The sequence below is a fragment of the Macaca thibetana genome, chromosome 13, assembly GCF_024542745.1.
Source record: "Macaca thibetana thibetana isolate TM-01 chromosome 13, ASM2454274v1, whole genome shotgun sequence".
Taxonomy (NCBI): Eukaryota; Metazoa; Chordata; class Mammalia; order Primates; family Cercopithecidae; genus Macaca; species Macaca thibetana.
In genome coordinates this window covers 44,387,678-44,459,766 of record NC_065590.1, presented here as the reverse complement: position 1 = coordinate 44,459,766, position 72,089 = coordinate 44,387,678, and the positions used below count along the sequence as shown (strand labels likewise).

The 72,089-nt window shown below is 39.2% G+C and overlaps 1 pseudogene; it reads right to left on the bottom strand.

The window, feature by feature from the left end:
• Positions 1-382: 382 nt before the first annotated feature.
• LOC126933614 (probable ribosome biogenesis protein RLP24) lies at positions 383-965 on the bottom strand (annotated as a pseudogene).
• Positions 966-72,089: the final 71,124 nt, after the last annotated feature.

Genomic DNA, 72,089 nt, shown 5'->3' with positions numbered 1-72,089 from the left:
TAATAAAGGGAATATTTTACTGCAAAGAATATTTTATTTTATACATCACTAGCCATGAATTTTTGCCATTAGTTATTATACAAATGCTGCCTAGTGCCATTATCCAAATGGCATAACCATTTTATATCCACAATTCACTTCTATAGTTATAAGTAAAATTTTTATGATTTACATAAGTACATCTATCAGTGAAGATTTAACACTGAGATGCAATTAAACGTCCGTAATATGTTATGTTTTGTAGATGGCAATGTAGGAAAGATATATTTTAATCACTTTTCATTTAAGTGAACTTATGTAAAAAATAAACTAATAATTTAGCAGTTCCAAGTCTGCAGAGGGCATTTTCAAATGTACATAAAAGAAATGGTTACAGAGATTTTTAAGAAGCATCTTCCCTGCCCACATCCTCTTGTAACTGCCGTGCCATTTTCTCTTCCAACTGCTTCCCTTTGCCTGCAAGAGGGGCTCGGATAAGATGGATGTTTTGCTTGACTTCTTTAAACTTTCTGTAGTGCTTTATTTTTCTTTAATCTGTTCACTATAAATGTAGCTTGGCGTTTCTGTTTGGTGTCTTTCAACTCTCTTAATTGCAGCAATAGTTTTATTCCATAGCTCTCACTGGTATTTGACAGGTTCATTTCTATATTTTTCAAACTCAAATGAATTATCCACTGTAAGCTGTTTTCCAGCTGCTTTCCAGAATGTTTTGGTCCACCTAACTTTGTGAGGATTGCGCTTCTTTTTAAAGTTTTTATGACATTTAGAGTTACAAAATCTGAACACCTTGCAATCGTTCTGGATGAACAACATGCTGTGGGCAGGGTAGATGGACCCCGAACAGAAATAACACTTCTCGATATGCATGTTGAACCCACGTGAGTCCCCACCAAACAAACGCCAAGCTTGAGAGCCCTATGCCGCTTATTAAATGTACTCCCACTGGAGCTTCCCAAGTGCTCTCACTCCCTAATCCCTCCCCCTTCAACTTCCCTGGCTTTCCCTCTGTATCCCCCATTCCTCTAAACTCCAGCAACTAAGGGGTTTCCAGCTGTCATCATACTGGTTGGTCAGTGTCCAACTGTTTAACAGTTTTAAAATATTTTGAATATCACCCCGGATATAAGAAACTCCTTTGCATCTCCACTGCACAATACATAGAAGCTAAATCCTTGTGACTAAACCCTCTGGGGCTCATAAAGTTGGAGACTGTTTGAAATTGGCCATTTTTATGGAGGTTGCAGTGAACCGAGATTATGCAACTGCACTCCAGCCTGGATGACAAAAGCGAAACTCCATCTCCAAAAAAAAAAAAAAAAAAAAAAGAAATTGGCCATTTTTACATGTAATAGGTGAAAGTAAAATGAAAAGCTTAACTGAACTTTATGAGTTTTATCGACAAGTATAAATCAGATATATTTATTTTTCTATGTGTACAGGTGTTTTATTGTTTAAAAAATAAAGGGAATTTTTGAAAAAACTTTAGTTCTAGACTTTAAAATAACAGAACACATGAATGTATTCTCTTTTTAAAGCATTTTTATGGAGATATAAGTCACATACCATAAAATTTATCCATTTAAAATATGCAATTCAATGATATGCAAAGAATTTTACAACTATCATTGCAATCTAATTTTAGAATATTTTTATCCACCCCAAAAAGCATATATTCCTTAGCAGCCACTCCCTATTCCCTTCTGCCCTCAGCCTCTGGAAACCTCTAATCTACTTTCTGTCTCTGTGGATTTGCCTACTCTGTGTATTTCATATAAATGGAGTCATACAATATGTCAATTTTGTGATTGGTTTCTTTCAGTTACCATATTGTATCAAGGTTATGAGTGCATTTTTGATATCTGATTCAAGTTGAAACCAGAAGCAATCCTGGGCAAAATTTGAAGGACACAGTGGTAACATTTGGTTTTGGTATCCTCTGACCTCTTCTTCTAGATCCAGCTCTACTCTACCCCCCAGGCCTTTCCTCCCCACATAGTTTCCCAATTTTGGTATTATCTCCTTCCCTACAAACAAATCTCTTGTGAAATACCTGGACCTATGGAGATCTGTTTTATTTTAAATCTCCCTGAAAGTAAGGAAACATGAGCAGTAAGGACTCAATGTACTACTCTGCCCAATGGTAATTGCTTTAGAGGATAATTCCTTAATAGCAATAATAGTTTTCATTTTGGAACCCTAACTAATGGCTGGGTTCTGCACTAAACACTTTGTAATACCTCATTCTTGGTAACTAGGAATTAGGTAATAGGTCACTCTTGCTAACCAGGCAGGTGTGTACTCGTATTTTCATTTCACAAGGAAGATGGTATGGATTCAGAGAAGTAACCCACCCAAGGCAACCCATTTATTAAATGGCAGAAGCAGGATGTCCATCAGGTGTATTTGATTTCATGGTCCATGCTCTTCATTGCTTCATTCACACAGCCCAAGACACAGGTTTTTCACATTTTAGTATCTCTGAAATTGGGATGTTTCTTATAATTGATGATGTCTTATTATACTAGGCCTTGGTTTTTCTTTCTTAGCGGCATATAAAATAGTGGTGCGTCTTACAGTGGTTTATATCTTTGATTTTGATAAAGGCTGGTACCAAACAATATTGACTTTCTAGAGGAATTAGCCTTTAGTAATGGAGTTTTAGGCATTAGAGACAGAGGTAAAAAGAGAGAAGGAGACAGGTTTTGAGGGGAAGCTCCTTCCTCAATGTAGCAATGTCTCACACATACAGATGCCTATCTACTTCTTCTGTGGATAAAAGTGACCTGGTAAGTGCTAACCTCATGATGCCTTAATCACAAACACTGCTCCTTTGAAATATCTAAGGTTTTACATTTCGGTATAGAGAGGTGATGGTCTTGCAACATCAGTTTACCATTGGAGTTATTCAAACAAATTGATTTTAATTGAATTTAATTTTGAAAGCATCATGACATTCTTAAATGAGAGGGAGAGAAAAGGACTATCATTCACTTGCAATTATTTTTCTCATCCTTATTTTCTCTGTTTCTAATAGCACATATAGATGATAATGTTCCAACCCTAAAAAAGTTGAGGAATCATTGACCTACAGCAAAGTGACATTAGAATAGATTCATATTTTCAATGCCTCATATATTTCTCCTCATGTATTTTCTTCTCACACTTTCTGCCCACATTTTTGAGAAAATGATTATAAATAAATACAAATTTTTGTGCCCAAATAGTTCCCCTCGCCACATTTTGCTTTCTGCTTTCTAGCTGGGCATTTGAAGTGTCCTTGTAAGAGCAGAAAGTGAAGCAGAAGAAAAGAAGGAGGCAGGAGGGACAGTGTACGTAAGTATTCACTGTAGTTTGGTCAGGTTGCACTCACTTGTGAAGGAAAGAACAGGTGAGTACAACCTGAACAAGCTATAAATCACAACTATTAGTTTTCCTGTCCTATATGGACATTCACCCAGCTGAGCTGGAGTCAGGGCTTTCATTTTCTGGAGCGATTCCAAATAGAAACTTAAAAGGAGGCCGGGCGCGATGGCTCATGAGAGGCCCAGGCAGGTGGATCACCTGCGGTCAGGAGTCCCAGACCAGCCTGGCCAATATGGTGAAACCCTGTCTCTACCAAAAATACAAAAATTAGCTAGGCAAGGTGGCATGTGCCTATAGTCCCAGCTACTGAGGCAGGAGAATCGCTTGAACCTGGGAAGCGGAGGTTGCAGTGAGCCAAGATAGCGCCACGGCACTCCAGCCTGGGTGACAGAGAGAGACTCTGTCTCAAAACAAAAGGAACTTAAAAAGCGAGACAGAAAAAGAGGGGCAGGGAGGAAGGGAGATGGAGAAGAGGAGAAGGAGGAAAAGGAGAGGGAATGAGAGAAAAGGACTGTGATTCACTTGCGATTATTTTTCTCATTCTTATATTCTCTGTCTCTAACAACACATGTAATTCATTCAACAGGCTTATTTTCAATGCTAAGGGTCAGGCATTATACTGAGATCAGGTAACTCAAAGGAGACAGGGCAGATTCAGTTCTGCTGAATTGGCACTTTCAGTTTAGTGGAGACAACAGACACCAGAAAAACGATTGCAAAAAATATATCATTACAAAATATGACAAGTTCTACAAAGATAAGAACATAAGCATGAGCATAAACAACAAGGGGACCCAAAATAGCCTGGGAAGGCCTGCCTTCCCTGAGAAAGTGATATGTTGGGCTGAAAGTGAATGATGCGAAGATATGGTCCTCTCTTCATGGGGAGAGAGGAATCGAGGAGGACCTCAGAGTGGGAGAGGTGGGTCTTGTTCAAGGAACCAGAGCCCAGAAGGGTCTCGGGAGGGCAAGGATGTTCTGAGAGGAGCTGGAGAAATGGGTCAGACCTGCAGGGCCTCGCAGGCCACAGGAAGGATTTCTCCTTTTATCTTGTGAGCATTGGGAAGCCACTGAAGGGTTCTAAATGGAGATGGGGAGGGGGGTGGGGGTAACATGATCACACAGTACTTCTAACAGCTCCCTGTAGTTGCTGTCTGAGAGCGGATTGAAGGATTGTTCATGAAGGTAAGGACGAGACGTGGATTCTTGCCCCACTTGCCCAGACACGGTTGACTGAGGCAATGCATTGACATTATCTAGTTCTTGGTTTCCTAATGAGGTTAATCGTGTCTGTTATACCTAGCTTACACGATTACTGTGAGATTCAAATAAAGTGGTGGATAGAGAGGTGTTTTGAAGAAGCTCAAAGTGAGACACAAATACAAAAATTAATTTGGGATGGCAAAGCCCCACATAGTGAAGCTTCTGTGGTAATAATTACAACAAAACAGCTACCACTTATTAAACACATAGTTTGCAGTTAGTCCTCACAGTAACAATATGAGAACAGTATTATTGGGCCTAATTTAGAGCTGAGCAGACAGACTTAGTAAGTTAAACAATTTTCCCAAGGTCGCAGCTGCCGAGCATTAGAACCAGGATTCAAACCCAGCTGTGGCTGACTCTTAAACCACATCTCAAATCACTCTTCTTACATCTTCAATGTTTTTCTCGTCATTGATCACGTTTATTGTGAGAACTACAGAAAGAATAAGTGCTTAAAATGGTAACTCATTTTACCCTCACATCCTGTTTATGAACGTTCCTTAGCTGGACAACTGGAACGATAGCAGATAAGAGCTGAATGTCAACAAGTAAGCAAGTCAAGCTCTTCACTGGACTTGAGAGAGACTGGATAATACTTTAGGAGTGAAAGAGCTGGTTATGATTATTCTGTGTTATTTACATGGCACCAAGTAAGTTTGATTAAATAAAAAAATTGTTTCATTTGAATGTGCTGGCAAAAATGCTGTCATCCAGACAAGTAGAACAGGACAGATATGCGTACACATACACATGCACATACACATACACACATTCACAATGGAATTAGGATATATATTGTAAATACTAACTTGGAGATTATATATATATACACACATATATATGATATACATATCCACAGTGGAACTTGGCCTTGTATATATATCCGCAGTGGAATTGGGCCTGGTTTCTGAGCTTTGAACTATTCATGAGCTTAAATTTACAGCAAAGGGTCAAATATCAGAAATTCTAAGTTGTCATATGCTCCTGCTTCCTTACACCAAACTAAGCCAGTTTTGATGAAAAAAAAAATTGTATGATGTGGAGTGTAGATAAAAGAGCAAACAGACTTCTTTTAATAACATGAGATTTAGGAATTAAACATAGCAGGCAGAAGATCCTGTAGGAATTTCAAGTGATATTTTATGACGGTTCACTAAAGGATGTTTTAAGCCTTGGTTTACATAGCATGCTACTTTATATAGCACTCTTTATTCTTGGGATCCCTGCAAGAGGAGATATTGTATTGATATAGATAATCATCTCCGCTTCCTTCCTATCTGGCCACGTGGGAAGGGAATAAACAAAAATAATATCTAGCTTATAGGAGAAGTAGGAAAGAAGTTTTAGAAGAGTATAAAGGCCAATATAAAAAAGAAATGTGAGGTAGTGAATATTTTGAGTAGGACAATCTTATATAATGGATCTCCTAAAAGATAAATGCAAGTTGAAATGTTTTAACAGAACTGTCTAAGAATTACTAATGTTATGGCCTTTTCAAGGAAATATATACCCCATTTTATAAAATACCCAAGGGTCTTAGATTCATTTATCATTTACTCTTCTTTTAATCATATAATTAGTGGTTGTTCTATTCATTACATATTTATGAAGCATATGCCAGAGACTTTGGGCATTTAAAAGCTACAAAAAGACAGAATTCTTGCCCTTGGCTGCTTAACATTTGGTTGGAGGGGCCAGATATCTAATATGATTACAGGACAAAAGCAATACAACAGCTCAAAAACAAATCCCAGCCTCCTCTGAAGAAGGAGGTATAATGGTTTAGAGTTTGTTGTAACCAGATCACTTGCTCTCTAACTTTTTAAATGTTTGTTTCTACTCGAGAGGAAGTACTGATAGATATACAGCAGGAGGAGTTAGTAACACCATCTTGTTCTGCTAAAATATAGTGTAAATCTATTCTGTTATTTAGCACTACTTATATTAATGAAAAAAGGGTTTTTTTTTTCTTTTCCATTTAGTAAGACAAGTGCTGTGAAGATATTGACCATACAACATTGAAGCCATAAGCTGGGGAGAGCTGAATTGCAACATTTCATAGAGAAAATAATTTGAAGTTCTTGGTTCAATCCAGAGGAGAGTGGGTGAAGATAAAGAACAGAAGGAGAGAAGAGCCAGTGAGATAAAAAGGAGCTGGTGTTAGGCTAAGGTCCCTAGGATGCTAACATGCCATCTTGAAATAGTTTGCATCCTTGTGACTCAAATTCTTCTTTCTCTCACTCTTTCCCAGGTGCTGTCTGTAGTATTTTACTCTTTTCAAGGATGCTTTGTGCAGAGGAATAGTTTGTTGCTGCTGTTATTATTGTTTGTGTGCGTGACTGTCAAAAAAGGAGCTGAGTTTTACGTAATGGATCTTAAAGAGGGCACCTAAGGAAGCAGGAGGGAAAGGAGGCTGAGAACCTACAGTTCGGAGGAGCTCCCAGAAATGTTAGAGGATCATGACTATGAAATTTTATCCAGGTCTCAGAGGAAAGGAGGAGCAGCTGACATCCAGTCTATACAAATAAAGAAGATATCCACATTGATGGTGTGTGTGTGCATGTGTGTGTGTGCACGCATGCATGTTGCAAGGAGGGAGGCTTAGAGAAGAGGCATTTTCATCTAAACCTTGGAGGAAATGGTGTTTTGGGATTGGTTGCAGGAGGGCAGGTGGGCAATAGAGAGAGGCCTAGCGTGAATGAGAACATCTGCAGACACACACACACTCTCACACACAGTGTATAAATGAGAATATTTTGACCATGGCTGGAGATTCACTATTTTAAGATCTCTTCTTTCCCTTGAAGGAATACATTTTTAATTCTTCAATCTGCTGATGGTTCAATAAGAAATAAGGCCCCAGATCAGGGATTTTTAAACTTGTTTTTAAGCAATAGAATCTTATCTTCAAATAAAATCTTATTCCAAACTGCAACATGTAAAACAGATCAACTCAGTTGCCCTGGTTAAGAGGTGAAGGTCTTGTCCTTTTGTACTCCCTCACACCCATCCCTCAGCATTCCTGGGGCTCTATGGAGCACAGCCCCAAAACCACCACTCTAGAACCAGAAAAACGAGTCTGTCTTATTGGTCTCCTTTCTTGATTCAAATATGTTGATCTTGCCAGGAGAAATTCCATCCAGAAGTTTGTGCCAGAAAATGAAAAACGTTGATGATATCTAGTGCTGGCAAGGGAATGGGAAAATGGGCACACTCAGACACTCTTGGTGAGAGTATAAATTCGTGCAGTCGTTTTGAAGACGATACATCAAAATTTTAAATATATGAATGACGTGCTCTTATAATTCCACTTTTAGAGGCTGATGGCATAGACAGACTTCTACAAAAAAGTATATGTACAAGCATATTCATTGTTTATGACTGTAAAATCAGAAACAAATAGAAGAATGGTTAAATAGATTACGCTACCTCCTTATAATGGAATACAGTAGTCATTAAAATGGAAGAGATTCATTTAGGGAGATAGAGAAGGATGTCTTTGATACATCGTAAAGTGAAAATGCAAGTTACAAAGAATATAGTTAATCTGATCCTTTTTTTCAAGCGAGCAAATAAAACCCAAATTTTATGGAAACTGTGTAAGTATTTTTAATTGCACAGAACAAAAACCCCTCTAGAAATAAATGGTCAGTCTCCGGGGGTAGGCTTTACTTCTGGAAAAGGGGAATAGAGGTATATAGGTAAGGGGGACATACATTTTTACCCTATAGATATTTGTGTTATTTGGATTTTTTACAAAGGACACACAGTAACTTTATAATTTAAAAAGCAGTGATGAGAAAGATTAAAAATAGCATCATAAAATAATTTACTTGTTTTCAAAAATGGATAGGTTTCTTCTTTTCTGTCAGTAAAGTGCAAATAATGCACCCTGTTTTCCTTATTGCCTTGGCTGCCAGGAAATCCAAAGTCAACTTTGAAACCTGAACCTAGCAGTGGCATTGACCTTTATATCTAGAATATTTACATTCCTTTTTTTTTTTTTTTTGTCCTACTTTTCTATTCCCAGTTAACCAACTTTTTTTCCAGAGTTTCCAGGCTCTTTTTCCAAAAGAGATAGATTATAGAGAAAGAAAGGAACTCTGAACACCTTACTCTCAGCAGCCTACATTTCTCTGTGAGTACCAAACTCTCCAGGGTCAAGTGTGAGCTAAGTAGGGAAGCATTTACTATTCATACTTCACACTGTGGTTATTCTCACACAGGATTTGAGGTGCCTGAGGGCAGGAATCTGTACTCTTGTAGTTATAGCAAACACTTGGCTCTACTTTGGAGTTTCACTTTGCCTGTATTCCAAACTTAAGAGCTGCAAAGAGAGGCAGGAGCCTCATGTGACAAGTCTTATCTTCACCCTGTAGATGGTGGGAAACCACTGAGGATTTTTAATTAAAGGAGTAACTGGATCTGAATCATGTTTGGAAAAAAAATAAAAAATTGGCAGAGGAGAAAGTAGACTGGCGCATGGAAAGGCAGAGATGCTCATTAAATACCTGTAAAGTGGTTGGATAATTGATGGTTAAATGGCCAAGGTAATTTAAAGGTCTGCTTTTATTGGAAGGGCGTGTGCAGCATTTGTCAGTACTACCTGGGTGGATCACTTGGTCTGAATATAGGCTAGTAAGGCCCATATCATAAGGCCAGTAAGATTCAAAAAAGGTTAAAAAAAAATCTAGTTTCACAGACTGCAATCTTAAATACAGCAAGCCATTTCATAAAGGAGAGTGTAAACAGCTCAGAGCATAAAACGTATTGTGGTTTGAGAAGTGAAGGCAGCAGCCCCCCAGGTAACTTGGCAAGTCGCATCTTTATTTATATAGACAGGGGCCAGTTCTCTTTGCTAAAAGTGATGAAGACACATCTGCCTCACCTCTGACAGGGAAATGTGGCACCAACAAAGGACACTAGCTTGAGGTCAGCCTGCTTCAGGCCCTGATTCTGTCACTTATTAACTGCATGACCTTGAACAACCCTTCAGAGCCAGTTTCTTCATTTGTAAATGGAGAGGCAAAGACACCCACTTCCGCGGGTGGGAGGGTAAAACAGAGAAAGCATGTTAATCTTCAGGGACAAGCGTGACTTATTTTTTATCTTATTTTTAAAAAAATATTAGACTTTATGTAACCTTCCTCCCGCCCCCCCCCCATTTAAGAATGCGGTTTTTGTTATTTATTAACTCAAATAGCCTGGGTGGGTGTGTTTTGGGTCTTCTGCACACTGAACAGCTTGCAGAATTAATAGCTGGTCTGGTTCTCCCTTTAGATCTGGGGGTGGGGGTCAGGCACAGAGACGATAATCACCTGTCCTGGGACTCATACCTCGCAGGGAGTGGGGCCATCCCTTTTATTGTCACAGCCCAGCCCAGCCCCTGACTCTTGCCGGCGTCCACATCTCTGAACCTACCCCCAAAACATTTGAGGTTGCAGGCCTGGGCCCCATCCCTGCCCCACCCTGCGCGCGCCTGGCCAGCACTGCTGGGCTGTGTTGCGGGTAATTCTTGTCCCCAGACGCGGCTTCAGGCCTGCAGGCTCTGAGGGTCCTGCCCACTGCGGAGCAGGTGTTGCAGGAATCAGTGACTCACAAAATGTCGCCAAGTTAATTTTGGTATTATGTATGGATTATATTTTAAATGCATAGGAATCAGGGACTTCATGGTCAAAACAAAGTCCATGTTAAACCTCCCTCCACCATGCCTAACAAATATGGGCGTTCTCAGCTCCTTTCTGTCCCTGCGCAGCTCTAGAAGCCCCTTGGCTGGGCGTGGCAAGATGGAGAAGGGAGAAATAATCCAGGTTCTAGTGAAAAATCTTGTCCTTGGGACTGGTAGGTACAGTTGCTGTCAACTCACAGTTCTCCCAAAAGGCGGGGTCCTTCCTTCAGCTCAGCCTGCTCCCTCTCTCCTCGCCTCCCCATCTCTAGGAGGCGGGAGGTGGCAGCCACTGCTCTCCCGGAGACGCCGCCCATACATTGTCAGGTTGTCCCAGAGTGATCAGTGACTCAAAAATGTTAATAAATTAATATGAATATTATGTGTAGGTTCTATGTCAAATGCATTGAGATCAGGGACTTGATTGTTAAAATAAACATGCCCATCCCCCCACCAAAAAAAAAGTTCATTTAAACCTCTTTTTGGTGGGGTGTGATGGGTCATGCTTGTAATTCTAGCACTTTGGGAGGCCGAGGCGGGCAGATCACCTGAGATCAGGAGTTTGAGACCAGCCTGGCCAATATGGTGAAACCCCATCTCTACTAAAAATACAAAAAACTGGCCAGGCGTGGTGGTGGGTGCCTGTAATCCCAACTACTTGGGAGGCTGAGGCAGGAGAATCGCTTGAACCCAGAAGGCAGAGGTTGCAGTGAGCCGAGATCGCGCCACTGCACTCCAGCCCAGGCTACACGAGGAGACTCCATCTCAAAACAAAACAAAACAACCTTTTTTTCACCATGCCTGACAAATATGGGGGTTCTCAGCTACTTTTCCTTTTTCAAACATAAATCTGTAAGGAGTATCCTTCTCAAAGATCCCTGAGGCCTGTGATAGGTCATCTTTGCCTTTGCTGATGTGTCCTGCTTTAACATTCCTGGGAATATGTATTTGCTGTACAGAACAAACTCCATTATCTTATTGCTTTCACTAGCAGATGAGGAAAATGGGGAAGAGTGTATATTTATAGGGTTCAACCACATGCCAGGCACCTTTTACAGCATCTTTTTTCATCTCTGTATCTTCAATCCCTATTTCACATATGAAGAAATGGAGGCAAAATAGATCAAATAACCCACCCAAAGTCACAGTATTTGAATCTAGACCTCGAAACCCTTTGGAGCCAAAGTCAATACCTTTTCTACTCTGCCAAAGAGTTCCCTGAGGGGAAAATTTTAATGACTTGTGAAATTCACATTTTAATGCTACAATATTTTTAAGGCCCTCCCCTTTAAAAAGGGTATGTACTGTCTCATAATTCATCAGTATCTAGGAAATGAGACCTTGGTACTTCCACTTAACCCCTCTGGTCTCTGGTCTTGCCTCTTCTGGAGATCTCCCTCTTCGGTGGAGCCTGTTCGATGCCAAAGATATGGGACTTGAAGGGTTTTCTACCACTGCAGGCTGCAGTGGTGGAAAGCAAAGCAGTTTGACATCTCGCAGTACCCAGATTAACCTCTGTCTGGTCTATCCCCTTGCATGTTTGCTTGAGTGACATTATTCAAGGTTCCTTCTGTCACTTTAGCCTTGACATATGCCAAGTCTCTGGAAGGGCATGGGGTAAAACAAAATTTGCTTTTGTTAAGTATTTTTTGAAGGAGTGTATGGATATGAGAAAATGGATATAGTGGGAGAGGATGTCCTAACTTTCATCCAAACTCAGAAGCTGGAATCTAGATTTATGTGATGAACTGGTTACATTGGGTATCTATCCTCATGTGGGAAAAGGGGGTCCTGAGGAAGCCTTTAAGAGATAACATATCTTGAATAAAGAGTGATGCAGGCAAACTTGATCCAGTAACAAAATTTGAGTGGCAGGAAGGGAGGAGAATGTACATCTTAGCATTTGCCACCAGGGAGGGACTCTCCCCTGATGGTCAGTTTGGTTAATATCCAAGAATCTCAGAGAAGAGAGTCTCAGAGAAGAGGGGCTTCTGGAGAAGCCCCTCGGTAAGTGCTGAGCAGGCAATCTCATACATGTTTCCCACATTAAGCCCCTAGCAGAAGTCATGTCTGGATCTGAAGGTTAACTGTCATGGCCATGCCAATGCACTGATTTCATCATCAGCACATTTGAATAAGTATAAAAGAGGTACAGTTGGTTCTAAAAAGGCTGTTTAAGAAAGTTAACAGCATTCTCAGTTAAGATAGTGAATTGAAGGTATGTACAGTAATCCCCTCTTGTCTGCAGTTTTGCTTTCTGTGGTTTTAGTTACCCCAGTTAACTGCAATTTGAAAATATTAAAGGGAACATTCCAGAAATAAACAATCATAAGTTTTAAATTGCATGATTTTCTGAATAGTGTAATGAAATCTGGCGCCATTTCATTCTGTCCAGCATGGAATGTGAACTATCTGTTTGCCCAGCATATCCATGCCATATATGCTACCTGCCTGTTAGTCCTCAACATCCTCTGCTCCTGATATCCAACCATTAACATTGTCATGACTTAATGATCTAGAATCACCTGAAGCAGATGATTCTCCTACCTACTGTCAGAAGGTCAATAGAAGCCTAATGCTACATCACAATGCCTACATCACTCACCTCACTTCATCTCATCACGTAGGCTTTTTTTCATCTAGTATCAAAAGAAGGGTGACTACAGTACAATAAGATGTTTTGAGAGAGACATTCACATAACTTTTATAATAGTATATTATTATAATTATTCTTAGTTATTTCGATTAATCTCCTACTATGCCTAACTTATAAATTAAACTCTATCATAGGTATGTATGTATAGGAAAAAATATAGTTCATATAGGGTTTAATACTATCTGCTGGTTTCAGGTGTCCACCAGGGGTCTTGAAACATATGCCCTGAAGATAAGGGAGGACTACTGTATCTAATTTCATTTTCTTCTGACATAACTAAAACCACATTAAATAAATTTTTACAAAAGACAAACACACCAGCATAGGAAAGATGGTAAGAGCCACAAAAGTTTGGAAGCTGGAAAGCAGATGGACAAGCCAAAACAGCTCAGTCCTAAGCTGGCTTCAAACCACAGAATCTTCAAGCAGCTCAGGAATTGGCAGCATCAGGTGTACCTGCGACTTAAATAAGGAAGAAAAAACAACTTGAGAAGCAATTGGATTCCTAGCTGCCTATTTACTCTTCGTGGTGCTAGGTGACTCTTCCTCCCCTGTCCCAGCAGAAGTCTGGAGATTTTGTGTTTATAGGTATGGCTGGGAGCAGGACTTCCTACTGAGGGGAAAAATGAGTTCGTATATTCTCACTCCCCACCCCTTTTCTTTCACCTGTTTCTCAGTCAAGCCCTCATCTACCAGGCAGGAGATCAGAAAATTCTCTGTGGCAAACAAGCCAAAAAATTCTCTGGGCAAAGCAAGGGGGCAGGAAAAAAAGCAAAGACACTAACTTCAGGGGTCTGCCAAGAAACTGTACATCTGGATTATCCTTAAGTTTAAAGTCAACAAGCCCTGCCTACTTGTCTAGTGCTTTTAATCAGCAATTTTTTAAATGCAGAAAACCAAGAATTACCAGATGATATGGTTTGGCTGTGTCCCCACCCAAATCTCATAGTGAATTGTAATTTCCATAATCCCCACGTGTGGTGAAAGGGACCAGGTGGAGATAATTGAATCATGGGGGCAGTTTCTCCCATTCTGTTCTCATGATAATGTGTTAGTTCTCACGAGATCTGATGGTTTTATAAGGGGCTTCCCCCACCCCACTTCACTGGGCAGTTATTCTTCTTCCTGCCTCCGTGTTTGTTTCCCCTTCCGCCATGATCGTAAGTCCCGAGGCCTCCCCAGCCCTGCGGAACTGTGAGTCTATTAATCCACTTTCCTTTATAAATTACCTGGTCTCGGCTATATCCTATAGCAGCAGGAGAATGGACTAATATACCAGCTATATAAGGACAGACCCCAGTGAAAAAGATAGAGACCTAAATAAATACAAAAAAAAAAAAAAAAAAAAAAAAAAAGAAAAGAAAAGCGACATGAAGCAATAGAGACTATGCAGGGGAGAAGAAAACAAACAAGATTTCTCATATCCTCAGATAATAGACAAATACTGCACACATGAAAGAAGAATAGAATAGTATAAAAAGGTCATTTAGAGAACAAAAAGCTCTTAGAAATTAAAAAAAATATGAAATTAAAAAAATTTAAGACTAGAATGTAAGATTAAAAATTTTCTCAGAAAGTAGAAGGTTAAGATTTTCCCAGAAAGTAGAACAAAGAGTAGACAGAGGAGAGAAAGGGTAAGGAAATGAGAGGTCTGTTCTAGAAGGTTTAATATCCAAATTATAAGAGCTCCAGAAAACATGAATGGAGCAGAGAAAATTATCAATGAAATAATTCAATAAAATATCTCAGAACTGATGAACATGAATTGCTGGAACAAAAGGGCCTATATGGATGAAATCAGACCCTCACAAAGGCATGTTGTAAATTTTTAGAACTCTGGGGAAAAAAGGAAATTAAGCTTCTATAGAGGCATAAACAAGTCACATACACAAAGTTAAGAATCCAAATAATTTCAGACACTCAACAATGTACTATAAACAAGGGAACAATACCTTTAAAATACTGAAGGAAAATTATTTCAAAGCTAGAACTTTATACCCAGCCAAACCATCAATCAAACAGGGCTACTGAATTGTACAATTCCAGGGAGCAATATTCAGAATGCAGTGTTAAACAATAAAGTGGCTCACATTCAAGAATGAGGAGAGAACAATGACATTTTCAGACATTCAAGTCTCAAAAACTTATTTCCCATGCACGCTTTCTCAAACTACTGGGGAATGTGTTCCACTAAAAAAAGTAAACTAGGAAAGAGGGAGACATGAGATATAGACAAGGCTGACTTTGTGGATATCACCCCATATAGTCACACAGGATTCTACACATAGAAGGACCCCACACTTGGTTTAATGCTCTGCTGTTGTCATCTTGAAATTCTTTTTTTTTTTTTTTTTTTTTTGAGACAGAGTCTCGCTCTGTCGCCCAGGCTGGAGTGCAGTGGCCGGATCTCAGCTCACTGCAAGCTCCGCCTCCCGAGTTCACGCCATTCTCCTGCCTCAGCCTCCCCAGTAGCTGGGACTACAGGCGCCCACCGCCTCGCCCGGCTAGTTTTTTGTATTTTTTTTTTTTAGTAGGGACGGGGTTTCACCGTGTTAGCCAGGATGGTCTCAATCTCCTGACATCGTGATCCGCCCGTCTCGGCCTCCCAAAGTGCTGGGATTACAGGCTTGAGCCACCGTGCCCGGCCTGAAATTCTTATAATTTTTTAACAAGGGACCCCAGTTTTTCATTTTGCACTGGGTCCCACAAATTATGTGATCTGATCTTGGATACAATAAGCACATGATCCAACCCTGGTGAAAGGCAAAAGGAATCCCCATAAGGACAGTGAAGAGAGATTCCAGGACAGCTATCAACAGACAGACAGCAACTGTTCCAGAGAGGAGCATGAGACTCAAGAGACAGACATAGCCAAGTTTTCACTGCTATTTTACTCTCGTTTTCAACCCGAGGATAGAATGCTTGAGTGAGCTTGCCCAGATTCTTACTGTGTCATGAACTTTTGCTGAAAAAGCTCCAGCTCTCTAGTCCATACCCTGCTGCTTGCATCAGTTGAGGACATTTATTGCATCTCACCAAAGTTTCTGCTTAAACCTACATCCGAGAGCTGGAGGTGAATTAGAAAATAGAGAGCATCCCCTACCCTCTGACCATATTTCTGCCTGACTTCAATACCAGGCTCACCTAGGAACATTGCCAGGTGCTCAGACGGCACAGAGCCTTGTGTTTCCTAGGACTGGTGTATAACCTTGGCCACTAACTTCCCCAGAAAGGGCTCTTGTAAATGCTTAAGCTGATGCCGAGAAATTCTGTTGCTCTCATCCCTGAGGTTTCAACTAATAGAACTTTGATATTTTTTTACACAGCTAGTAAATTTTCAAAACTAAACAATATATTGTTTAGGTATGTAAACATAGGTGGTAAAACCATAAAGCAGGGAATGATTAATGTGAAAATGCAAATTTTTAAAAAGTGCAAATTAATATTAGCCTCTGGATAACCACGGGTGGGAAGTGAACAGAGGAGAGGTTTTGGGGGCAGGTGCATGAGACTTGTTAATGTTTTATTCTTAAACTAAGGTAGTGAGTACGTGGGTATTGGGGGTTTTATGATTTTTTGTTTTTTGGGTTTTTTTTTTTTTTTTTCTTTAGATGAGGTTTCATTCTGTCACCCAGCCTGGAGTGCAGTGGTGTGATCTCAGCTCACTTCAGCCTCCACCTTCTGAGCTAAGTGATCCTCCCACCTCAGCCTTCCGAGTAGTTGGGATTACAGGCCTGCACCACCATGCTTGGCTAATTTTTTGTGTGTGTTTTTGGTAGAGACAGGGTTTTGCCATGTTGCCCAGGCTAATCTCAAACTCCTGAGCTCAAGCAATCTGCCCACCTCGGCCTCCCAAAGTGCTGGGATTACAGGCGTGAGCCACCATGCCTGGCCAGTATTGGGTTTTTAATTCTTCTTTAAATTGTACCTATATTTTAATAAACTCTTCTAAGGGCAGTAAAAAATAAAATAATGAATGTCAATGCCATTATCATAGGATAAATTTCCTCAACAGCCAATTTGGCCCTTGAACCACATCAGTCTATATAGTCCTTTTATCATGGAATTTTGAATAAAAGACCTTAGACCATCCAGTCCAAACTCCTTTTTATTTGTAACCATTATTGTTTTAACTGGCTTTTGGTATATGCTCTTACTGTATAAGTTGCTATATAAATTTATAAGTTCATATTGTTTTAGATGTGTGGTGAGTTATTAGACTCTCCTTGTTTCCTGGTGGTGGTTCTGCATTTTCCCTTCGTCTGAGTCCTTTATCTTTTCTAAAGGTATGCTCAAGATTTTCTTCATCGGTCTTGATAATTTCATTCCACTTAAATATGGGGATGGGACTGTGGAGGCGGAGACTGAATGAGCCAACTCTGTCGTTTACCACCAAAGTTCTCCTTCCTTTACTTCTCCCCCAGAATGTATTCATTTGGGGTTTACTCAGTTCAGTGCAAAGAGTTTGGGAGCCCAGGATCTTTTTGCCAAATTGGATATGAGCTGACTCACTGACATATTTCTCAAGTGACCCATTGGTTCAATGAGTAACATCCTGGAAGAAACATGAGTGATTGTTAATCATAATTATTCCTTCACCTTTCCTGGAATGCCTTTGAAGGCACCAGGAATCAGCAATATCTGTCATCAAAAGCTCTTTTGTCTGCAGTTTCTGTGATTGCATTCAGTTTGTTCACAGCAGAGAGAGGTTTTTTCCCGAAGATGATGGCTTTCCTTCTCTAAAAGGTATCCACTATTTAGCCCGCCTGCAGAAAGGAAATTGGCACAGGTTCTGAAGAGCCAATCAATTCCTCAGCTGTTCTTCTTGAACAAGTGACCCTTTCTTGGTAGCTCTAGAATTTCACCACAATTGCAGAAGTTGAGTAACTTGTCAGCTGGTCATTTGTAACCAATAAACTGAAAAGATGATCCACCTTACATTTTGGATAAATAGACAAAATTTGTAATTCTGGATTTGTGTCTTCAGGGCTGACTGTGCTGTGGAATCACATCTGGACAAGATTTTGCTGTAGTTCTTGGCATTCCTGAACAGAATAAAAGCATGAAGGAATTAGAAATCTAAGCCAGAACCCATGCCTATTAATGTAGTTGTCTTTGTGTTATAATGAGTAAAACATAAACTGAAGCACTGAGGTAAGAGGAATATTAGTTGTAACTTCTTTTGGCTGCAAAGGATAGAAACTCTTTGTGTACAGGCTTAATAGAAAGGTACTTACAGGAATGCAAGAGAGTCACAGAAGCCAAGGAGAGAAATGTGGTTTGCTCTCAAGATGAGGTTGGAACCAGGAATGGGAAGGACCCAGGGACTCTTTCTTAACTCTGCTCCTCTTTGTGCATGTATATCATATTTATTCCTCTTTGTAAATCAACTTTTCTTTGCTTCTCAGTGCAACACAGCCACTCCTGTGTTTGTTTTATGTAAGTCAGAATAGTCTAGGTTATGTTGAAATAAGAAATAAATCCTGGCCAGGTGTGATGACTCACACCTGTAATCCCAGCACTTTGGGAAGCTGAGGCTGGCGGATCGCTTGAGGTCAAGAGTTTGAGACCAGCCTGGCCAACATGGTAACACCCTGTCTAAAAATTAGCCAGGCACGGTGGAGCATGCCTGTAATTCCAGCTACACGGGAGGCTGAGGCATGAGAATTGCGTGAACCCAGGAGGAAGAGGTTGCAGTGAGCTGAGATCTTGCCACTGCACTCAAGCTTGGGTGACAGGGTAAGACTCTGTCTCAAAGGAAAAAAAGAAATCCTAAACCATGAAGATGTTTTTCCTAACTCATGTCACAATTTTCTATGGGCTGAGCAGCCCTTCTCCATCCTATCACTATGCCATTTGGAACATGTGGCCTCTAAGGTCACTGTGGTAGGGAAACAGAAAGTGAAAAGAGATGAGGAATGTTTCAACAGCCAGGCCTAAAATTATCTCATACTCACTTCTGTCTATTTCCCATTGGCCAGAACTTAGTCACAACCTAACTGCGAGGAAAACTGGGAAATGAGATGAGCATTGGGAAGTCCATGAGCACTAACAATCTCAGTCACATCTCCAATCAGCAGAAAACCCAGACCAATTAGTCCAAACTACTTGTTTCCTGAGGTTGTTTCTATGGGTTCAAATTCTGAATTCCTAGGGAAGAGACACTTGCCCAGCCTTAGTCAGACTCTTGCCCAGCTCTGATCCAATCTGCTCTGTCTTACAGGCAGGATCATGTTGAACAGAATGGCTGCCAGGATCCCATCACTTTTAACATATGGCTCAAATGTGGAAGAGAAGGACAGTACTCAGAGAGGGTAGGCTTCTCAGACAATCGTTAGTGTCCACTACATAGAAGCATGTTTTATTTCTGGAGCCCCTGAGAAACAATCTTATGCTATTTATGCTGTTTCTCAATAATGGTTTCTGTGTTTTAGGGAAAACCTTATTTTAAACATGCAAAAATTATAGTGAACCTACTTAGAAGAGTTAGGACTCACTGCTTTTCCCTCTAGAAAACTATTCAGAAGACCTACCTTTGGAAATAAGGTACCTGATTTGTGAGGATGGTTACCAGACATATAAATGTGGAAGCCGTTTTTCCCGATCTCAGTTGAGAGCTGCTACTAGAACACAAAGGTGGCACTGGAGTCCTTCCAAATGGACCGCCTCCCCACTTAGGGTTTTTCCAAAGATTCTCATTCTTTTCTCCTTCTGGATATGTTGTAAGATTGCACACCTCTGCCTCCTTTGTAATTAGATGTGGGGATATGACTTGCTTTGGCCAATGAAATGGAAACAGAAGGGACATGTGTCACTGGTAGGCAAAGGCTTGAAGAGCCCCTTCATGATTTATCATACTTCCTTCTCCCTGCTTAGGTGATTGTAGAGGAGTATATTGATATGGAATAGCTCAGCCTGGATCTCCCTGCCTACTCATGCTGGACAGGTAGCATGAGCAAACAATGAACTTTTTGTTGTGTTGAACCACTGAGACTGGGGCTGTTTGTTACTGTAGATAACCTGATCCATTCTAACCACTATATCCTCATATGCAGCCATCCATACCACAAGGGACCCCCACCAACATACACAAGCCATCTGTGGCAATCCTGCTCAAAGCAGAGTGCCCTTCCTTCTCTACGCTATCCCTTGGAGGACCAGTTATATGGTTTACACCAGCTTGGCAGTAATTGTCACACTTTAGTTCATTTGCATGGCCCCTTATTGCAAAAGCCGTAGGAATGATAGGGCCATGGATATTTTAAATTGGAAAATCTTTGAATGTGGAGGACTACAGGATAGATTACATTTGAAATAAATATTAAGACACTCCTCACTGCTGTCACCTTCAAGGATAGGCTGATTCACTATGCTTACCACAGACTGCCTACCACAGACCATGCTTTGTTAGAGATTAGATGAAGATGAAGTGCTAAATAGAGAACAAGGAAGAGCATGAGACATTGCAGTGGTTCAATGCAAACAAAGCCTTCTTGTCTATCTGCAGCAACTGTAACATCCTTCACAGGCGCCAGACTAATCAGCCATACTTTAACTCACTTTCTAACAAGCTTTGCTTAAAGATGTTCACAGGTCAAATCAGGAAACAGCTAAGTGTGATTACTTATTAAAAGACCAAATTTTACTTGAGTCACTAAACATAAGAGACTTAAAGAGATGTATAGCGATAAAGAGGAAATTCTAAGGTTCCTTCAATACAAGTAGGATGTAGCATACAATCAGACAGAATTTCTAAAAACCTTAGGTAAAGTATTAATGGCATGAGCCAAGGAGTGCCTTGAAGATACCAGAGGCGAAGGTATGCAGTGACAACTGCCTGAGAACAGCAAAAAAGCAGCCCCTTGACTGAAGTCCTAAACCTACACACTTAATTATACATCTCCTTTTCAGCATTCCCCAGAATGCTTATTCCCCAGCTTGGCTTTAAGACCCCCAAATGATGATATTGGCACTTCTCCAGAAAGGCTTGGGATCTTCTTTGTGCATGCTGTTCCTTACTCTGGCCATCTGTCTCTGGGATCAGCAGCAGGCCTGTCTTCGGCTCAGGACCCCAGGCAGCCCACAGCCTGTGTACAAGTGAGAATGGATGTCCCATCTTCCTTGCAGATGCAGCCATGAGTCAAGGTGTTTATTCTGGAGAATGGAACACAGGCCAGACTTTAGACTCCATTTACCCTTGTGGCCTGAACTTGAGGTACAGGGTCCAACCCGAGGTACAGAGCCCATCCTGCACACCTATACCCAGAAGCCTTGCTCATTTGCCTGCTACCTTTGAATTCTCTCATTGTTAAGCCTAGGAGTTGCAGTGTACAATAGTTTGGAACTTGGCACGGTTTCCCAAAAATGCTTTGATGATGAGAAGGAGAAGGGGGAAAAGAAGAATGGTAATAAAAATTGTTATAATTATTGTTAGTCATTAGTAATATTAATCACTATTGCAATTAGGTTTCTAGCATATTCTGTGAAAGGCCAATTTAATGAATAATATTGATGAACTCTCATACTAATAATATAAGTTTAAATTTTTATTCCTGGTACAAGGGCTGTAAGCTCAAAACTAAAATGGAAAGAGAAGGAGATGAGGAGGAAGAGAGGGCAAGACGGCAGAATGTTAACATTCTCTTGCTTGGGCCACATGTTAAAATTAGGGCATTTTTCTACCTCCTTTCTACACCTTTCCTAGGATGCCCTGTGCTCTGATTGTACACACACACACACGCACACCACCCCACTTCTAGAAGTATGCCATGCTCTAGAATTATCTACTTTTCTTTCCCAAGAAAACAAAATTCTGTCTTCTTGGTACAGCTGGTTTGTAAGAAGGAAAGCAATCTGACTGAACAAAAACCATATTAAGATGAGAATGACTGATGATCACATTGCTCTCCTGGTGGTTTTTTCTTCCTTGTTTTTATGTTTTCTTTGTTATTTGTTTGATTTCAAGGGAGTGCTTACCAAAAAGAAGGCCCATTCCTAGCTGGAAATTTGCTCCTGAAAACAGCTCCCCAGAGCTCTTCCTGCTTCCTATGATTTCTTTCCTTTCTTCCCTTATGAACTTCTGATTTTCTCAAGCCTCTAATTTTTTTCTAGAATGATTCCTTTACGGGAGAAGCAGGAACCCTGGTGGTGGGGTGTTCTTAAGGAGGGGGAAATGGAATTGAGGTTGTGCTCATTGTTTAGTTAAGTACTACACATGTTAGGTATAAGGCGGGTTCTGAGGCCGGCTAGGAGGCCTGTGTGGATATCATACATCCACACCTGACAGCAGAACACACTCCAGGGGCTCAAAATATTGGTCAAATAGGGGTGTTTTCTGTAGTAAGTGGGACATGCGTGATTAGATTCAAGTCAGACATGAATCAATGCAGAAAATGAGAGCAGTACAGTGTGCATAATATTACTGTCAGTGTATCGTTCAACTGATATTGAATTGCCTGAAATTTTACATGAAGTGAAATTAGCTTTCTAATTGAATGACTTTGTGGTGAATAGCATTGTTCTATAGTGAACACTAAGTAAGCTAATGATGTCCCACTTTAAAACAAAGGATGACGTGGGAAGAGAAAGTTGTATTTTAATGGATCCCAATCATACCTGAGTCACTATTACCAGAGGTTAATAAAGACAGACTCATTCTTAGAATATGGATCCTGCAGTTTATAGAAAGCACAAAGATTATGATCTTGAAATGTGAGACAAAAGTGAATACATGATTTTAATTCATATTTCAGGACTTTAGTAGGAAATCATTCAAATTACATATCAAAAGACGGTTGCTAGATTTTCCCCAGCAACTTGCCTCCCCCTCATTTGCACAAACGTAAAAAGAATGTGCTGTTCTTTTTCTTTTTAGTTTAAAAACAGAAATTGGAAGAACTTGAGAGTATATGAGACGAGAAAGCTCAAGAACAGTTAGAGGAATTGTCTGCATGAAACCAAGTTTAGTACGGGGAAGGGCTTACTCAGCGAGTCCTGCCACCCCGGGTACTCAGTGCTCTCCAGAGAGACCAATATCTGCAGGCTGCTCAGTGGGAAGGGTGAGCAACGTCACTGGTCTCCAACTCCAAACAAAGGAGCCCTACAATGGCTATTTTGTTTTCTGCTTTGCCAAATAACAAGGCTAAAGAATATGCTACTCATGATTAATTCTAGAGAAAAAAATTTCATGCAACTAGAATTTTTTCCAAGATTTAAAACAAAACTAACAATATTTTCAACCCATATTCAAAATCTTCTTAGGACAGCTGATATTGTGCAGTGTGGAGAGTGCTTAGGAGAATGTGCTATTTGTTCTCACCATTTTCCAGGCCTAGTCATCATGGTAAAGCTCAAGGCCAACAAAAGACAAATGCTGAGGTGAGGCTGCCCCTGGACAAAAGGTAAATGGGCAGCCCAGAGTGGAACACAGAGGAAGCTGAGGGGTGAAGGAGGCAGCTCACCACTTGTGAGCTATGGGATTCTGGACCAGTAGCTTAACCTTGTGGAGCTCAGTCTCTTTATTTGTAAAACGGGAGATTTTACCCTAGATTTTACCCCTAGATTAGGGGTCTCACCCTTCCCCATCAGGAAAGGTAATCAGCCTTTCCTGATTACCCCAGTTATCGTTCTACTTCCTTTTCAGCACTCCCTCTTTAACTCCCTAGCCATGATGTTTTATTGGGCATAATTCTTATTCAATACTTATAGGTTTACATATTATCAGCAACTGTAGAATTTCTGTCCTGGCATGTGTACATTGCAGATCATTCCTACTGTGGTTAGCTGAGGGGAGAAAAAAGAAATGGAGGTTAAAAATAGAAAAGGAACTAAAACAGAGATGAAGAGATTTTTGAAATGAAAACTTGGGTAGGACCAAGGAAGACAAGCAGTAATAATCCTGGACTTTGAAAGTACTTTCAGTGGCATCTGTGAGGAGGAAAGGGGAGAGATGCATGTTCGTGGCATAGAGTTACTAAGGGCAGATCCAAGCTGCAAAACTCTGGGTATCAGAGGAGATCAATTCTCAAAGGCTTTTCCATCTCAGGCCTCCAGCATATCCCTCAGAAGCAGATATTTAGGAAGCAAGGCCCAGGAGGTGGGAGTCAAACTGTCTTAGAATGGGGTCCCCCAACATACAGACTTAAGGATTTTAATGTATTTTATTTAGACATAATATAAAGAAATCAATGCAGAGTATTAACACATCATTGCTGTGGTCAACTGGGGCTCGGTCCCTCTGGAGACCCCTGGAACACTGTGAAGCATTATCTACTGAGTTGGTCCACCTGAGGGGTGAGAGCTGGTACGTCCATCCACTAACTCTCTTTTGCTCCTGAAGACATTAACTCTCCAGTACTTCTAGCCTGTTCCTGACCAAATTTGCTCCTGCAGCCGGAAAAAGCCTTTAGGCAGAGTCACAGATACTTGCAGTGAGAGGCCCTTAATGTATAAGGGATATGGGCAGGACAGTGGTGTGTCTGATGGAAAGCACTAAGTCATAAAATAAGAAAGACCATGAACGTTCAGAGGAAGACCAACCTCATCAAGAATTCTTCTCACTATGGATATTTTCAGCAATCCTACAGAATCATTTATAAATCTCTTATTGAAACTATGGAAAAGAAGGTCCTGAAAAGTATCTTTCTAGTTAGTATGAAATGGTAAAGGGTTGAATATCCATGTCGTCATAATTACTGATTTAAGATGTATGAAACTCATATTTTCTTTAGTATAAGAAAATACATTTCTAATGGTTTTCAGAAGTGTACTCCAAACATTATTTCCCCTAAGCTGATTCTCACCATATGGGTTTAAATTCTTGAACTACAAATCCCTGGTCTCAGAGTTCTTAAGAACATGGTCTCCATAGTTGAAGAGCACTATTGTATAGCCTTTTGTTATTTCGTTTTTTACTTATATTGTTCAACCCCATTAGAGACTGAATTCTTTCTCTACAATGCCGCAGTTCTCTGCCCCCCTCATAGCACCCAGAACAATGCCTTATACATAGTTTTTCAATATGCTTGTTGATGCCATCCTGAATTTTCTCGATAGTTGCACAGTTGTATTTCCACAACTATTAAGGAATGAAATACATTTATAGGAAAAATATATTTTGACAAATGGCCAAAGATACGAACAATCCACACAAGAGGAGGAGGTTCACATAGGAATAGAAAATAGGCCGGGCGCAGCGGCTCACGCCTGTAATCCCAGCACTTTGGGAGGCCGAGGCAAGAGTGAATGATGAGGTCAGGAGATTGAGACCATCCTGGCTAACACGGTGAAACCCTGTCTCTATTAAAAATACAAAAAATTAGCGGGGCGTTGTGGCACGTGCCTGTGGTCCCAGGTACTTGAGGGTCTGAGGCAGGAGAATGACTTGAACCCGGGAGGCAGAGGTTGCAGTGAGCTGAGATTGATCCACTGCACTCCAGCCTGGGTGACAAAGTGAGACTTCATCTCAAAAACAAAAACAAAATAAAACACATAAAACATACCAAGCCTCTCTAATATTAATAATTTGATTTGGTGGAATCTATTGTTTGGTCTGTTCAGAGCTAGGCATGCTGGTGGGCGCCTGTAATCCCAGCAACTCGGGAGGCTGAGACAGGAGAATCGCTTGAACTCAGGAGATGGAGTTTGCAGTGAGCCAAGACTACGCCATTGCACTCCAGCCTGGGTGACAAGAGCAAAATTCTGTCTCAAAAAAAACAGGGTCTCACTTTGTTACCCAGGCTGGAGTGCATTGGTACAATCACAGCTTACTGTACCCTTGACCTTCAGGACTCAAGGCAATCCTCCCACCGCAGCCTATTGAGTAACTGGGATCCACAGGTGCATGCCATCATACCTGACTAATTTTTTGATTTATTTTGCAGAGATGAGGTCTTGCTATGTTGCCCAGGCTGGTCTTGAACTCCTAGGCTCAAGGAATCCTCTCTCCTCAGTCTCCCAAAGTGCTGGGATTATAGGCATAAGCCAACGCACCTGGTCTTATTGAGCTCTAGAATGCAATAAATGCTAAGACCTTTATGTAATAGTAACTTACGTTATTGAATGCTTACCATGTGTTATGCCAGTTCTAAGAGTTTACATATAATTAATTCTCATAATCATATGAAGTGGATACTATTATTCCTGTTTTTTAGAGAGGGAACCATGCCTCAGAGGTGGTAACTTTCCCAAGTTCACACAGATGGTAAGTGGCAGGGTCAGGATTTAAACACAGTCAGTCTGCCAGAGCTCACACTCTTAGTCACACATTATATATTACCTCATTAAACTTTGGAAAATGTAACATAAACCAAGCAGATAATTCAAAGGAAAGAAAAGATAGGTGGATATGTATAGAAGCACTCATTAGTATTACTAAAAACTGGGAAAAAGCTCACATTCACACCTAGGGCAAAATAGGTAGACAGCAAGTACGATACATTGATACAATAAAATATTATATTGCTGGTAACTTATGGGACTATAGAAAACAATAGCAGATGAGAAAAGGTACAATTTAGAATGATAAAATATTGGTTCCTAACAACTATGTGCAACTGTTTTTTATGCAAGCAGTAAAATGGAGAAAGTCTTTAGGGTTTATGAAAACATAGGAATTTGAGGGTTTTTAAAAAATACATGTTGCTATTGCTATTTAGTTTTTATCCATTGTAAAGTTGATTAAATACCCAATTAAAAGTAAATTTATTAAATCTTTAATATTAAAGAAAGGAAGAGAGGCTTGTGAGGTTAAAATAGATTTTTTATTAGGAAAGTTTCATTTGAAGACCATAAACAAAAATGATAAACAGCTGTGATGGTTAATTTTGGATGTCAACTTGACTGGGTTAAGGAATACCCAGATAGCTGGTAAAACATTATTTCTGGGTATGTCTGTGAGAGTGTGCCCAAAAGAGATTAGCATTTGATCCAGTAGATGGAGTTAAGAAGATCTGCCCTTACCAATGTAGGCGGGCACAATTCAATTCATTGAGGGCCCAGATAGAACAAAAATGTGGAGGAAGGGTGAATTCACTCTCTCTCTTTGAGCTGGGATGGCCATTATCTCCTGTCCTCAGACATTGGAGCTCCTGCATCTCAAGCCTTCCTACTCCAGGACTTACACCAGCGCATTCCCCCACCCTACCTGGTTCTCAGGCCTTTGGTCTCTTATTGAGAGTTACAACATTGCTTCTCTAGTTCTCAGGCCTTTGGGCTAAATTATACCACCAGCTCCCCTAGTTCTTCACATGCAGATAGCGTACGATGGGCCTTCTTAGCTTTTATAATCCTGTGAGCCAATTTCCATAATAAATCCCCTCTTATATGTCTATATATATCCTTTGGCTCTGTTTCTCTGGAAATCCCTGACTAATACATGTACTAATAAGAGAAAAATTATAAGTGAAAAACGTAAATTCACATTTTCTCACGTGTCCCTGATCTGTTGTAATCCTACCTGCCCACTAAAGCCTTGCTCCAGTGCCACCATCCTGAAGCTCTTGACCAGAAGCTTCCTCTGGGCCAATGTGATACTTCATTTGTTTCTCTCTCTCAAGGCCCTTGCCTGTTTCCACATTGTTTTATAGCTGTCTGTGTATTTGGCCTCCTCTTAACTATAAACCCATTAAAAGTAGCAACCATGTGTCTTCATTTTTTATTTTTCTACTGTATTCATTTTGAGGCGGACTTTCCCTCTGTTGCCCGGGCTGGAGTGCAGTGGACCAAGATGGCACCACCTCCCAAGTTCAAGCAATCCTCGTGCCTCAGCCTCCCAAGTAACTAGAACTATAGGTGCATCCCACCATGCCCAGCTAATTTTTGTATTTTTTGTAGAGATGGGGTTTCACTGTGTTGGCCAGGCTGGTCTTTTAACTCCTGACCTCAAGTGATCTGTCCACCTCAGCCTCCCAAAGTGCTGGGATTACAGGAGAGGCATGAGCCGCTGTACCTGGTTGTGTCTTCAACATCTTTGTAGGCCCCAGTTTTGCCCCATATAATGCCTTACACCTGGTGGATGCCAAACATGTGCTTGTCACATGAATTAAATCTTCTCACAAGAGTAAATGAAAGACTTCGAAGACACAGTTTTGAACAATAAGCAACTGTGATCAGGGATATTAGAATGGTTGTCCTTACGAAAGTTCTTTCTTCTGCAAGATTGAGGAGGTAAGTTGTGCAGCTCTGATGGAACCCAGAAGGACAGCAGAAACATAAGGTGATTTTGATTTCATGAGCTCTGAGGACAACATGTCTGTTTTTTTTTTTTTTTTTAAGGTATGTTTCCTTTTCTATCTCCTTTAATCATAGTTCATTGGAATGAACAAAGTGGATTGGACATTCTTTTTCTATTTTTATTTTCATTTTAGATTCAGTGGGTACATATGCAGGTGTTACAAGGGTATATTGCATGGGGCTGAGGTTTGGGCTCCTATTGATCCATCACCCAGATAGCGAACATAGTATCCAGTAGGAAGTTTTTCAGCCCTTGCCCCCTCCCTCCTTTTGGAGTCCCCAGTGTCTACTGTTCTCATCTTTATGAATATTCTTTCTAACTGATAAAAGTTTTCTTGTCATGCCAATGACTATATTGGCTTTTTACCAAGTAGAAAATGACATACAGTGTCAAAAATGAATTTTTCAAGGCACAAGGCTTCTAAACCCTCTTCATGCTCATTGTAACCCTGAAGACAATGTAGCTCTGACTTGGATGGCATATAAAATGTCTGATGGTTCTTCCTTCCCTCTCTGTCTGCCTGACATGCAGGAACACCTTGAAAGTTGGAATTGTAAGCTCTTTGAGCTCAGTAACTGGGTTATAAATTATATACAATATATGAACAATGCCTAGTTAAATTTTAACTGCTATGATTTTATCTACTACCAGTCACAAAGATATAAATGCCCCTTATACCTACTTATCTGTAAGCACATAATTCCTCTATCTTGCTCATTAAATACATTGAGTCCCCCTTGGAATTTTTCTTTGGGTAGTTTTTAGTTCATTGTCTTTTTGTCACTAGAATGTAAGTTTCATGACAGCAAAGGTATTGTCTGTTTTGTTCAACTGTTATGTCCCTAAAGCCTGCCACAGTGCCTGGTGCTCAATAAATACCATATATAAATGAATGAATGAATAAGTAAGCATTGTTCTGGTTGTGGATTTAAAAGTCTTTTGTATTAACCTGAATATCTTACATACACACACACAAATATGACTCTGCAGTGACCTTCCCTCCCCTTCTGCCCTTCCCCACCAGCTCATTACATGCACTAAGTAATTGTTAGCTGTGCATAAGGATCCATCTAGCTTTCACTGGAGAGAAAATGAAAATACTTTGCTTTTACAAAAACTTATGTGGGGAACTTACATCTCAAAAAAGATGTTTGTAATACCAAAGTGTATTTTGTTTTATTAAATCCAGATTGTTGGGTGGAGTCCCTTAGCTAAAAGTCACTCTCAAGCAAAATGAATTGCTTGTTATTCTCACAAAGAATTTACAGGAAGCAATTTGTAAAGGTTGCCATCAGGCTGAAGTCATTGCTGGCACTTGGAATCACTGTGTCATCAACCTCAGAGCAATCATTTAACCTGGGTGTGCTCAGAGAAATCAACATAATGCAAGGAAAATTGAATTCTACTGCCTCAGATTACAATCACAATTTGATCATGGAGTTTAAAATATTTGGCATATCGGTTTCTCTTGTCTTGCCACCATGTAGAAATGTCTTTTTACATGTGCTTAACGCTCATCCTGTCATTACCAGCTAGTTCCGAAATAGCTTTAAAAAACCTACTCTATCCTCTTTGTGCTCAGGAGTTGCTGTAGGAATAGCTAGGAAACTAATAGTTTGCCATCTATTCAGGCCCATTTCATCCAGTAGCTTACCTGATGGTCAAATAGCAAAAATAATTCTACTCCTCTTGAGTGAACTATCTTCCAGTCTGACAGATGGGAGAATTATTGTAGGTAGGCCTATGAGGGCATCATTATAGCAGGGAAACACTGAATCCTGGCATGAAATGAAGATGGACAGGCCTGTGCTCCCAATTTCTCCCAATGTGTTTATTGTCATCACTCTGGGAAAACAGGACTAAAAAGATGGGAACAGATTCATCATTAGTAAATGTTAGATCAGTTCCCTATATTTCTAAAACCAGTTTCCAGCACCAAATTGGAAAACAAGGTTTTGACAAAACCACAATGATCATTTTTAAACCTTATCCAAAAAAATGATAATTCATTTACTAATTCTGCAAAAATATATGGAATGCTGTGAGCAATCAGCACAAAGTAGACTCTGAAAATAACACAGAAACATTGTACTGCACAGAATCCTCAACTAAGTGATTTTGAATGAGTGTTTTCCTTACTATATACATTGAGAACAATCATTTACTGACTTTTAGATCCCTTGACTGTCTCAGATGGAAGATGCAGAACCATCAAGTGTAAGTGCTTCAGGATGCTGCAATTATTCTAGAAAGAGACTGAAAAGAAGTATGTGGTTCTCTCTCTCTCCTCTCCAAACACAACCACAGCGTTCGTTTAGCAGCTGAGATTGCTGTTTAGAAGTCTTGTCATCCAGCCACTCTGCTTTTTGGACCTCCCAAGTTGAATAAGATTTCTTAATTGAGTCAAGCCATACATCTGCTGACTGTCTCAGACCAGTGTGGCCTGTTGGCTGCTTTCACCCTCCAACAGCTCATGCTTATGGTGGGACTTGATGTGGCCCAATAACACTTCCATAGCCCACCTGTCATTCCTATCACTTCTCCATTCCACAACTGATTAGACAGCTTCCTGTCCATGGTTCTTATGCATCTGGGCCAAAGAAATTAATGTGCACTCACTATTCATAGTTGCAGCTAATTGGACTCTAGGGTCACTTTTTTGTCTCATCAGATAATCAAAGTCTACTTAGTTAATTATTGCAATACTTGGTCAACGGATATCTGTTGGAAACTTACTATGTGCTCAGTACTGTGCAAGGTGAGTAGGATATAACAGACCATACAAGTTTTAGTAACCTAAAGCGATTAATAATATACTTCTCTAATTTCTTCCTAGTTTTGCTATTTTTAATTTTTGTGTTTTTTTTTGAGACAGGGTTGCACTCTGTCATGCAGGCTGGAGTGCAGTGACACAATCATGGCGCACTGCAGCCTCAACGTCCGGGGCTCTAGTGATCCTCCCACCTCAGCCTCCTGTGTAGCTGGGACTACAGGCACTCATCACCATGCCCAGGTAATTTTTCTGTTTTTTTGTAGAGATGGGTTTCGCCATGTTACCCAGGTTGGTCTTGAATTCCTGAGATCAAGAGATCTGCCCACTTTGGCTTCCCAAAGTGCTGGGATTACTAGCAGCTATTTTTTTTTTTTTTTTTTTTTTTTTGAGATGGAGTCTCGCTCTGTCACCCAGGCTGGAGTGCAGTGTTGCGATCAAGGTTCATTTCAAGTTCTGCCTCCCGGGTTCATGCCATTCTCCTGCCTCAGCCTCCCAAGTAGCTGAGACTACAGGCGCCCACCACTGTGCCTGGCTATTTTTTTTTTTTTCTTTGTATTTTTAGTAGAGACAGGTTTTCACCACGGTCTGGATCTCCTGACCTTGTGATCTGCCCGCCTCAGCCTCCCAAAGTGTCCAGCAACTATTTTTAATTTGAATAAATGTTTTAAAAATTATGTATGAAACCATAAATCCTTCCATAAGCTAATGCTTTAAGCTTAAGCAAATTGTCATTTCTCTAGAGGTTTCATTAACACTCACTGTTTTTTAAAATTATTTATTTACTCATTTATGAGTTTAAGAATATTTACTACCTTAGACTTCTGGGATATATTTTGGGATAAGGTATGAAGTATTTGATTTAAAGTAATTTTTTTTGAGATAGAGTCTTGATCTGTCTCCCAGGCTGGAGTGCAGTGGTGTGATCTCAGCTCACTCCAACCTCTGCCTCTCGGGTTCAAGCGATACTCCCACCTCAGCCTCCAGAGTAGCTAGGATTACAGGTATGCATCACTGCGCCTGGCTAATTTTTGTATTTTTAGTAGAGATGGGGCTTCACCACGTGGGCTAGACTAGGCTGGTCTTGAACTCCTGACCTCAAGTGATCTGCCCACCTCAGCTTCCCAAAGTGCTGGGATTACAGGCCTGAGCCACCACTCCAGCCATCTAAAATAATTTAATTCAAAGATCTAATGAATGTCTCCCATAAATGTGTATTTTCAAATCTTCATTATTTTATGTTGTATTTTGTCATTTATTTAATCCTTGTGTATAACAGTCTATTTCTGGGGTTTCTCTTCTGTTTCCTTGACATAAATTTTACTTGCTCATTTTCCTTTCTCTTTTTTATAATATTTTTATCTTCATCTCTTTATTTTTCTAGATGAATATTATAACATTCTTCTAAATTCTAAAAAGAATCTCATTGTGATTTTGTTTGAGATTGAATTAATTTTTTTAAATGACATTAAGAGTTGACACATTTACAATATTTTATTCTTCCTGGATATTATGACCCAACAAGTTTTATTATTTTGTTTATATGGCCAGACACTTATTAAGTCTACTTCTCTTTTTATGTATTTTATTGCTATTATAAATTATACTTTTTAAAAATTAGGTTTTTCTAGATTGTAATTGTTGATTTTTGTTAGATATGTAATCGTTTTCAAATAGTAAGGTTTTTTTTCTTCCATTACTTATTTCTCTTGGGTTTGTATTATCTCTCTTCTCACATTGGCTTGAACTCCCAAAATAATATTAAATTGAAATGATGCTAGAAGGCACATCTCTAATTATTCTTCTTTCTTAAAAATTTTAATTTTAATTTTTAATTTTTCTTTATTCTGAAAAAAAAAAACCAGGATACATGTGTAGAATGTGCAGGTTTGTTACATAGGTATATGTGTGCCATGGTGGTTTGCTGCACCTATTCACCTGTCCTTTAAGTTCCCTGCCCTCACCCCGCCATGCCCCAACAGGCCCTCTTGTGTGTTGTTCCCTTTTCTGTATCCATGTGTTCCCATTGTTCAGCTCCTGCTTATGAGTGAGAACATGTGGTGTTTGGTTTTCTGTTCCTGTGTTAGTTTGCTGAGGATGATGGCTTCCAGCTGCATGCATGTTCCTGCAAAGGACTTGCTCTCATTCCTTTTTATGGCTGCATAGTATTCCATGATGTATATGTACCACGTTTTCTTTATCCAGTCTGTCATCGATGGGCATTTGGGTTGGTTCCGTGTCTTGCTATTGTAACTAGTGCTGCAATAAACATACATATCCATGTGTCTTTATGGTAGAATGATTTATATTCCTTTGGTTATATACCCAGTAATGGGATTGCTGGGTCAAATGGTATTTCTTGTTCTAGATCCTTGAGGAATGGCCATACTGTCTTCCACAATGGTTGAACTAATTTACATTCCCACCAACAGTGTAAAAGCATTCCTATTTCTCCATATCCTTTCCAGCATCTATTGTTTCCTGACTTTTTAATAATCGCTATTCTGACTGACGTGAGATGGTATCTCACTGTGGTTTTGATTTGCATTTCTCTGATGATCAGTGATGTTGAGCTTTTTTTCATATGTTTGTTGGTTGTGTAAATGTCTTCTTTTGAGAAGTGTCTGTTCACATTCTTTGGCAACTTTTTGATGGGGTTGTTTGTTTTTTTCTTGTAAATTTGTTTAAGTTCTTGTAGATTCTGGATATTAGCCCTTTGACAGATGGATAGATAGCAAAAATTTTCTCCCATTCTGTAGGTTGCCTGTTTACTCTGATGATAGTTTCTTCTGCTGTGCAGAAGCTCTTTAGTTTAATTAGATCCCATTTGTCAATTTTGGCTTTTGTTGCCATTGCTTTTGACACTTTAGTCATGAAGTTTTTGCTCATGCCTATGTCCTGAATAGTATTGCCTAAGTTTTCTTCTAGGGTGTTTATCTTTTGGGTTTTACATTTAAGTCTTTAATCCATCTTGAGTTAATTTTTGTATAAGGTGTGAGGAACGGGTCCATTTTCAGTTTTCTGCATATGGCTAGCCAGTTTTCCTAGCACCATTTACTGAATAGGAGAGCCTTTCGCCATTGCTTGTTTTTGTCAAGTTTGTCGAAGATCAGATCGTTGTAGATGTGTGGTTATTTCTGAGGTCTCTGTTCTGCTCCATTGGTCTATAAATCTGTTTTGGTACCGGTACAATGCTGTTTTGGTTACTGTAGCCTAGTAGTATAGTTTGAAGTCAGGTAGCATGATGCCTCCATCTTTGTTCTTTTCGCTTAGGATTGTCTTGGCTGTACGGGGTCTTCTTTGATTCCATGTGAAATTTAAAATAGTTTTTTCTAATTCTTTGGAGAATGCAATGGTAGTTTGATGGGAATAGCACTGAATCTATAAATTTGGGCAATATGGCCATTTTCACGATATTGAGAAGGCACATCTCTATAACATCGTCTCAGATACTTCCTCTCATGCCTTAAGCTAATTGGAAACACAGTGAAGAAAGAAGAGTAGCACAAAGTTTGGGATCAAACATTGCTATATGGAAAAGTTGGCCTTTCATAAATTTAATAGCTATGACTAAATTTTGCTCTTAGTGTTTTGGCTAAGATCTAGTAATTGTGGTACTATTATTAAAATTGAATTAGAAACTGGAAATGTATTTGTCATAAGCCTCAAATGTATTTGTCTAAAACCTCAGGTAGACATTGCTATAACTGTCACAAAATTATAGTTTGAATGTCAAGTTTCCTCCAAAAATAGTATTTCATGTTGATTTAAAAGGTGATGTAGCTAGTAAGGAATAAATTATGATTTTGAATAACAATATCAGGAATGTTCATTCTTCTAATGTGCTAGCTTCTAGAAAAGCTACTGGAAGTCAACATTATATGAGAAGCTGACTTTTTCCACAGATAAGATTGTATAATAAATTCAGAATTGAATTCATAACTATGGATCAAATATCCAAATTTCCCTAGCAATGACTACAAACACCATATTAAATAAAATATATAAATGTTATATAATATAAAACTTTGTTGAGGTTATGTATAAACTAACCTATTAATTTATTGACTAGGGCAACGCAGTAACACATCATGTGACTTTAGATTTCCTAGAGTATCATCATGTTTTATAAACATTTCCCATTGTCATTTCTTCCTATTTTAAATGAAGTAAATTAAAATGTGAAGGAACACATTTATCAAGGTCATAAATTGCAGAAGGGCTTCTTTGGAGTGTTGATTTAGCACAAGGGCTTAGAGCAGAAGTTTTGGAGTAAGGCATACTGGGGTACAAAGCCTGGTTCTGCCCATTATTCTTTAAAAGCATTTAGTGGCCAGATGTAGTGGCTCACACCTGTAATCCCAGCGCTTTGGGAGGTCAAGATGGTAGAAACGTTTGAGGCCAGGAGTTTGAGACCAGCCCGGGCAACATAATGAGACTCTATCTCTACAAAAAAAGTTTTTTAAATGAGCTGAGCATGGTGGCACACACCTATGGTCACAGCTACTTGTAGGCTGAAGGCGGGAGGATTCTTGAGCTTGAGAAGTCGAGGTTGCAGTGACCTGGGTGACAGAGCAAGACCTTGTCTCAAAAAAAAAAAAAAAAAAAATTAATGAGTTATAGACACTGGGGATATAACAGTACGCAAAACAGAACATATCCCTGATCTCATGGAGTTTACATTTTAGTACCACTTATTAGTCACTGTGTTTAGAAAGACTTTTTTTTAAAAAATATATATCTAGGGGCTTCAACTTCCTCATTTGTAAAGTGAGAATAATAGTATTTGCCTCATAGAATCATTTTAAAAATTAAATGAGACAATGTATGTAAAGCATCTAGCTCATGTAAGAACTCAATAACTGGTAGCTGGTTTTCGTATTTTAAACATCTGCTTTTAAGAAAAATTGATAGAGATATTCATGGTAGAAAAGGATAACATTTAAATAATTTATAATCTTATTACCTAGAGATAACTGCTGTAGTATTAATATTTTAATATTTACTTCTAGATTTTCTACAATGCATATATTTTTAAAAAGATAATCCTATGTCCATTTCTCTCAATTGCCCTTTAGAAGGGTTGAACCAGTGTATACTCCCACCAGTCATATGTGGGAGTGCCTGTCTCTCTCTGGGGAGGTTTAATATCAATTGAAAACTTTTTGAAAGAATGCTGCCCTTATTATACCATGCAAATTTTGCTATAGCTATTGACTATCACTTCCAAGTAAAAAAATAAGACCACCAGGTCCATGTCATAAGTAGAGAACTTGACATGGTGTCCTTCTCCTCCTCTTCCTCTTTCTTCCTCCTCCTCCTCTTTTGTTTCTTCTTCTTTTAAGAGAGATAAAATCTCTCTCTCCCTCTGTCACCCAGGTTGGAGTACAGTGGTATGATCATAGCTCACTGCAGCCTCAAACTCCTGGGCTCAAGCAATCCTAGAAACAGAGTGTCTTCTAAAGCTATGTGTGGACTAGAATCATAAGCAGAGCCAGAAAACCATCAGGGCACCAAGAAGTTATACTCTTTGCCTCCCTCTCACAACCCTCATCAGCAGACTCATAGCATTTCTGCTTCTTTCAGTGCACCTGCTGACCCCGTCTTCCAGAGCCTGGTTTCCAGCCTGCACAAGGCCTATGGTGGCCACTTTATGACATTTTGGTCCAGCTCTTATGGTTATTTAACCTCACTTCAGTTTTTCAATCCCAAATTTCTGAACGAGGAGTCTAATTGACCCAGCCTATCTTCTCCTGAATCAGTACATCCAAGTCTGGAGTCACTTAACAGCCTTGGCGCAAGTGCCTATCCTTTAATCTGGTCAACTGTGGCCAGGGGACGGAGTCGTGATATAGAGCATGACCATTAGAGCATCTGGGGGTATGGGCAGGGAAGGGCATATGAGAAGGGAGGCATATCTGGAACATTCTAACCAAGGATCTTTGCCAGAATAAGGGGTAGTCTAATAGAAATAATTTTGATGGTCAAATACTTGGAGGATATTTTAATGGTTTATTCAGGTAATAGTTTAGAATATTTGATATTTAAACTGCCCTCTCACATGGAGAATGTATAGTTACCATTTCTAGAGTAAGCAAGGTGTACTGGAAAAAATCATAGACTCTTAAATCAGATGATTTTATAGTAACTTATAGCAAATACTCAATAAGTATTATGTACAAATAATAGAAGATTTAAAGATCAGGTTACCTGTCATTCTGCTGCCTTGAAAATAGATTTTCTGCTTTCTTGAACTACCCATTTCATCAGCAGTAAGAGCTTCCCTTTGTAGTCTGAAGTTATGGAGATGACATTTGTCTTTAAAACGTAGGAACTAATCCTAACTGGTGGTGATTTTTCATCTTTTGGTTCTGCTTAGTGTACTGGGTCATCACTGTATCAAAGAGCTTCTGAATGTGGGCTAAAATAATGACTGAACTCAAAGTCACATAGCTTTGAATATAATCCTGTATCTACAAAATCAAATATCTTCCTTAGGGCCTAGTTCTGATTTTTGTCTTATACAAATGAATTGGTGGGAGAAAGTATTTGCAAACAACGTATTCATTAAAGGCTTTACATCAAGAATATATATAAACATCTCAAAACTCAACAGTAAAAACCAAACAATTCAATTTTTAAATGAGCAAAAACATAAAGAAACATTTCACAGAAGGCAGTGTAGGAGAGGCAAATAAGCACATCCCAACATGATCAATATCATTAGTCATTAGAGAAGTGCAAACTGAAACCACAACAAGGCATCACTACACACCTATTGGAATGGATAAAGTGAAAACATAGTGATAATAACAGAAGCTGGCAAGCATCCAGAGAAACTGGGTCATACATTGAAGGTGAGATTGTAAAATGGTATAGCCCCTCTGGAAAGGAGGCATATTCTAACAAAACTAAACATATGACTCAGCAGTTGAGCACTCTTGGGCATGTATTCTAGAAAAATGAAAACTAATGTTCACACAAAAATCTGAATGCAGATGTTTACTACAGCATTATTTGTGAAGCAAAATACTAGAAATAACCCAAATGACCTTTAATGGTTGAATTATTGAACAAACCCTGGTACATTAATACCATGGAATACCACTCAGCAATCAAAAGGAATGAATTATTGATACATGAAACAACCTGCATGACCCTCAAGGGTGTTATGCTTAGTGAAAAAAGTCAATCTCAAAAGGTTCCATGCAGTAAGACTCCATGTAAGTAATGTGTTTGAAGTGAAAACAACTAGAGATTGAGAACAGATTAGCAGTTGCCAGGTGACAAGGAGACACGTTAGGTTGGGGGCACAAATACAGGCAGATAGCATGAAAGATTTCTTTTGCAATGATGGAACAGCTGTATCTTGATTGTAATGGTGGTTATACAAATTTATATAAGGGATAAAATTGCATAGAATTAGGCACACATGCACACACCCATGTACATGCAAATGAATGCAGGTTAAACAATGGTGACAACTGAGTAACACAGCAACTGTGATGGGTACATTAACAGTAATGTGCCAACGTCAATTTCTTGGTTTTGATTTTATACTATCCCTCTATAAGGTGCCATCATGTAGGGCACATGGGACTCCTTATACTACATTTGCAACTTCCTATGATTCTAAAATTATTTCAAAGTAAGATTTAAAAAATAAATTGCAATCATTATATAGTTATCATATCTTCTTTCTTTTATCAACTATTTTAGAGGATATTTAAGAATTGAATTTGCCAAAGTTAATGATGCTGCTATTTTAAAAACAAGCTTGTCCAAAAGGAGTATTATATTTTTAAGTAGTCATCTTGAAAGTCTGACCACTGATGCAAATGTCTGGGTCACTGCATATACAATGTTTTAGAAAAACTATTTTATAACCACCTTCAGAGATTAGCTATAGGCAAGTATGAAACCTTTTATTTTATAGGACAGTCTTTTAAGCTAAGCTATTTTCTTCCCACCTCCTTTTACACAAATGGGGCACTATAAGAAAAAGGAGAAGAAAGTCCATCTGTTTATTCAAATCCAAAGAAGGTCGTTCCTTTCTTTCAGTCACCAGAAATCTGTGCTGTGAACTTTTCAAATGTGGAACATTGTTCGATGTGATGAAGGATTGTAAATTTTCTTCATGTTAATTCTTTTCGTTGTTGCCAAGACTTGGGGTATTTGAAAGAACTTGAACCGGCATTCATTTATTTTAAAGCAGTTAAATAGCTAAGTCATGGAAACATTTCATTTTTTTTAATTGACATTCTGTTTGCTCTTTGGTCTCTTGGGAATCAAACGCCCCTAAGAGATGCGGCTCCATCATTGCTCACAATACTGTGTTTTCTTACTAATGGGATCAGAAGCTGAGAAAGGAAAAACAAATACATCATTTATTTGTTCAAGGAAGTGCAGATATTGAGACTCAAACTGACCATGTGGATTTTACAGAATTTGCTTGAAGCACTCATTCATTTCCTATTGAAGAGCTACTCTTGGCTCCGTGGAATCAGAGATTTTGAAGTATCATATGACTGTAGTAGAAATAAAGTCACAATTTCAAAAGAGATTTACAAATTTTGATGAGCATGATTCATACTATGAGTTTCTTCAATTGCCCTTAGATCGTAAACTCTAAATTAATAAGTTTTCTTTAGTCAAGTTGCTCAATTTTAAGAAAAACTCAATCTCTGAAATTTTAGAGGCAAGCATATGAATCCGAGTATTATAGTACATTTTATGGCTATGGGACCAATTCTGGCTAACATTTGGATTTATCTGGTTATTAAAAAGTATATCTTTTTAAGAAGAAACTACTGAAATGAAAGGAAAAAAGTGGCCGGGCTCGGTGGCTCCTGCGTGTAATCCCAGCACTTTGGGAGTCTGAGGCAGGCGGATCACCTGAGGTCAGGAGTTCAAGACCAGCTTGGCCAATGTATCGAAACCCCCTCTCTACTAAAAATACAAAAATTAGCCAGGTGTGGTGGCGTGTGCCTGTAATCCCAGATACTCGGGGGGCTGAGGCAGGAGAATCTCTTGAACATGGGTGGCGGAAGTTGCAGTGAGCCGAGATCCTGCCACTACATTCCAGCCTGGGCAACAAGAGTGAAACTCCATCTCAAAAAAAAGCTGCTACACTTGATGTTAATCTAGAATCCAAATTGAAACCAAATATACTTGTAATTTTAGACTAGATCTGTAGGCTTACACCTGTGTACTTTGGAAGAATAAATTGTTATTCAGATTTAGAACTATGTTTATATTACTGGTCAAAACTCTTCTTTATTCTCTTCTTTCTTCTCCTTGTCCTCCTCCTCCTCCTTTTCCTCCTTTTTCTTAGAGCTGTAATCCCAGCACTTTCTTATAACTAGGCCTCCTAGTAAGAAGCTCAGATACCCTTGGATAAGATGAATGATTCTCTATGCATTCTTCTAATTTGAAAGTTTTAAATTCTGGACCACAGACTGATAAATTTCAAAGTCAACCAAGCAAACCAGATCAGGAACAATTATTAACCAAAGATTCAAGACTAGAGATTTGGAAATTGCAATTTTCCATTAGAATATGTGATATCGGCTGGGCGCGGTGGCTCAAGCCTGTAATCCCAGCACTTTGGGAGGCCGAGACGGGTGGACCACGAGGTCAGGAGATCGAGACCATCCTGGCTAACACGGTGAAACCCCGTCTCTACTAAAAAATACAAAAAAACTAGCCGGGCGAGGTGGCGGGTGTCTGTAGTCCCAGCTACTGGGGAGGCTGAGGCAGGAGAATGGCGTGAACCCAGGAGGCGGAGCTTGCAGTGAGCTGAGATCCGGCCACTGCACTCGAGCCTGGGCGACAGAGGGAGACTCCGTCTAAAAAAAAAAAAAAAAAAAAAAAAAATGTGATATCATAACTTTTAAAACTGATTGAAACTTTTAAAACTGATTTTAAAAAAGATATGGTTTAAGCAGCAAATGATGTTTGTACTGTAATAATCCATAAGGTAGTGCTGAGTTATACTGGTTTCTTTCTTTTTTTTTTTTTTTTGAGACGGAGTCTAGCTCTGTCGCCCAGGCTGGAGTGCAGTGGCGCGATCTCGGCTCACTGCAAGCTCCGCCTCCCGGGTTCACGCCATTCTCCTGCCTCAGCCTCCTGAGTAGCTGGGACTACAGGCGCCCGCCACTGCGCCCGGCTAATTTTTTTTTGTATTTTTAGTAGAGACGGGGTTTCACCGTGGTCTCGATCTCCTGACCTTGTGATCCGCCCGCCTCGGCCTCCCAAAGTGCTGGGATTACAGGCGTGAGCCACCGCGCCTGGCTTATACTGGTTTCTTAAGCAAAGTTTATGCTCTCTTCAAGAGTTTCATGCTTAAGTAAGAGAACTCTACCATGGACCCATACATGAAGTCAGGTGAAGAGAATCATGTGCTTTTCTGTCATTAGGTCACAGAGAGAGATGAGGTAGCTGAAGGCAGGTCTAGCTGGCTGGGATGTAGTGAGGAACACATGTAAGGCTAGAGGGAAAAAAAGTACCAGAAGTGTTATCCTGGAAGAGGTCACAGGAAAGAAAACGTGAATACTAATTCAGAAGAAGAGATGAATGATTAGGAACCAAGACAGGGTGAAATCGAGGATGGCTGAGGAAACAGGTAAGCTGAGAATGAGAAGTAACTTTCTTGGAGTGAAAAGATAGATGAACTCCAGGAAAGGCACCGATGTCTGTGGTGGTGTCCATTTGTGTGGGTGGGCCCAGATCCAAAACAGAATGTGCGTCATATCTGAAGGCTCCACTGTTGTTTTGTTCTGAAAGACATACAGCTTTTGGCTCTGGTACCAATTAAATCCCTAAATTTTGTAATTGTTTTTGCAGTTCACACAAATCCATAAACAAAGTTAGGGTTCAAAATTCCTTGTTTAGGATTTGGGGGAGTCACAGTTTATTTCAGTTCTGCTCAACTTTTAATGGCAAATTCCCATAAAATATATTTTGTACAATTGACCTTGTCTGTTATATCCCTTTGTATATGTTCGTTTTATTTTTATTGCAAACTAACTCTGTGAATATGGAATTATTTATGGAATATGTACATAAATAATTTGTAAGGTAGAAAGTGAAAATCTCCAACTACTCACATACACTCCACACCCCACTACCAATTTACATACCCATTCTCAAAAGGTAGGCACTGTCAAAGTTTTGACATCTTTCTAGACTTTTTTCAAAGAACATTCAGGCACATACGTTGTTTGTTTTCACAAAAATAAAATCATACTTTACATATTCATCCATAACTTTATACTTAATAATTCATCAGACTTACCTCTAATCTTTAAACCTCTATAGAAGTTTTCATTTTATGACTATTTCAGCATCTATTAAATCATTGCCCTATTGTTGGACATTTAGATTGTTTTATATTTTTAGTGATTACAAATAAAGTTCCTTACACATATATCCTTACACATTTGTGCAAATATTTCTATAGGATGTAAATCTAAAACTACGAGTTTAAAATAATTTTGATAGTTATTGTCACATTGTAATAATAATTATTTGCCAGTTATTTGTCACTCCAAATTGCTTGTCCCAATTCACTCTGTACCAGAAGTCTATGAGTTCTGTTCCTATATATTCTAGGCAAACCTGGACTTTTTTGATGTTTAGTATTTGGTAATTTGACAGAGAAAGATGGAATCTCATTTTTAATTTGCATTTTCCTAATCGCCAGTGAAGCTGAACATCTTTTCATATGCTTATTAGGTATTAGTATTTTATTCTTTTGTGAACTACTTCTTCATATTCTTTGCCTTTGTTCCTACTGGGTGTTTGTCATTTATTTGTTTGTTTTGTTGTTTATATTCATTGGAGTTGTTTTATACCAGGTGTAGTAATACTTCTGTTATAAACATCTTTTACAGAAGTTTTATATCTTTATATAGTCATCTGGATGTTTTTTCCTTTGTGGCTTCTGAATTTTGTCTTATTTAGGAAGACCTTTCCACCCCAAGATTGTAAAAAATATTTCCTGTATTTTATTCTAGAGTTTTTACAGTTTTGCCTTTTTACATTTAGCTATTTAATCCCTTGAATTTAGTTTTTAAAATGTGTTTTATGAAAAGAACTCAAATTTTTTTCTTCTAAATAAAAATCCATTCATCCCCAAACTATTAATTAGTCTATTCTTTCCACAATGCTTGAAGTGACATATTTTTCATATACTAAATACTGAATTTATTTGGCTCTGTTTCTGAACACTATTATATTTAATTGCTCTATTTCTGTACCAATACTCCACTATTTTGACTACAGCCTTATAGTAAGTTTTGATAGCTGAGGAATTCAGTTTCTTTATTTTTATTCTTGTAACTTGCTTCTAATTGTTGCTAATTTACTCATCCAAATGAACTTGAGAATTAGTTTGCCAAGTTTCATTTAAAAAATTCAAGACCAGCCTGGCCAACACGGAGAAACTCCATCACTACTAAAAATACAAAAATTAGTCGGGCATGGTGGCAGGTGCCTGTAATCCCAACTGCTCTGGAGGCTGAAGCAGGAGAATCACTTAAACCGAGGAGGCGGAGGTTGCAGTGAGCCAAGATTGCGCCACTGCAATCCAACCTGGGCTACAAGAGTGAAACTCCCTCAAATAAATAAATAAATAGGAGCTTTTGAATTTGAGGTGACTTAGCTTTACAAATTGAACCCTGCCATTTATAATCATGACGTGTTTTCCTCTTTATCTGGGTCTTTTTTTTTTTTGGAAACAGGGTCTTGCTCTGTTTGCAGTCGTCTGATCACAGCTCATTGCAATTTCCGCCTCCTGGGTTCAGGAGTTCCTCCCATCTCAGCCTCCCTAGTAGCTGGGACTACAGGTGTGCACCACCACATATCTGGGTCTTTTAAAATAATTTCTAGAAAGTTTTATAGTTTCTTTTATCTCTTGCATATTTTTGGGTAAGGTTGTTCCATTGATAGTTTCATTGGTAATATAAATGCAATCTCTTTTCATTATTTCTTATTGGTTACTATTATTGTCTATTAGTAATTTGTACATTAATATTACATGTCTCCTTCTTACTGAAATCTCTTATTGGTTCTAATACTTTGTTGATCAATTCTTTTGTATCTTTTTTATTATACTTTAAGTTCTAGGGTACATGTGCAGAACATGCAGGTTTGTTACATAGGTATACACATGCCATGGTGGTTAGCTGCACCCACCAACCCATCATCTACATTAGGTATTTCTCCTAATACTATCCCTCCACTAGCCCCCAACCCCCTGACAGGCCCCAGTGTGTGATGTTCCCCTTCCTGTGTCCATGTATTCTCATTGTTCAACTCCCACTTATGAGAACATGCGCTGTTTGGTTTTCTGTTCCTGTGTTAGTTTGCTCAGAATAATGGTTTCCAGCTTCATCCATGTCCCTGAAAAGGACATGAACTCATCCTTTTTTATGGCTGCATAGTATTCCATCGTGTATATGTGCCACATTTTCTTCATCCATTCTATCATTGATGGGCATTTGGATTGGTTCCAAGGCTTTGCTATTGTGAACAGTGCCACGATAAACATACATGTCCATGTGTTTTTATAGTAGAATGATTTATAATCATTTGGGTATATACCCAGTAATGGAATTGCTGGGTCAAATGGTATTTCTAGTTCTAGATCCTTGAGGAATCATCACACTGTCTTCCACAAGGTTGAACTAATTTACACTACCACCAACAGTGTAAAAGCATTCTTTCTCCACATCCTCTCCAGCATCTGTTGTTTCCTGACTTTTAATGATCGCCACTCGAACTGGCGTGAGATGGTAACTCATTGTGGTTTTGATTTGCATTTCTCTAATGACCAGTGATGATGAGCTTTTTTTTATATGTTTGTTGGCTGCATAAATGTCTTTTGAGAAGTGTCTGTTCATATTCTTTGCCCACTTTTTGGTGGGGTTGTTTGTTTTTTTCTTGTAAATTTGTTTAAGTTCTTTGTAGATTCTGGATATTATTTGTTTAAGTTCTTTGTAGATTCTGCTGAAGCTGCGCCCACAGCTGCCCCTTTCCCCAGGTGCTCTGTCCCAGGGAGATGGAGGTTTTATCTGCAAGCCCCTGACTGGGGCTGCTGTCTTTTTTTCAGTGTTACCCTGCCCAGCGAATAGGAATCTAGAGAGGTAGTCTGGCTACAGTGGCTTTGCTGAGCTGCGAAGGGCTCTACCAAGTTGGAACTTCCCAGGGGCTTTGTTTACACTGTGAGAAGAAAACTGCCTACGCAAGCCTCAGTAATGGTGGACGCCCCTCCCACCACCAAGCTTGAGCATGCCAGGTTGACTTCAGACTGCTGTGCTGACAGTGAGAATTTCAAGCCAGTGGATCTTAGCTTGCTGGGCCTGTGGGGGTAGGATCCACTGAGCTAGACCACTTGGCACCCTGGCTTCATCCTCCTTCCAGGGTAGTGAAGAGTTCTTTATTGCTGGCATTCTAGGTGCCACTGAGGTATGAAAAAAAAAACAACAACAACAACTCCTGCAGCTAGCTCAGCATCTGCCCATATGGCCTCCCGGTTTTGTGCTTGAAACCCAGGGCCCTGGTGGCATAGGCACCCAAGGGAATCTCCTGGTCTGTGGGTGGTGAAGACTGTGGGAAAAGCATAGTATCTGGGCCAGAGTGCACCATTCCACACGGCACAGTCCCTTACGGCTTCCCTTGGCTAGTGGAGGGAGTTCCCTGACCCCTTGCGCTTTCCAGGTGAGGCGACGCCCACCCTGCTTTGGCTTGCCCTCCATGGGCTGCACCCACTGTCTAACCAGTCCCAGTGATACGAGCCAGGTACTTCAGTTGGAAATGCAGAAATCATCTGCCTTCTGTGTTGATCTCTCTAGGAGCTACAGACTGGAGCTGTTCCTATTCAGCCATCTTGCCAGTCTCTAAACATAACATCTGTATCTTTTTTTAGATATATAATCATAGCAGTTTGTTTCCTCTATTCTAATATTCCCTCTCTTTTTATGTATTAACTGTCTGCAGAGAGAGAGAGAATTATTTTTCTTTGCTTCATTAGTTAGGGTTTCTAGGACACTATTGAAAAATATTAAGATGATGCATTTTTGTCCTATACCTGACTCAAACAGGAATATCTGTCTAGTGCTTTAAGATTTAATATAAAGTTTGCTATAGACATCAGATACATACTCTTTATCAAATTAAGCAAGTTTTATTCTCTTCATAGCTTATGAAAATTTTTTCAAGAATTGGTGTTCCCTTTTCTGAATCTATCAAAAGGAGTAGATGACCTGTAATATATATTTATTTATTTATTTATTTATTTTAGACAGAGTTTTGCTCCTGTTGCCCAGGCAGGAGTGCAATGGCTGGATCTCAGTTCACTGCAACCTCCGCCTCCCAGGTTCAAGTGATTCTCCTGCCTAAGCACCGCCCTGCCTCACCCCACCCCACCCTACCCCACCTCGAATAGCTGGGATTACAGGTGCACGCCACCATGCCCGGCTAATTTAATTGTATTTTTAGTAGAGATGGGCTTTCACTATGTTAGCCTGGTCTTGAACTCCTGACCTCAGGTGATCCACCGGCCTTGGCCTCCCAAAATGCTGGGATTACAGGCATGAGCCACTACACCTGGCCTATATTAAGATATTGAATTAAAGTATTAAATGTTCTGATGTTGAACCATTCTTCCATTTCTAAATTCTATTTGATGATGATGTATTGTTTTTTCATATACTGCTATATTTAGATTTATTAATATTCAATTTAGATTCTTTGTATCTATATTCATGAATGAGACAGGGCTACAGTTTCTTCTTTGTTTTCTTTTCTTTTCTTTTTGTTTGTTTTTAGTCTAAATATTATGTTAACCTCATAGAAGGGATTTGACAGATTTCTATCTCTTTCTAGTCTCCAAACCAGTTTAAATAACATAAGAAGTTTCTCAAATCTTCAAGGTTTGAGAAAATTTTCCCACAAAATCACCTAGACCTGGAACTTTGCAGGGAAGAATATGTTTGACTAACTTAAAAAGAAAAAACCTAAGAATATTGATCTATTTTTTTTTTTTTTACCTTTTCTTGTGTATAATTTGAGTTTTATATTTTATTAAAAATTCTTCAAGCTGAGCATGGTGACTCATGCCTGTAATCCCAGCACTTTGGGAGGCCAAGGCGGGTGGATCACCTGAGGTCAGGAGCTCAAGACCACTCTAGGCAACAAAGTGAGACCTCATCTCTACAAAACTAACACAAGTTAGCAAGCTGTGGTAGCATGCACTTGTGGTCCCAACTACATGGAAGACTGAGGCTGGACGATCCCTAGGAGGTTGAGGCTGCGGTGAGCTGTGATTGTACTTACCACTGCACATGGGCTTGGATGACAGAGTCAGACCGTGTCTCAGAAAAAACAAACAAACAAAAAATCCTTCTATTTCATCTAGTTTCTCAATATATTGTTATAAAGTTGTATATACTATTCTAATATTTTTCACATCTCCTGACTATAGTTATGCCACTATTCTATTATCAGTGCTGATATTGTGCTTTCTTTTTTATTAGAATTAGTAGAGGTTTGTTTATTAAATTGCTCTTTTTAAAGAACCAGTTATTTGGTCCCAAATTTTATTTATATCAAATTTCTGTTGCTATCTTTATTTTCTTCTTTCTAATTTTGTTTTTTTTCCCCCCGTTTTCTCATATTGAATGTTCTGTTCATCTATGTTCAGACTTTTTCTTTCCAATAAATGCATTTTAAAGACTATATATACTACTGAGTAACATTTTGGCCATATCCTATAGCTTTTTTTCTTGTTATCTACCTTATGGAAGTATAATTTACATGGCATAAAACTCATTCTAAGTGGAAAATTCAGTTATTTACAGTAATTATTCTAATAAATTTATAGAGTTGTACAACCATCATCATAATCTAATTTTAGACCGTTTCCATCAAACTAAAAGGAAAACTCCTACCCTTTTGCAATCACTAGTCATTCCCAAGCACTTGGTCATTTTTTAAAACACAGGTGTTCAAATTCCACTGCAATGTAAATCAAGATGTGTAAGGCTATAGTTTTCACCTGTGTATGTTCTAAAAGATCCTCAGGTGATTAAACTTTGACCCAGGTTTGAGAACCACCTTGATCAGGCAGAAACAGTTTAAACTGCTTGGCGAGAGAGGAATTAAGGAGAGCTACGAAGTTAAATAATTCATTGCAACACAGTTTAAGGAATCAGAAATTCTTGAAATTACCTTGGTAACACAGGATCCTTGAGTCCAGGGATTGAAGCATTTCATTTGTATATTTCTCACAAAGCCAAGTACAGTGATTTACATAAAGATGATGCTTCAAATATGTTTTAAATATAGAGTAGACTTTATTATATACAGATGTCAAAACTACACAGATTATTCCCTAAAAGTTATTTTTTTGACTTAACATTAAAACTTATTTAGAAAACTGTTTTTTTCTATAGTCTTAAAGTTTATTAAGTCTAACATAACAAAATATCATAAGTACTGTACTTCCTAAACCAACACATTTCCTATTAGAAAAAGCCAAATAAGTTCATTACAATTAATACTATATTGCAAACCCTGAACAATAATTAACCACAGATTGTTAATTGCTATTAATATAAAATGCATTGGATTTAATTCACTAGCAAAAGTATTATCTGTATATTATAAAGTGAGCACCTGTTACTCTTTGGATGATTATTCTTCAGCAGGAAGTGTCTTTTTTAAAAAGTATTTTAATATATTAGTACCTCAATAATATTAAAGCAGCACACTGACAGTTTAGTTTCAATATTCCATTTGAATTAAACATTTGACCTCTTTGAATTATCTGAAATTTTCAAATTAGAAATTGATTTGCAATTTTGCCACTTACAGATTTAGTATAACAACTCTAAAGTTTTTTCATTGTGGTCAAAACCACAAAATTTGCCATCTTAATCATTTTGAGTGTACGGTTCATTAGTGTTAACTATATGTATGTTGTTATATAACAGATCTCCGGAACTTTTTCGTCTTGTAAAACTGAAAATCTACATCCTTTGAACAATAACTCCCCTTTTCTCCCTCCGCTAGCCCCTAGCAATCACCATTCTACTTTCTGTTTTGTTTCTTTTTTTTTTTTTTTTTGAGACCAAGTCTCACTCTGTCATCCAGGCTGGAGTCCAGTGGCACAAACACGACTCACTGCAACCTCAACCTCCCAGCCTCAAGCAATCCTTATGCCTCAGTTTCCAGAGTAGCTGGGACTACAGGCACATGCCACCATGCCCAGCTGATTTTTAAATTTTTGGTAGAGTCAAGTCTGGCCGGGTTGTCCAGGTTAGTCTTGAACTCCTTAGGCTCAAGTAGTCCTTCCACCTCAGCCTCCCAAAATGCTGAGATTAAAAGTATAAGCCACCCTGCCTGACCTACTTTGTGTTTTTGAGAACTTGACTATTTCAGATATCTCATATAAGCAGAATCACTCAGTATTTGTCTTTTTGTGATTGAGGTATTTTAGTTAGCATGATGTCCTCAAGGTTCTTCCATGTTATTACATTTGGCAGGATTTCCTTCTTTTTATAGCTGAATAATATTCCATTGTATATATGTACCACATTTCCTTTATCCATTCATCTATTGATGGACATTTAGGTTGCTTCCACCTTTTAGCTACCGTGAATAATGCTGCAATGAACATTGGTGATTGTTTCCTATGCTGTGCAGAATTTTTGAGTTTGATGTCGTTTCTTTTGTAGATTTTTGCTTTTGTTGTCTGTGCTTTCAGTATCATATTCAAGAAATCACTGCCAAATCCAATGCCATGAAGATTTGTCTATGTATTTTCTTCTAGGAGTTTTATAGTTTTGGGCCTTACATTTAACATTTTAATGCATTTTGAGTTAATGTTTTTATATGATGTAAGACAAAGGTCTAGCTTCCTTCTTTTGCATGTAGATATAGTTTTTTCCAGCACCATTTGCTGAAGGAACTATCTTTTCCCACCTTGGCACCTTTGTCAAAGATTATCTGACCATATATGTGAATGTTATTTTTAGGTTTTCTATTCTGTTCCATTGGTCTGTATGTCTATCCTTATGCATGTACCAGACTGTTATGATTACTGTATGTAGGAGATGGGTGGGAGTGGTGGGAGAAGCTATAGGGAAAGGAGCAGGCCTTCTGAAAGGTCTAGAAGGCTCTGCATAGCTCCAGGGGAAAATAAGCTGAAGGTAGCTGTTCTCTTACCCTGAGGTAGAGGGCAAGGAGTAGGTACAAGAAAGTGTAGGGGAATGTATCATAAACAGGCTTGTTTACCTATGTTGTCCAGAAACCAAGCTGTGATAATCAGCCATGACCTGTTCCCCAAAAGGGGAGCAATAATGTTAATTACCTGCAGATTGTGTTTGCTCCAGGCTTTCAGCATTGTGTCTGTACCGAATAAAAGCAAGAAGCCCTAGCTGTTTGAGGCTGCTCTCCTCTGCAGCCACTAGAGCTGGTGGCCCCCTAGCTGTTCTTTCACTGCATACCTGTGTCTGAGTACTCCTTTCATCCATTGCTCAACCAGGGTCTATGGGACAGACCTGGCAACTGTAGCTTTGTAATATGGTTTGAAATCATGAAGTCTGAGACACTCAACTTTGTTTTCCTTATTCAAGATTATTTTGGCTTTTCAAGGTCCTTTGAGGTTCCATATGAATTGTAGGATTTTTCTATATCTGCCAAAAAAAAAAAAAAACGTCATTGGGATTTTAAAAGGGATTGCATTTAATCTTGTGAATCTTGTGCATTGTAGATCTCCCATGTTTGTGTAGTACGAATATTTTAACAATATTGTCTTCCACTCCATGAGCCAAATGTCTCTGTTTATTTGTGTTTTCTTTAATTACTTTCAGCAATGTTTTGCAGCTTTTAGTGTATAAGTCTTTTGCCTACTTTGTCAAGTTTATTCCTATTTTATTTTTTGATGCTATTATAAATGGGATTGTTTTCTTAATCGCCTTTAAAATTAGTCATTGTTAGTGTATAGAAATACAATTGGTTTTTGTGTGTTTATTTTGTTTCCTATAACTTTGCTGAATTCAATTATTTGTTCTAACAGGTTTTTTTTGTTTTTTTTTTTGGTGAAATCTTCAGGGTTTTTACATACAAGATCATGTTATATGTAACAGATAATTTTACTTCTTCCTTTCCTGTTTGGATGCCTTTTATTTCTTTTTCTTGCTTGATTGCTTCAGCAAGGATTTCAGTACTATGTTGAATGTAAGTGGTAAGAGTGAACATCCTTATCTTATTCCTTAGAGGAAAAACTTTCAGTTTTTCACCATTTAGCTCTAAAGTTTTAGTGTTTTGGTATCTATGGACATGTATAATAAAAGATTCCCAGTTTATTAGCACCAGTTCCATGAGAGTGAGGACTAGCCACGATCTTAATCAAGGTCATGAGAAAAAATACAAGAGCTGATACACTAGGCAACAGCTCAAATTCAACAAGCTTGTGTTTTACTCCAAGTCAGTCACTAATTTGCAATGTTCCTGTAGGCAAGCTTTTATTCTCCTCCAAGAATCTGTTTTATCTTCTATGAAAAGAAATAATATTGGTAGATAAATTTTACTTCCTAAAGGTCCTATGAGACTATACTAGGCTAAAATTTGTATGTAAATTACGTTATGCTAATTGGTGATAAAAATAACTTTAGCAAAATGTGGGATTACAGTATAATCTTTTTATGGGAAAAGATTATTGAGATCCTCATTTTTATTCTGAAAGAAAATTAAACTTCACAAAGATGATAATTTTGAGATTTGCATTTATACTGATCTTTAAAAATCATAATGGCAACTACTAGCTATATATAAATAACGTAACTGTATATTTAAGCACAGTGCTTTGAACAAGTAAGCATGCAAGAAAGTCTGTTGAATACCTGTTAAATAAAAAGATAATTTTTAAATTGTAGGCTTTATTGTATTTTCCTTATATATTATATTACTTTTTCTGTTACTTGTCATCTAAGTATCTAAATTGGGTAAGAATGGATGAGGCTCTGGGTATAATCCTCACTGGGGCACAATTTTTCTTCATCTGTGGACATGTGAAACTAGAAAACAAGTTATCTGCTTCCAATACAACGATGGGCACAGAATGACAATGAAAGATATTCCAGTTCAAAAAGTAAGAAAATGAAAGGAAGAAAAAAAAGGGGTTACTGGTCCCAAGCAATTTTGAAATCCAGCTGGAGAAATTCCACTAAATTTCAAGGTCTGGGAATTATTCTCAATGGTACACAACATTTTTTTTAAACTTTAAAAAATCTTTTTTAATGAAAGGCAGCGCATGTTTGCAGCTGTATAATCTTATCAGCCTGTTTCCTGCTTGTATAATTTTTGAAATCTGACCACTTTCTTTCTTTCATACTCTGTTTCTTTTGGTTCAGGTTGACAGTGTTTCTGCCGATATAAAATTCTCAAGAACCTTGTGGATCTCCCATGTATGTCACAGGAAAGAGCCTCATCCACAGATTTTCCTAGATAATCTCATTAGTTTTAGCTTTTGCTAAGCTGTCTGAAAGACAAAGTCTTTAAGCTTCCTGGAAGCTCTCTGGTTTGAGATCTATGATTAATACCCTTAATCTTTTTTTTTTTTTTTTGAGATGGAGTCTTGCTGTGTTGCCAGGCTGTAGTATAGTGGCATGATTTCGGCTCACTGCAACCTCTGCTTCCTGGGTTCAAGCAATTCTCTTGCCTCAGCCTCTTGAGTAGCTGGGACTGCAGATGTGTGCCACTATGCCTGGCTAATTTTTGTATTTTTAGTAGAGACAGGGTTTTACCATGTTGGCCAGGATGGTCTTGATCTCGTGATCTGTCCGCCTCAGTCTCCCAAAGTGCTGGGATTACAGGCATGAGCCACCACACCTGGCCCTTAATCTTTTAAAATAACATTTTGTGTGAATGAGTACTCTGACCTTTTGATCTTTCTGAGATATTAATACAAGATACTCCAGCCACACCCTTAGCTTTTTCTCTAGCGTACTCCTCCCTGACAGTGAATCTCTTAATTTTCATGTCGTTTGTAATCTGGATGGTCTGAGAATTTCCCAAACCATCAAATCCTGGATTCTATTTGTTTAATTATTCTTTCCTCAATTTATTTATTTCCTCTTCATTTCACTATAAGCACAGTAAGAAGAAACCAAGTTGTGCTTCAAAATACTTTACTTGGAAATCACCTCAGCTAAATGTCCAATTTCATTGTTTCTAAGTTCTGATTTCCACATAACTGCAGGACACAATTTCTTAAAGTCCATATTTCTACTAACAGTCTGTTCAAGGCAATATAGACCTTTTAAAAATCATGCTCTTCAGTACTCTTCCAGCTTCCACCAACTGCCTAATTCCAAAGTCACTTCCACATATTTAGTTATTTGTTATAGCAGCACCCAGTTTCAGCTCCCCCAATCTATACTAGTTTTCTATTTTTGCCTTAATAAAGCACCACAAATTCATTGGCTTAGACAACAAGCGTTTGTACTTTTATAGTTCTCTGGGTTAGAAGTTCAACATGGGGTGGCTGGCAGGATGGCCGAATAGGAACAGCTCCAGTCTGCAGCTCCAAGTGAGATCAACGCATAAGGCAGGTGATATCTGCATTTCCAACTGAGGTACCCAGTTCATCTCACTGGGACTGCTTAGACAGTGGGTGCAGCCCACAGAGGGCGAGCCAAAGCAGGATGGGGCGTTGACTCACCCAGGAAGCACAAGGGGTCAGGGAACTCCCTCCCCTAGGCAAGGGAAGCCGTGAGGGACTGTGCCATGAGGAATGGTGCACTCTGGTCCAGATTCTATGCTTTTCCCATGGTCTTTGCCACCCACAGACCAGGAGATTCCCTTGGGTGCCTATGCCACCAGGGCCCTGGGTTTCAAGGACAAAACTGGGCGACCATTTGGGCAGACACTGAGCTAGCTGAGTGTCTGAGGGGAGCAGACACTGAGCTAGCTAAGTGTCTGAGGAGAGCAACCCTGAGACATATAACTCCAGGAGTTTTCTTCATACCCCAGTGGCACCTGGAATGCCAGTGAGAGAGTACCGTTCACTCCCCTAGAAGGGGGCTGAAGCCAGGGGGCCAAGTGGTCTAGCTTAGTGGATCCCAACCCCATGGAGCCCAGCAAGCTAAGATCCACTGGCTTGAAATTCTCGCTGTCAACACAGCAGTTTGAAGTTGACCAGGGATGCTTGCGCTTGGTGTGGGGAGGGGTGTCCGCCATTACTGAGGCTTGAATAGGCAGTTTTCTTCTCACAGTGGAACAAAGCTGCAGGGAAATTCCAACTGGGCAGAGCCCACCACCTCTTAGCAAAGCCACTGTAGCCAGAATGCCTCTCTAGATTCCTCCTTGCTGGGCAGGGCATCTCTGAAAGAAAGGCAGGGGCTTATAGATAAAACTCCCTGGGACAGAGCACATTGGGGAAGGGGTGGCTGTGGACGCAGCTTCTGCAGAATTAAACATTCCTGCCTGCCTGCTGTGAAGAGAGCTGCAGATCTCCCAGCACAGCACTGAAGGTCTGCTAAGGGACAGACTGCCACCTCAAGTGGGTCCCTGAACCCTGTGCCTCCTGACTGGGAGGCACCTCCCAGAGGGATTGACAGACACCTCATACAGGAGAGCTCTGGCTAGCATCTGGTGGGTGTCCCTCTGGGACTAAGCTTCCAGAGGAAGGAACAGGCAGCAAAGTTTGCTGTCCTGCAGCCTCCGCTGGTGATACCCAGGCAAACAGGGTCTGGAGTAGCCCTCCAGCAAGCTCCAGCAGACCTGCAGAAGAGGGGCCTGTTAGAAGGAAAACTAACAAACAGGAATATCATCAACATCAACAAAAAGGACATCCCCTCAGAAACCCCATCTGAAGGTCACCAACATCAAAGACCAAAGGTAGATAAATCCATGAAGATGGGGAGAAACCAGCACAAAAAGGCTGAAAATTCCAAAAACCAGAATGTCTGTTCTCCTCCAAAGGATCACAACTCCCCACCAGCAAGGGGACAAAACTGAACGGATAGTGAGTTTGAGGAATTGACAGAAGTAGGCTTCAGAAGGTGGGTAATAAACTCCTCCAAGCTAAAGAAGCATGTTCTAAACCAATGCAAGGAAGCTACGAACCTTGAAAAAAGGTTAGAGGAATTGCTAACTAGAATAACCAGTTTAGAGAAGAACATAAACGACCTGATGGAGCTGAAAAACACAGCATGAGAACTTCGTGAAGCATATACAAGTATCAGTAGCCAAATTGATCAAGTGGAAAAAAGGATATCAGAGATTACAGATCAACTTAATGAAATAAAGTGTGAAACCAAGAGTAGAGAAAAAAGAATGAAAATAAATGAACAAAGCCTCCAAGAAATATGGGACTATGTGAAAAGACCAAACCTACGTCTGACTGGTGTACCTGAAAGTGACAAGGAGAATGGAGTCAAGTTGGAAAATGCTATTCAGGATATTATCCAGGAGAACTTTCCCAACCTAGCAAGGCAGACCAACATTCAAATTCAGGAAATACAGAGAACACCACAAAGATACTCCTTGAGGAGAGCAACCCTGAGACATATAATTGTCAGATTCATGAAGGTTGAAATAAAGGAAAAAAATGTTTAGGGCAGCCAGAGAGAAAGGTCAGGTTACCCACAAAGGGAAGCCCATCAGACTAACAGTGGCTCTCTCAGCAGAAACCCTACAAGCCAGAAGAGAGTGGGGGCCAATATTCAACATTCTTAAAAATTTTCAACCCAGAATTTCATATCCAGCCAAAATAAGCTTCATAAGCGAAGGATAAATGAAATCCTTTACAGACAAGCAAATGCTGAGAGATTTTGTCACCACCAGGTCTGCCTTAGAAGAGCTCCTGAAGGAAGCACTAAATATTGAAAGGAACAACCAGTCCCAGCCACTCCAAAAACATACCGAATTGTAAAGATCATCAACACTATGAAGTAACTGCATCAACTAATGGGCAAAATAACCAGCTAGCATCATAATGATAGGGTCAAATTCACACATAACAATATTAACCTTAAATGTAAACAGGTTAAATGCCCCAATTAAAAGACACAGACTGGCAAATTGGATGAAGAGTCAAGACCCATCACCATGCTGTATTCAGTAGACCCATCTCACATGCAAAGATAGGCTCAAAATAAAGGGACAGAAGAATATTTACCAAGCAAATGGAAAGAAAAAAAAAAAAGCAGGGATTGCAATCCTAATCTCTGATAGAACAGACTTTAAACCAACACAGATCGAAAGAGACAAAGAAGGGCATTACATAAAGGTAAAGGGATCATGCAACAAGAAAAGCTAACTTTCCTAAATATGCACCCAATACAGGAGCACCCAGATTCATAAAGCAAGTTCTTAGGGACCAACAAAGAGTCTTAGACTCCACACAATAATGGTGGGAGACTTTAACACCCCACTGCCAATATTAGATCAACAAGACAGAAAATTAACAAGGATATCAAGGAATTGAACTCAGCTCTGGACCAAGCAGACCTAATAGACATCTACAGAACTTTCCATCCCAAATCAGGAGCATATACATTCTTCTCAGCACCACATCACACTTATTCTAAAATTGACCACATAATTGGAAGTAATACACTCCTCAACAAATGCAAAAGAATGGAAATCATAACAGTCTCAGACCACAGTGTAATCAAATTAGAACTCAGGATTATGAAAGTCCTCAAAACTGCCTAACTACATGGAAACTGAACAACTTGCTCTTGAATGACTACAGGGTAAATAACAAAATTAAGGCAGAAATAAATAAGTTATTTGAAACCAATGAGAACAAAGACACAATGTACCAGAATCTCTGGGACACAGCCAAAGCAGTGTTTAGAGAGAACTTTATAGCAATAAGTGCCCACCAGAGAAAGCGGGAAAGATCTAAAATCAACACCCTAACATCACAATTAAAAGAACTAGAGAACCAAGAGCAAACAAATTCAAAAGCTAGCAGAAGACAAGAAATAACTAAGATCGGAGCAGAATTGAAGGAGTTAGAGACATGAAAAACCCTTCAAAAAATCAATGAATCCAGGAGCTAGTCTTTTGAAGAGATCAACAAAATAGATAGCTAGCCAGACTAATAAAGAAGAAAAGAGAGAAGAATCAAGTAGACACAATAAAAAATGATAAAGGGGATATCACCACTGATCCCACAGAAATACAAACTACCATCAGAGAGTACTATGAATACCTCTACGCAAATAAACCAGAAAATCTAGAAGAAATTGAAACATTCCTGGACACATACACCCTCCCAAGACTAAACCAGGAAGAAGTTGAATACCTGAATAGACCAATAACAAGTTCTGAAATTGAGGCAGTAATTAATAGCCTACCAACCAAAAAAAGCCATGGACCGGATGGATTCACAGTTGAATTCTACTAGAGGTACAAAGAGGAGCTGGTACCATTCCTTCTGAAACTATTCCAAGCAATAGAAAAAGAGGGACTCCTCCCTAACTCATGAGACCAGCATCATTCTGATACCAAGACCTGGAAGAGACACAACAAAAAAAGAAAATTTTAGGCCAATATCCCTGATGACCATCTATACGAAAATCCTCAGTAAAATACTGGCAAACCGAATCCAGCAGCACATCAAAAAGTTTATCTACCAAGATCAAGTCGGCTTCATCCCTGGGATGCAAGGCTGGTTCAACATATGCAAATTAATAAACATAACCCATCACATAAGTAGAACCAATGACAATAACCACATGATTATGTCAATAGATGCAGAAAATGCCTTCGATAAAATTCAACACCCCTTCATGCTAAAAACTCAACAAACTAGGTATTGATGGGACGTATCTCAAAATAATAAGAGCTACTTATGACAAACCCACAGCCAATATCATACTGAATGGGCAAAAGCTGGAAGCATTCCCTTTGAAAACCTGCACAAGACCAGGATGCCCTCTCTCACCACTCCTATTCAACGTAGTATTAGAAGTTCTGGCCAGGGCAATCAGGCAAGAGAAAGAAATAAAGGTATTCAAATAGGAAGCAAGGAAGTCATATTGTCTCTGTTTGCAGATGACACAATTGTATATTTAGAAAACCCCATCATCAGCTGGGCGTGGTGGCTCACACCTGTAATCCCAGCTCTTTGAGAGGTTGAGGCAGGTTGATCACGAGGTCAGAAATCGAGACCATCCTGGCTAGCATGGTGAAACCCTGTCTCTACTAAAACTACAAAAAAATTAGCCAGGCGTGGTGGCGGGCACCTGTAGTCCGAGCTACTCGGGAGGCTGAGGCAGGAGAATGGTGTGAACCTGGCAGGCAGAGCTTGCAGTGAGCGGAGATCGCACTACCTCACTCCAGCCTGGGCAACAGAGTGAGACTCTGTCTCAGACCAAAAAAAACAAAACAAAAACCCAAAACAATAACAACAAAAAACCCATCGTCTCAATTCCAAATCTCCTTAAGCTGATAAGCAACTTCAGCAAAGTCTCAGGATACAAAATCAATGTGCAAAAATCACAGGTATTCCTATACACCACCAATAGACAAACAAGAGAGTCAAATCATGAGTGAACTCCCATTCACAATTGCTACAAAGAGAATAAAATAGCTAGGGATACAACTTACAAGGGATGTGAAGGACCTCTTCAAGGAGAACTACAAACCACTGCTTGGCCAGGCACAGTGGCTCACGCCTGTAATCCCAGCACTTTGGGAAGCCGAGACGGGCGGATCACGAGGTCAGGAAATTGAGACCATCCTGGCTAACATGGTGAAACCCCGTCTCTACTAAAAATACAAAAAAATTAGCTGGACATGGTGTCAGGCGCCTGTAGTCCCAGCTACTGGGGAGGCTGAGGCAGGAGAATGGCATGAACCTGGGAGGCGGAGCTTGCAGTGAGCCAAAATGGCGCCACTGCACTCCAGCCTGGGCAACGGAGCAAGACTCTGTCTCAAAAAACAACAACAACAACAACAACCAAAAAAAACAAAAAACAAACCACTGCTCAAGGAAATAAGAGAGGACACAAACATATGGAAAAACATTCCATGCTCATGGATAGGAAGAATCAATATCGTGAAAATGACCATACTGCCCAAAGTAACTTATAGATTCAATGCTATCGCCATCAAACTGCCATTGACTTTCTTCACATAATTAGAAAAAAACTACTTTAAATTTCACGTGGAACCAAAAAAGAGCTCGTATAGCCAAGACAATCCTAAGCAAAAAGAACAAAACTGGAGCCATCACACTACCTGACTTCAAACTATACTACAAAGCTGCAGTAACCAAAACAGCATGATACTGGAACCAAAACAGATATATAGACCAATGAAACAGAACAGAGACCTCAGAAATAATGCCACACATCTACAACCATCTGATCTTTGACAAACCTGACATAAGTAATTGGGAAAGGATTCCCTAGTTAATAAATGGTGTTGGGAAAAAATGGCTAGCCATATGCAGAAAACTGAAACTGGATCCCTTGAGTTAATATAAAAGTTAACTCAAGATGGATTAGAGACTTAAACATAAGACCTAAAACCATAAAAATGCTAGAAGAAAACCTAGGCAGTACCATTCAGGACATAGTCATAGGCACAGACTTCATGACTAAAACACCAAAAGCAATGACACCAAAAGCCAAAATTGACAAATGGGATCTAATTAAACAAAAGAGCTTCTGCACAGCAAAAGAAACTATCATCAGAGTGAATAGGCAAGCTACAGAATGGGAAAAAAGTTTTGCAATCTATCCATCTGACAAAGGGCTTATATCCAGAATCTGCAAGCAACTTAAATTTACAAGAAAAAAACCCATCGAAAATGAGAGAAGAATATGAACAGACACTTCTCAAAAGGAGACATTTATGCAACCAACAAACATATGAAAAAAAAACTCATCATTTATGGTCATTAGAGAAATGCAAATCAATATCACAATTAGATACCATCTCGTGCCACTTAGAATGGCAATCATTAAAAAGTCAGGAAACAGCAGATGCTGGAGAGGATGTGGAGAAATAGGAACGCTTTTACACTGTTGGTAGAAATGTTATTAGTTCAACCATTGTGGAAGACAGTGTGGTGATTCCTCAAGGATCTAGAACCAGAAATACCATTTGACCCAGCAATTTCATTACTGGGTATGTACCCAAATAATTATAAATCATTCTACTATAAAAACACATGGACCTGTATGTTTATTGCACCTCTGTTCACAATAGCAAAAACTTGGAACCAACCCAAATGCCCATCAATGATAGACTGGATAAAGAAAATGTGCCACATACACACCATGGGGAATACTATGCACCCATAAAAAAGGATGAATTCATGTCCTTTGCAGGGATGTGGATGAAGCTGGAAACCATCATTCTCGGCAAACTAAAACAGGAACAGAAAACCAAACACTGCATGTTCTCACTCATAAGTGGGAGTTGATCAGTGAGAACACATGGACACAGGGAGGGGAACATCACATACCAGGGCCTGTCAGGGGTGGGGACTAGGGGAGAGATAGCTTTAGAAGAAATACCTAATGTAGATGACAGGTTGATGGGTGCAGCTAACCACCATGGCACATGTATACCTATGTAACAAACCTGCATGTTCTGTACATGTATCCCAGAACTTAAAGTATAATAAAAAAAGTAATGCTTTTTATGGCAAAAACCACACAAAAAAAGAAGTTCAACATAGGTCTCACTGAGTTAAAATCAAAGCATCTGCAAGCATGTGTTCCTTTTTGGAGGTTCTAGGGGAGAATCCATTTTCTGCTCACCTAGGTTGTTGGTAGAATTCAGTTCTTTGCATTTGTATGACTAGGGTCTCCAATTTCTTGTTGTCTGTAAGTTGAGGGTTTTTCCAAGCTTCTAGAGGCTGGTGCATCTCTTGGCTCATGGCCCTCTTGCTGTATCTTCAGAGCTTGCAATGGCAGATTTTCAGGTCACATTCCTCTGATTCTCTGATTTCTTATATGTAAAGATGCCATAGTCACTCATTTCCACATGTTCAATGATCTCATCATTTTTCTTTCTTTTTAATCCATCGGGAACTTTGAAGCCTGTTTTTAAATTTTTCAAATGGTTGGACTTGGGAGCGCGCGTGTGTGTGTGTACGTGTATGTGTGCGTATGTGTGTGTTTTAATTGCAGTACGGTCAGAGAATGTATCACATGGTTTCAACTTTGAGAATTTTATTGAGATTGTCTTTGTAGCCTAATATATGATCAGTTTTTATAAAAGTTTCATAGATATTTGAAAAAACTATATACTTTCTGTTTATTGGCTATGAAGTTTTATATATATATATGAGATTTCGTTTTTGAACTATGTTAATCAAATTCTCTGTGTCTTCATTTATTTTCATTGGTTTAGTCTGTCCATTTTTGAGAGAGATGTAGTAAAGTGTGCCTTCTATTTTAGATTGTGAATTATGCTACCATTTTCTGAGAAAGAAGAAACACTATATAGACCTAAATTGTGTTCTATTTAACCAATGTTTCTGAATTGAAATATAACTAGTGAAATCCGGAGAAATTTATTTATGTAGGATCACAGAAGCATCCTATGAGGTTTCTGCCGTTTTCTCCTTTGGCATGGAATGCAATCAGTTGCACCAACCCACTGACTCCCAAGAACTAAGTTTGTTCTTCTTTATTTCTCATCAGTTTTCCTAATCATGGAGTACTTGTTGCTTCCAGAGGTCTACAGCCTAGAAATTTGGAAAGAATAATGGCAATTCAGGAAACTGGTTAATTATTCTGAGAGTAATGTGGAATTCTATTGCCAATTTAGTCCCCAAATCCCAAGTGAGGAAAGGTTAAAGACAGAAAAGCTTCCAGGGGTTATATCTCTACTGTGCTTGCCAACTTTAATATGGAATAGACTTTCTATGGACTTGCATCTTGAGTTTGGACAGTAGTTCAGTACTGACCTGATTAATTAATTTTCTAAGTTTGTTGGTTAATTTTTGTTTTAATTTTAAATCTTTTAGCTTAGTCGAGTGACCACCACCATAAAGAACTATGGAATATAATGTAATTTCTTAATGTGAATTAATATCTCAACTGCCACCTTTAAAAAACTAAATTTTTAAAAAATCACATAATCCTTTTCCTAAATGTAGAGCACTCTACCTTCTTATGTAAAGATGTATTCTGAAGACCTAATGAGGGTACACCCACAAAGAATAGCTCCCATTTTCTTTTAAAGAAAAAAAATCCTATAAAATTTATGGGTTTCCATTATAAAAGTATTTTTTCTTAACTTAATCTTAAGGACCTTAAGTGTCCTATAGTTAAATATGCTTAGTTTGGAGAGTTAAGAAAATGTAAAACCTATTTTAAGAACCATACTTTGCTAACTGACTTTTTAGGGAAGCAAATTCAACAGAGTTCTATGTGATAATAGGCCAGTGAAGATTTACTGTCTTAGTTATTTCAAGGGCCGAACCTGTTGGTTTTCTGTGCCTTACTAAGCTAGTTACTCTGCTGAACTTTGAATTAAAATAAAAACCATCAGCAGCACAAAAGGAAAGCTGCTGCAATATCCTCTTATCAGAAAAAAGAGACAAGGCATAAAATCTTCAGCCTTAGGAACAAATAGTAAATCATTTATGCAAGAGAGATTTGGGAGAGGAAATGCGGCATCAGGACAAATAAATAAAATACTGACAGTGCAGTATTCAAATGAATTTAGCTAGCATTTAACCAAAGAGTGAAAATAGCCTGGTTTTAGCTTCAGGCTGGTTGAAGAGCACAAACTTCTTAGGCTGCATACACTGACCTGCAGACGGAATTTTTCTGCCACTTCACATTTCACAGACTTTTCCGAGAAAAGCAATGTCAAATTTTAGATGCCTCAAGATTGTGGTTCAAGATTGTGGTGATACACATTTCTTCACTGGAAGATATAAAAAAGGTTGCAGTAAAAGTTCACTGTAAACAGTGAGATTTATCTGTCCATGTCCTTTCTTGTCAGCTGCTCATTAGTAGTCGAGCTGTAAAATACCTTGTCTTTCTTTTCCTTTTCTGAACTAGAATCCTGGAGACCCCACAAAAGCTCAAGTCCAAACTTTCAATTTTCCCTGACTAATTAATAAGCCTGAAAAGTGCCCCTGACCTTGCTGGCTGGAAGTGGTCTTTCTCTCCTGCTTTTGAATTTTTGTCCAATTAGTACCTATGCATTTACCCACATAATCACGTGCTGGCTTGTGATTTTTCTTCTACTGTTTTTGAAAACAATTCTTTACTTCTGTTATGAACTTTTAATATCTATATTTAACCATTCATACTCATTTGTAAATTTCTTGAAGTCATAGTCCACGTATTATTTGATTAAGAAGGGAAGGAAGGGGATTGCAAAGGTGTTTACCTCTACCTGCATTAGGGCTCTCAGCTACCACAAATCCATGATCCCAAAAAACTACATTCTTTTTAAAATGACAATGTATAGCCAGGCTGTATGGGACAGCATGGTCATTATCATGATTACTACTATCTTGGAGATAACCACCAGTGGTCTAGCAGTCATGTCCTGTCAAATACACCTTGTTGGGGAAGCTAAGGGAGAGTAAATAAAAAAGGATAAGGCAAAGGTCAGTAAGGTAGAGTAGAGGGGCTCAAAGCCTCAAGCAGAGTCCAGGGGATGGGAAGCAGGGCCAGGGAATAGCTAGTCAAGTGAACAAATAAGAAGTGAGCCTAGGGAACATCAAAGATAAGAATGAGGACAGGGTCGGCTCCCTGCACAGTGATGCATAACTGGACCAACTTAGATGAAAGAACTAGGGACAAAGCAGACATATCCGACCAACAAAAGCTAGTTCAAGGCTTCAAACAAATGGTTTCTTCCTATCTACAGAACTTTTATGCTTTAGTTGAGAATAAAATCTGTTCCAGAACATATGGGTCTCTCAGTTCAGGTACCATTTAGGCTACTAAGAAAGGTCCCTTTTGCTCTTTCTATTCTTTCTGTACTTTCTGGCATCTTTGTACTTCCTTGGGTCCCTGGAATGGTCCAAACTTGTTCCCATCAACTTCATCTTTCACAACATGTCATTTATTTATATGCTCAACCTTATTTGAATGCTTCTTCCTGTCTCCTCCACATTCAGGCTGCCAACATGAATTCCCTACTGCGGAGAACTACATTCTTGGGCACTAGTGTGTTGCACTGTAAGGTTCCCAGCTTTTGGTTGTCTTAGCCTGTGTTTGCAACATCAGTGCCTGGAGTGGCTATAAAGCCCTATTCACAGAAGATGCCTTGTCAGACTCCTACACTGACTTCTATTATTCCAATCCTTTGGGCTATGTTAAAGAGCTTTATCTGTTCCTCCCACTTTCCCTAGTGTTAGCTGTGTGCCCATTTCTCCTGGCTTGTTTATTTAAGTAGAGTGTACCTGTTTGGTCTGTTTGAACAGGAATTATGAAGTCCTGTTGATGGTAGCTTACAGGGTTACTTGGGGCCTGTACAGACTTACTATTTCTCAGATTATTTATACAATTTATTTGTCTACATTCTCTTACCTCTGTATCTCTAAAATCCATCTTAATGCAATAAAGCCCTTAGTCCCAAACCAATTTTTTCTAATACATGTTTCCCCTAAAGCCCCAATACCTTCATTCCTTTGTTCTGATTTATTGCTGCTGCCTAACCACAGCTACGAGGCAAAAATAATAATAATAATAATAAAAATTTAAAACCCTAGTAACAAGCACATCAGGATTAACATACTAGGTCTATGTTAAACCACCCAACAATGAACTAACTTATCTTTAATTTGCTAGCTTGATTCTGATATAAATTCTGAGTGAAAAGTAAAAGGTTGTGTAGATTAATAATATTAAAGTTGCAAAACAAACCTCTGAAAAATAGGAAATGTTAAGCAAAGAGAGCTGTGCCATCTTTAATTCATTGCCATGTTTCTAGGCAATTCCTTGCATGCAGGAGGCAGACTCATGACTGCGTTTTAAAAAAGGACATGCAGTACCAAAACCATCAGTGCAAGGTATAAATCCTCACAGCATACTACTTCAAACTTTAGGGCCTAACTCACATGTATTCTGTGTGACATTGCTCTAAAAAACATTTTATTGTGACCTTTAATTAAGTATCACCTGCTTCTGTAAGTTCTACACAGATAGGTCTACCATTCTAGAGACAAAAATCACAAGTCAAGTACTAAATAAGTCCCCAAGTGGCCTGAGGAAGGTATTCCCTGACATCCGTAGTATTCAAACTGCAGCCAGGGATCGAGTTCTGTGGAGTTGAGGAATCTAAATCAATAATCTTAGAATGAAAAGGTCATCTCTGTCAATTGACTTGGGCTTTCTCCAGTCTTTTAGTATTCAGCAAAACCTTTTTTATTTAACCTGATTAGAAAGGTCAGCCCAAATCTATGAGAAGGAACTAAGACAAATAAACAACTTCTAGATAGTGAAAGTGATTTATTGGTTTCCAATATGAACTCCAATTCAAGTTCTCAGTACTACCAGATTTGGTTTCTGTTCCTCCTACTGGAACTGACAAGAAAGAGTGAAATTGGTAGGTTAATTCTACAAACACCAGAAAATTCTTATAAACAACTTAGGTAATAATTAGCTCAAACATTCTTCCTTCAATATTTACATCTGCAGGTCTCAACAGGACACACTGATATGCTGCAAGCAACTTCATACCAGTGGTAGTGGAAGTATGAAAGTTTGCAGGTGATTGACTTTTAACAATAAATCTGAGAAGGTTTAAGGTTATCACAATAATATCACAGTCACACATTTGCATTTCCATGTGCTTCTTAAGAGAAAAGGCAGGGGTGGGTTACAGAGATGGAGTCAGGAAATGCACATAGGTCTGTGTTGCTCATGCCAACACTGTTCTTGTATTGTCACAGAAAAAAAAAAAGAGAAGGAGAGAACTGCCTTACATCTCCAATTTTCTTAAAACCTTTTATCATATGAAGGTAGAACTAAACCTTGCTCACTCAACTTTCTAATTTTAGGCAATGATTGGAATTAAGTTTTACTTACTGTCTAACCTTCATATAGCAAGGAATGTGGACCTTGGAGACTTATTCACTGCTAAGGTTTTATGAGTATTGTGGTGAAATGAGGCATGGCAGGGAAAAATAGTATAATCTGGACAAACTGTGGCATTCCTGGAAAACCCCAAAGGGTGGCACCATCTTGGTGAGGTCACCTCAGGCCAGTCTTGCAGACTGAGAAACTTACCATTGCTAGGGCTCTAACTCTTTTCAGACTGAGATAACCGACTTGAGCTGCTGTCCAAACTGTCAAGAAGTTGCTGTATAATGTTATTCACTTACAGATGTTATTCACTTAAAATGGAGGATACTTCTTTCCAAGTACTAAAGCTGCTTCTTTCCTGACCTCATAATACCCGGAGAATTGAATTTATGATTGTAAGGCTGGATGGGAAACACAGAGTCAGAGAAAAAAGTGGAGAATGGTCTTAAGAATATCCTCCAGGCCATGAGGAGGTATATAGAATTATCCTTGGCCCACAAGAGAGAATACTTCTTCAGTTACCAGACTGAGTGAGTTCCCAGAGGCTGAGTACACTCCCTCTGAAAAGTGCCGGACAAACATTGCCAATTTCTAACACTTAGGGTCTCCTTTTTTGTGCTCTGAGCTTCCTGAGTCTCTTCCATTCAAACAATTGGTTCAATTTCAGGAAATTACTGTAACAGTTAGGGTTCTGTGGTTGTGTATAATAGAAAGTGACTTCAGCTAACTTGAGCACAAAAGTGGAATTTATTGGAAGAAACTCAGAACTATTACAAAATTCAGTGAAAAGCTAAAGTCCCAGATCTGTAAAAGAATCCATGGAGCTGCTCTGAGGATGCTTGCTACTTGGTAGGGGAAAGCAGACACTTAAATAAGAAGAAGTACGAGGCAGGTGAGTGCAGTGGCCCATGCCTATAATCCCAACACTCCCGGAGGCTGCTGTGGGAGGGTCACTTGAGACCAGGAGTTTGAGACAAGTCTGGGCAACATATTGAAACCTCATCTCTAGAAAATTTTTAAAAATTAGCTGGGTGTGGTGGTGGACCTATGATTGTACCACTGGACTCCAGCACTCCAGCCTGGGTGACAGAACAAGACCTCATCTCTTAAAAAAAAAAAAAAAAAAAAAAATCAATGAAATGTGGTATTATTACTGTAGAAATATGCTAAAAATAAAAGGAATTACAAAGGAGGGATTGGTCAATTGTCCCTGGTAAGGGGTAGGGATAAGTTTCAAGGTAAAGAAAGGCTTCATAGTGGAGGTAATATTTGAATCAACTCTTAAAAGTAGACTACTTTTGGCTGGGCGCGGTGGCTCACGCCTGTAATCCCAACACTTTGGGAAGCCAAGGTTGGTGGATCACAAGGTCAAGAGATCGAGATCATCCTGGCCAACATGGTGAAATCCTGTCTCTACTAAAAAATACAAAAGTTAGCTGGGCATGGTGACATGTGCCTGTAGTCCCAGCTACTCGGGAGGCTGAGGTAGGAGAATTGCTTGAACCTGGGAGGCGGAGGTTGCAGTGAGCCGAGATTGTGCCACCTCCCTCCAGCCTGGTGACAGAGCAAGACTCCATCTCAAAAAAAAAAAAAAAAGTAGATTACTTTTAAGTAATCTTATGAGTAGAGTTGATGTTTGCTTGATGGCCAAAGAAAGAAAAGGTATTCAAGGCACAAAGACACAGAGTTGTGAACGAGTATGGCATATTCAAAAATATGAATGTCATTCTATATACCTTCAATGTGGCTTGGTGATGTGGAGTTTCATAAGAAAAATGAGACTGGAGAGGGAGCAGAAGACTGACCGATCACAAAGAACCATGTAGCAATAAACTGTGGTTGTAGAAGAGCAGTATCAGATCCAAAAAATCAGTTTTATATATAAAACTTCTACAGACAAGAAACTTAAAAAAAAGTACTCATAGGGATTATTTTTCGAAGTTCAACAGTTTTCTTCCTTCTTCACTCTGACAACTGATTCCCTCTTCACCAACCTTCCTGTTCCCCATACACACAAATCTACAATCGTCTATGGTATTTCATGCCCATAGTTGTTTTTAAAATCTTAGAATAAGGCCAGCCTTACAAAGTAATCTCATCGAGACTGGTCAGACTTCATCTCTTTGAGAACCATTCTCTGAAAATCCTACCCTGGTAGTAGAAGATTGTGACAGTAATAAATTGAGCAATTTCCAGTAGATAATTTCCCTTGGTAAGAAAAAATATTAAACCTGCTTCTCTAATCCGTACTTGGCCTTCAGATATGTTCAAACTAGTTCTTCCAGCTGGAGCTACAGAGGGTAATTCATAGAGCCAAAACCGAGTCTCAGACTATTCTGGACTCTTTTTCCATCATCCTCATGGATATGGTAATGTAATATGTGGCACATCCAGACACAAATAAAGCTTGGGAAGGAAGAATTCTGAAGGATTTTGTCCATTCTGGGCACAAGAATCTTGACCATAATACTCAGTGTGCATTCAGCTCAGGTACCTATGAAATTTTAAAGAGTCTTTTAATTTTGGAATTTATGAAGACAACCAATGGATTTGTTGAGAACAACTAAGTCCTCTTTCTGAAATGAGAATTGAATACTTAAATATTTTCTCACATATAGTTGAATGTAGTAAAGGGTGTTTTGTATTTAATATATTATTTATTGTATATTCCGTAGTCTTTGACCTTTCCTTACTGACTAAGGAACTAGAGAAAGCCCCTAATTAGTATGGCCTAAGAACTGTTCTTGTTCTTTCAGGTTTTAGAAATCCTCTTGTCCCAGCTCTCTGTGCTAGGATTCTACTTCTCTTTTTCAGGCCTTCAGTTCTTTTTATTTTTTCTCTTTTATAAAAAGAGACAGGGTCCTGCTGTATTGCCCAGGCTGGTCTGAAACTCTTGGCCTGGAGGGATCCTCCTGCCTCAGCTTCCCAAAGTACGGGGATTACAGGGATGAGCCACTGTGCCCAGCCCAGGATTTTAGTTCCAATGGCAGGTTTATAGGTTTTGTTTATGGGTTCTTCAAAGTGCAGTCTTTAAGTTTTTGCTGGTTGTTTTCTACAGAAGGCTTTGCTTTCTTTCAAAATGCTCTGCAAAATGCCAGCTGCCTGCTTTATTGATTGGCAGGAATGGTTACATGTTGCAGCAGCTTTCTTTCTATCTGTCTCTCTAACCTGAATGTTCTGGGGTCACATTGTGTCTGTACCAGTTGTGTTTTGTGATACAGAAAATAGGGAGCAGGAGGACTGACTGTGTTTTGACACCACTGATGTCCCTATTTCCCTTTTTCACATTGCCTCCCTTCCCCCAATAAGTAGCAGCTCATAACATTTTGCCCAATAGGATATAACATTGGTATCTCTGCTAATAGAGAAAGTAAATAAAACCAAACACTACTTTCAATTTTGTACATGATTACAATTAAAATCTCTAATAAGGACGGAATTTTTAAGAAGACCCTATGATTGTTTGTAAATTTTGATTCTCCACACTATTTCAGATCCTTATTACCACAGTGCTTTTCAACTGTGGCAGATGGCATTTTTCCAAGCATGGCTGCAACAATATCTCCCATCCCACATGTTCTTCTGTAATGTGGCTTTGCTACCTGCCATCAAGAGGTGGTTATTTCTCCACCCCCCTTGAACCTGGAAGGCCCCATGGTTTATTTGACAATAGAATACAATGGAAGTTGTGGTGTACAAGTTCTGTGCATAGCCATGAATTGGCCTGGCAGTTTCAATTCCTGTCTCTTAGAAGACAGCTACTGTGTAAGAAGTGACTACTCAGAAATCACCATGCTGTGAGAATCACAAACCACACTAAAAGGCCCTGGAGGATGAGGTGCCACATGGAGACAGAAAGAATCCAAGGATTACTGAAGTCCTGGACAAGGGAATGAAGGGGCCATCTTGGACATCCAGCCCAACAGAGTCTTCAGATGGCATCATGACTGTTATTGCATGAAAGACCCCAAGCAAGAACTTCCTGGCTAGTCCTAGTCAACCCACAGGACCAAGAGAGATAATAAAGTGTTGTTTTTAGCCACTAAGTTCTGGGGTGATGTGTTAAGCAGCAATTAATGGCTGGAACATAGCCCATGTTGATTGCAGTGGAGTCTAAGGGGAATCCTTCTTCCCAAAGTTTAAATGGAGTAGCTCTGTTTTTAATCTATTTCACATTTTGGTGTTCCTCATAAGAAATTATTTATAAAAAAGTAGCTCCATGTCTCAAAAAGTTTGGCTATCACTCCATAGATAATTGAGAGTTGGCTAAATAAATATAGGCCACCCTTGCATACAATAAAAAGCATATTGTGACAGCAAATATTTCCTGACTAGATTCCTTCAGACAAATATATTTAGGCCATTCTAAATGGATGTATATTTTTATGTGATTTCTAAAGCCCTTATCAAAGGATTCCAATCCCAATTTCTAACACTCCTCACCATTGGGAAATCCTTTTGCAGAGACTCATAGACTCTTGACTGTGATCTACTCCAACCCCTGCCCTTGTTTGAATTCAAAAAAAGAAGCTCATGGTATCTCTCTTAGTGATCTGGACTGTAGCTCTTGGAAGAGAGCAAAAACTGCTTTCCTTGGTGTCATTGTCTTGAGTTAGGCACAAGATGATGAGAAAATGTGTCTTAATATTATTTTAATTGGAAATAACTTCTTGTAAAATTGTACATCCTATGGCCCTGAGCTTTGCCTAAAGCATTTGAAGTGCCCTTGCCAATCAAAACCATTTTTACTTCAACACTTAACAACGCTATATGTAGAAAGATTTCCTTAAAGGCTTTCAGCATGCTCAGCTAAGAGCAGTGTTTTTAGTCTTGCTACACTAGTGTGCTGGTTCCTTTTATCATTCAGACCATCTGTGATGAAGTCTATTTTGTTAACTCAGAAAACCTCAATTTCTGTAAGACTTTAAAATGAGGCATTAACATATTTTTATGGATTGTGCTACCATTATGGTTTTGGAGACTTCTCATTTCTGTTATTAAAAAGAAAAATCCTGCCATCTAAGCTTCTCATAAGAAACTATTTTTACATTCATAATCTTTAAAGATGCTTATGGAAAGAAGTGCTTTGAACTCTTTCAGTAAGATTTTAGTTCAGTCTAAAGCTTAACAATAATGTAATTTGAGTGAGGGTGGCTGATCCCCACCTGTCAGTGATGCTTCAGGAAGATACATAAATCACAGCCAGAATCTCAGCTGAAACCAGTTTAAAAATTCATGCAGATAACAGTCATTCCTGTGTGATCTGGTTTCTTAACACCTTATTACACCCTGTATACTGGCATTTTAGGCCTGGAATGTGCCTTAAAAATTATCTTATTACACCCCTTTCTGCTATAGATGAGTAAACTGAGGTCACAGATTGTGACTGGAAAGCATACTTTCTTTCCACTATCCCTTTGCTGGTCAAAGTGCACTTGGACCAGTAGCACCACCTGGGAGCTTGTGAGAAATGCAGGGTCTCGACCATCCCACCAGACCAATTGCATCAGAATCTCCATTTTTATAAGGTCTCTACATGATTCCTATATGTACATTCATGTTTGCGAAGCCCTGCTTGATACCACATCTGTTTCCCAAAAGCAGTGCAAGGCTCTGTAATTCCATTGATCCAGATTCAAAATCCAAATTTTCTACTTTCTAACTAAGTGAACAAATTACATAACCTCTCTGGTCCTGCTTCCTCGGTTGTTAAATATGGGTATTAATAGCTACTCTGAAAGGTCATCAAGGGTTTAAATGAAATAGTCTTTAAATAGTTCCTATTCAAGTGTCTGAGGATAGACTGCTTAATAAATGGAAACTGCTACTATTGCTGCTACTATGGCTACAACTATCGCTACTTGCTACTATTGCTGCTGCTGCTGCTCCTGCTGCTATTACTACTTCTACTGCTACTACCGCTATTGCTACTAGTACTACTGCTGCTACTACCATGGCTGTTTGTATCATTGCTGCTACTGCTGCTGCTGCTTCTGCTTCTATCACTAATTCTACTGCTATTACTGCTAATAGCTGCTGCTGCTGCCACCACTATAGTTATTAATATCTCAAAAAGGGAAAGTAACCTTTCAGACATT